At 36.9% G+C, this 72089-nt stretch overlaps 4 protein-coding genes, 1 long non-coding RNA gene and 1 pseudogene across 5 annotated transcripts in view; 2 read left to right on the plus strand and 4 right to left on the minus strand.

The window, feature by feature from the left end:
* Positions 1-1314: 1314 nt before the first annotated feature.
* Positions 1315-9454, minus strand: LOC105038464 (uncharacterized). The gene is made up of 2 exons (XR_830732.4): positions 9307-9454; positions 1315-4123 (listed from the first exon to the last, which is right to left on the minus strand). It is a non-coding gene; the product is annotated as an uncharacterized lncRNA (long non-coding RNA).
* Positions 9455-14678: 5224 nt separating this feature from the next.
* LOC105038481 (uncharacterized) lies at positions 14679-15503 on the minus strand. Its single transcript, XM_010914285.3, has one exon. It carries the CDS (start codon positions 15274-15276, stop codon positions 14749-14751), a length of 528 nt encoding a protein of 175 aa, XP_010912587.1. The 5' UTR covers positions 15277-15503; the 3' UTR covers positions 14679-14748.
* Positions 15504-17093: 1590 nt separating this feature from the next.
* Positions 17094-18114, minus strand: LOC105038467 (uncharacterized). Its single transcript, XM_010914273.4, has one exon. The coding sequence runs from the start codon at positions 18042-18044 to the stop codon at positions 17280-17282; it is 765 nt and encodes a 254-aa protein (XP_010912575.1). The 5' UTR covers positions 18045-18114; the 3' UTR covers positions 17094-17279.
* A 5920-nt stretch (positions 18115-24034) lies between these two features.
* On the plus strand, positions 24035-29749 carry LOC105038468 (dihydrolipoyllysine-residue acetyltransferase component 5 of pyruvate dehydrogenase complex, chloroplastic). Its single transcript, XM_010914274.4, has 6 exons — positions 24035-25079; positions 25172-25363; positions 25489-25576; positions 28942-29012; positions 29127-29210; positions 29326-29749. The coding sequence occupies exons 1-6, from the start codon at positions 24204-24206 to the stop codon at positions 29428-29430; spliced, it is 1416 nt and encodes a 471-aa protein (XP_010912576.1). The 5' UTR covers positions 24035-24203; the 3' UTR covers positions 29431-29749.
* Positions 29750-30998: 1249 nt separating this feature from the next.
* Positions 30999-34518, plus strand: LOC105038469 (amino acid permease 3-like; annotated as a pseudogene).
* Positions 34519-68307: 33789 nt separating this feature from the next.
* Positions 68308-72089, minus strand: part of LOC105038470 (uncharacterized) — a 3936-nt gene continuing 154 nt past the window's right edge. The window contains exons 1-2 of the mRNA XM_010914276.4: positions 69576-72089; positions 68308-68912 (exon numbers count right to left, since the gene is read on the minus strand). The exon at positions 69576-72089 is cut by the window's right edge and continues 154 nt beyond it. Of these exons, the coding sequence (XP_010912578.1) occupies positions 68605-68912; positions 69576-72089 (2822 nt within the window). The 3' untranslated portion in view covers positions 68308-68604. The remainder of the gene's footprint in view (positions 68913-69575) is intronic.

The raw sequence follows: 72089 nt of genomic DNA on the forward strand, positions 1-72089 counted from the left end.
ACAAGGATTATAAAACTGGAGTCTGCAAAAGATATCTGGGACTATCTCAAAAAAGAATACCAAGGCAATGAAAGACCCAAAAACATTCAAATGCTCAACTTAATCAGGGAGATTGAAATGCAGAAGATGAAAGAGTCGGAAAGCATCAAAGATTACTCTGACAAGTTGTTCAGTATAGTGAACAAGGTAAGACTGCTTGGTAAGAACTTCTCAGATGAAAGAATTGTGCAAAAAATTCTTGTAACTTTGCCTGAAAAATATGAATCTAAAATTTCTACATTAGAAGAATCAAAAGACTTGTCAAGTATATCCTTGGCAGAGTTGGTTAATGCACTGCAGGCACAAGAACAAAGAAGAATGATGAGACAAGAAGAATCTGTTGAGAGTGCTTTTCAAGCAAAGTCAAAAAATTCAAGAGAAGGCAAAGATGGGAAGAAGAACAAGAATAAGAGCAACAACAAGACTGGCAGCAATAACAAAAGCAAGGACGAAATATATCCACCCTGTCCATACTGCAAAAAGATCAATTATTTTTTTGTGCGAAAGATGCAAGCTGTACCCTTTATTTTGTCACAATTGGCTTCTATTCAAGAAAGAGTAAAGGTGCAAAGGAGTCAAATCGGATTAAATCATCAGTGACCTCAAATCAATCCCATTTTTTGATTAAGTCGAATGCCCTACCTAATAAAAGATTGGATCAAACTAGATTGGATCCACAGCCAAAATTTTTGATTAACAAGTCATTCGAATCTAGTCAGGTTCATGTATAATCAGCTTCAATCCAAATAATTTGAATCTGGATCGGAGTCGAATCAAACATAGCTAATTATATTTTAATTACTATATAGCCAACTACTATTAATCACATAAAATAGACAACAAATAATATTACTCTTAATATAAATTATAATAAAAATAATTTTAAAATTATCTTTATGTTAAAAATATTACTTATACAAATTTTAAATTACAACTTGTAGCCTCAAATAAATTCAAGTCGGCCTGGATCGGGTTATAAAATAGAAGATCTAAAATTGACCAAGAAATCAAATAGATCGGCTCGAATTGAGATAGAATTTCGTAAACTCATATCTACCCACAAAAATGGAACAGTTCTAGCTTTAGAATCTGACTTGACCATATGGATCTTTTAAAATAAATCGGATCAAATCTAAATAGATTGTGTTGGGTTGGGTCTCAAGTCAGTCAACTCATCCACATTCCTAATATTCTCTAACGAGAATCCTACATGGCTAATAAAAATTGTGATGCAGATTAGCTCCGACTCTAATATCATTTGGCACGGACTTATAATTTAAAAGCTATATGGCATCTTCTTTAGTGGGACGGTGACACTAAGAACCAATCTTTTCTCACATGACAACTTGGGCGCGATTTAAAAATATCACTGGCCCAGTGGGCCGCCAAGTGACAGTGAAACTTGTGGTGCTTGACCCGCCATGCTAGACTTGGCCCCGCAAACAATTGCCGTAGCGACTCCACTTATCCCAACATTTTTCCTTTTTTCGAAAACTTCTTTCACGAATTGCGGTTTGGGACCAATTGAAGTGCGTCTACGGTCCAGGTCTGACAGCGCCACCTTCTTGACCCTCCCGTTTGCAAAGAGGCATGATGCAGAAGCAATTTGAATAAAATTTGATTTAGTTTTTTTTTATAAGGTAGTAGGAGGCTAGCCACCTAAATTTTATTAGCAATAAAAAATAAATAGATAGATAAAAATAAAATAAAGCTGAAAAATCAACTAATTACCAAAAAAACATATGAAAAAAAAAGAGATAAACTTAGCAAGAGAAAATAAAAAAAAATAGGATTAAAATGATGTTATCGAATATAAGATGAGCAAGAAGTAGTCCCTACCAAGCTAGTTGAAGAAATACCGTTAATCAACTGGTATGATAAGAAGAATCGTATAAGTCCAAGCGTCGAGAGACTCTTCATTTAGCTTTGTAATTTACGTCAAGCATGGAAGATCTTTCAGAAAGCAGATAAGAGACCAATGGTTGAATGGTTCAAAACATTTTAGGGTGATGGAGGATGATGAGGATCTCCTAAAGTTTATGGCACTCCTATCTTTCCAATATATCCATGTGATTACACTGATTAGCATCAGAACGAGATGATACATTTCCTTTTTAAAAAAGTTAGCCATCCATGAGGAATAGATATGGATAAGCACACCCTCCCTCCAACTTCTTCTAGGGGAGACAAAAATATAAATGCATCTCATAAAATAATGCATGTTTTGCCAATGTATGCATACGGCTGCTCAGGCTATTCACCTAAAGCCTGACTTGGGCTTCAAAGAAGAGTTCTATAAAAATAAGAGAACTTGCTTTTACACATCTAATATGAGACTAAACAAAGAGAGAGTTGCAAAGCTTTTGAAACATTTAAAATGAAAGCAATAGGGTTCATTTAAAATTTAAATCTTTTATAAAATAAAATTTTAAAAATTTTTAACATTTTCAGGTGTATACTTTGGCATTGCGTATTTTGGTTGATCAGGTGCCTTGGATCTTCTTTTAAAACATGCTTCAAAACTGGGAGAACCAATTTCGTGGAACTTTGCGATGTAAGAAGAAAGAATCAAGTGGACAGACACTTAGGCGTTCATTACAATGGAAAAAGCATGTAATAACCTTCTGATCTGACAAAGGTGACAAAACTTGCATACATACACCACAAATCTTGTGCTCTCGTTTGCGGTGTTTGCTTACACGTTATCCTTGGAATAAGGGGTGCTAACATGGTCTATTGTGGTTATTTTGACTAATGATCTTTCACAACTAACCTTTCCCAGGTGCAGAAGGTATAAACCCGGATCAAGCTACTCTGCTGTCACAAGTTAGAATAATTTTATTCCAGACATTCACAGAGTATTGATGATCTTGTTTTTATTATTTCACGAGCAGAAAAAGCTCAAGAGTATGATTTTTTTTTTCTTTTGTTAATTCGACAATTAGAACAATGCGTTAAATGTTGCAAAGAGGCCACATGGCGAGTACCATGCCAGATCACAAATTTCATTACAAATCCATCACAAATTTCATTACAAATCCATCACTGATTTACCATTAAATTTATTTTTTAAATAATTTATATAATCTCTAAATATTCGATAAACAGCTCAAATATTTGCATACAACTAATTCATTTGTGATAAATATAAAACTAATTGATAATAAATATAATACTAATATTAATTCATAATAAATTCATTTATTCATAACATTATATTTTCTTAAAAACTACGGATATCAAGATACAAATTAAATTATCTTATAATAGTAAAATATTATATTAATTTTATTTAAAATATCTCATAATAAAATAATTTAGACTTCAAAATAAGTTATCACACACCTGAACAGTCTTGATTAAACTGAGATCAAACTGAGAGGCACGTGATTCTGACATCATAGCATGAATTATTTTTTTATTTCTTTCCATATTGTTTTCCTCATCTGAACCATCTCTTGCTGCAACTCCTGATGTACCCTCTGGCATATCTCCTAACGTATCTCCTCTCGCCATTGGTTGAGTTGTTGTGTAATCAAGTACTGAATTTGTTCCGCAATGAGATGCCACGATGAAGAACCAGAATATCATGATGTTACTAAATAGGAACTACTAGCAGATTCTAATAATGGCTTAGAATCTTCCCCGAGCTCAAATCTATATAATCCTTTCTCATTTGGGCCCCTAGTTGCTTGGATCCATGCATCTGGATCAAACTTGGATTGAGACGAGATATTTAAGCCATGCTCAACAGTTAAAGTAGTAGAAAATTCTTCCTAAAACCATTAGTAATATATTAACTTAATACTTCTTACAATATATTGATAAATAATAAATTTATTGTTAAGTAGAATAAGTAAACTTATCGAAATACTTTTAGATTTGTTGTTCACAAATTCACTCGAGCTTCTCTTTTGTTTGTAGGTCTGCTCAAATGCCTCAAGTTGCATTGGTGGCCTACCCAATTCTTTTGACGATGAGTTTGAGGACCTCTCTTGATGTTCCCCTTGTGATTCTGAATCATTATTCTATCTCTCGTTAAGTTTCACAGACTAGCACCATCTTTAACTATGATACCTACAATCTAAAATAAAATTTGTATAATATGTTAGTGACTTTTCATCTTGTCTTAAAGTACAAAATCTTAGTTATGTGCATGAAGACATAATATTTATAAAAATACAATAAACTTCTTCATAATGAAATAATGTGGCATTCAATAAAAAGCAAAGCATCAATTACAACGTATAATAGCCAAATGAGCAAATAAATAAAGCATATTCTAAACAAAAAAGCTATATACAAAAAATGTAAATTAAATACAATACTATCATAATCCAAATCCATCCTATGCATACAAAAAAAATTATAAGAAAAGAATAGACAAATTATTCACGCATATCATCATTAGTGCTAGAAAATTAAGCCTCGCCTTCTTCTTCTTCAAACTCATCTTTAAACTCTTCTTCTTCTTCTTCCATAGGTTGTGCCAAATTATGCCCTTTTTTTCATCAATAATATCTACATGACCCTAATCAATGAGAACATTTAAGTCATCAAGGTCAATTATTGATACAACTAACTTTCAACTAAACATCTCATCTTCTTGATAAACCTTTTCAACAATGAGAATCATATTTTCATTTTATATTGTATTTAAAAGAAGATCAACTCTACTCCAAGCTTTAATTTTGCATATTACCCATCAATCTTTTCTCTCTCTTTTTCTTGATAAGTAACTCATCTAATACACTTGTTAAGCCTATTGGGTCAACACAAATGTCTCATTTGTAGATAGTCTAAATTTGTATTTAATTTCAACTAGACCATGATGTGAATGCTCTTAACTCTTTTTCTGTATCATACAAATCACATTTGAATAAGATGACCTTGTTTCCACCACCAAAATACTCTAGCTCTAATATCTTAATCAACATGCCATCGTAATCACGTTAATAGTCATTATAGCAACTTCCTTTCACACAAACACTACTGCTCATTATATGTTTTTATTGTCTTAGTTGTATGTATAAGTTGAAGCTATTTGTAAAATATCCTTTGTAGCATTTTACCATACATGAAAGGCCTTACCCTATTTGCATAATGTAGCTATTTTGGTTTCTTTCTTCTATCACTTATTAATGAAAATAATGATAACATATACATCATCAGCATACAAGAAAAAAATTTGAAAGCATTTTGAACTTATAAACTGTCTCAATCAATCTACAAACTTATATCCATGTAATCTTTCTACCTCCTCATCACTTATACTTGGATCCAATTGTATTAGATATTCATCATATTTTCTGAATTTAATTATAATTAGCTTATTAGGATAAATATATAATCACTTACTCGTAATATAAATATCTAAAATTTACTCAATAAATGACATAATTTTTTGAGTATTTAACAAAATATAAATATGTGCAACCTTGTACTCGTCATTAGATATCATCCTTCAGGAATTATTAAGACCAAATGATCCACCAGGATGGCAAAAAATAGAAAGACATCCCATAAGTTCTACATCTCTTCTATCATCATTGCGTGAGACTTGAATTAATTTTGTTTGGATATTGGGTTCAAAATAAAATGAGCAGAATATAAAATTTTTTTGTATGATATATGTCTTATAAATTGAATCCTCAACACAGGCCTTATTCCGCACTTTCTTCAAATCGTGCATATACCTAATTTATATAGACTATTAAAAAAATTGATATTTAATAAATTAGCATGCTTAAAGTTAAACTAAAAGCTTATAAAAGTTTGGGTGTTTACATCTTAAAAAGATACATCCAATAATATTGCAGGGCCACCAACTTTGGCCTTATAGGCTAGGTGAATCGATAAGTGTTCCATGAAATCAAAGAATCCTGAAGAGAATATCTTCTCAAGTTTACATAGAGTTTCTATAATATTTTTCTTGAGTGCCTCCATATGATTTACTCGTAGAACTATTAAGCATATATCCCAAAAAAATGGCTAATCTCAGTTAATGAATCCCATATTGGGTTGGGCAATATATCATGAAATACAACTAGAAGTAATTTTCCTATCTATAAACATATAATAGTCATGACTCTTAAACCCATAATACTGAAGATTTTCTATATTCACACATCGAGATATGATTGAAGCGTAGCCATCAGTGAGTATCAGCTCTTTAAGCAAGAGGCATATATCCTTTTGTTGTTTCTTATTTAGTGCATAAGAAGTCTTGCGTTTTATAACCCTCCCATTTGAATGCACTAATTCCAACTTCGGATGCTTGCAATACTTCCTCTAGTCCTCTCTAGCATCTCGGTTTTCTTTAGTTTTGCCTTCAACATCCATCACCATATAGAAAATATTTTCAAACACATTTTTCTTGATGTACATTATATCAAGATTATGACGGATCAGGTTAGTGTGCCAATAAGACAACTTTCAAAAAATACTCTTCTTCACCCAGTTATATTTTTTACTAAGTCCAGCTATCTTTCGATTACTATATTTTCATTCCAAATATGACATCAGAGAGGACAAACACTCGAGGCAACATTTTGTCATCGAACAATCGAGCAGGCGGCAACTCTATAATGACTTCTTTTTTGAGTTTATCTCTTTATTTTTTATAGGATAGTTTTCAAGCAATAACTGATGAAGATAATCAAAAAATAACATCTTTTTTCCACTTTTAAGTACAAAAGACTTGGTGCACTGCATATAATAAGGACATGCCAACCTCCCATGAGTACTCCATCCATATAATATAGCATAAGCTAGAAAGTGACTGATTATCCACATAAGTACTGCTCTCATCTAGAAGTTTTGTTTTTCTAAGCGCATCATAAGTGTTAATCCCAACACTCCATAATATTTTGAACTCATCTATCAAGGGCCTTAAAAACATATCTAAGTGCTTGCCCGAGTTCTTTGGGCCTAGAATGACCATAATCAAGAATATATATGGATTCTTCGTACACATCCCAGGAGGCAAAGTATACATAATAATAATTATTGGCCAACAAAAGTAAGGAGTACCAAATTATCCCAAAGTATTGAATCCGTCCGTGCATAACCCAATGCGTACATTTCACGAATCTAATGCAAATGACACGTGAGTGCAACTAAAGTGCTTTCATGCCTCATCATTAGCAGGATGCATTATATATCCATTTCTACAATAATTAGAAGCATGTCATGATATGTGGTTGGAAGTTTTTTATGACATATAAAGCTGCTAAAGTTTCGATGTCGGTGGTAAGCAACAAAATACCTTACAATGTATTACCTTCTGCCTACGAGAACTTGATATTTTTGATTTATACCAAGGGTTACCATACATAAAACACAACATCTTCTCCACATTTTTTTATAGTACAACGTACAATTGTTAACACAAAATATCTATCTTCTCATAACTAAGCCCAAGCTTTGCCACCATCTTCTTCATCCTATAAAAGTTACTTGCCAATTTTTCGTCTTCTAGCAACATGTTCTTCACTATAGAAAGAATACGATCATAGCAACTATTGCTTATGTTAACTTTGATTTGCAACTTAATAGCTATAATATGGTTGATAATTTCTGATAATTTTGTTTGCTTCTTATAGTCCTCCCACAGTGACTCATCAACATTATTTAGCAAATTATAGAATTTTGCAATCTTTGTATTAGCTGTTCATATTCAAAGCTGCTTTCATCAAACCCATCAGTATACCAATCGAACTCAAGAGCTAGTGCATCCATCACCATGCTTCTATATAAATTTATATTTTTCATTGAAGGTATATTATTATTTCTACTTAATGATTGTCCTACATAAGGTTCTCCATAGGCATCTCATATGATGTATCCCCTCATGAACCCTTCTTTATATAAGTGGACAGGAACATCATCCTGGTTATGAAAGAATAAATTTGTGCACTTTGAGCATGGACACCTAATTTTATCTTTATAAGCAAATCCATATTAAGAAAATGCAAAATCAATGGACTGTTTCACCCCCACTTTAAATTCATCACTAAAAAATCCATCATTGTTAAATTGATGAGACATCCAACTATGATCGCTAGACATAAGTTTTGCATTAATATCAATCTACATTAACATATTACAATTAGTATTATTAGTTTTATTTAGATAAAATCTAAAAAATTAAAAATTAAAAAAAATGATGAATATCCAAAACCACATAACAAAAAATCAAAGCACAACCAAGAGCATACTCAGGCCCCATAAAAACCCCATAATCTTTAGAAATGCACAAGAATCAAAGCATAGTTGGTACAATTTCATGAGTACAATTAATAACAATTGCTAAATAGAAACTTGATAAAAATCAAATCAAAATAATAATACTGCATCTTAAAATTAGTTCACAATAATTGTTTCAGAGATAAAATAGATAAATATGAAATGATCTTTTGTGGTACAAGAGCCAAAATTACAATGAAATTGGTCAATATGGTAAGTGATAAAACGTTCAGGCACCAAGAAATAAGTCAAAAGAGAATTGTACTGAATATGCACCATAAACACAAGTTTATCATTGAGTTGGGAAAAGAGTTAGACAACCATGTAAATGGGGCTTTTGGGCCTATCCTTTGACAACACCCCTACTATGTTAGACTTGAATGCACAGGACTCAGCTTGTGGTGTTCATGACTTGGATGCTATGGTTTTTGCATCTTGAAGGAAAAAACTGAGGAATGCTGGAATAAAACTTAGGTGCAGGGATGAAGATCCAAGAAAGCAGTGCTTAAGGTTTAGAGGAAGGCTCTACAAAGAGGTGGATCTAGTGCTTCATATCACATGACAGATATTCTGTTATGGGGAAACAGCTAGGTTAAATGGGTTAGCCAGAATTTTTTTTTGGGAAAGAATGCAAGGGGTCAACTAGGTTAGAGATATTCCACCATTTTGGCAGAGCAACTTTAGCCCACTTAGTTTGGATTAAATGGGCTAAGTAAAGCAAAAGGTGGTTGTTGTCCTCGTTTTACCTCTCCTTTAAAGTGCTACAAACTGGGAGCAAAAGTGATTGTTGGGCAGGATAAGCAGGGTAAGAAGCGTTATTCTGCATCAACCCAAACCAAATGCAGAGCCTAAGAGATGCAACAGTAGGATGGATGGTAGAAAATGCTGTGATGGATATTGTGAAAAAAAAGAACTCAGGTAAAATGAGAAGAATGATGTTAAAATTGGAAGAATGAAATGAAAAGAAAACGAGGGGGGAAAGAAAGAAAATGATCAATCCATGTGGGAAAAAGATCCTACCTTTTGATTTCTTCCGTCTTTCCTTCGTTCTCGTTGATTTTTCCGATGTATTCTCCCAGTTTTTCTCCATTTTTTCCGTCCTCAGAGTCTCCATCGGGTGGGAGGCTTGGAGCGGCTGAATAGGGACAGGTTAGACAATGGCTAGGGTTTTGTGATGGGCATATATATATATATATATATATATATATATATATATATATATATATATATATATATTAGTATTTAATTTAAGAATAGATAATTATGTTTTATTGATTAAAGTTGTAATTGGGCTATCCAACAATTTAAGATTCAAATATTTGTACCATCTTATTATTTATTTTTATAAAAAATAATTATATTTATTTATTTATTATCATATTAAAAATTAAATGAAAATTTATTATATATATTTCTACATATATATTTTTAATAATTTATTATATATATAAATATATTTAATTAAGTTTCGATAGGAGATATCTGATAGATAAATTTCAAATCCAAATAAATTTTAATTTTAAATTTTAAACTCTTTTCAAATTTTATAGAATACTACTAAACAAGTTAGGACTAGCATTTACAATGAGTTAAGCTAGCCAAAATCTATATCTATTGTGTATTTAATTAAAAATTTTAAATTTATATCCATCTAGTATTCATCTCGGATCGAATTTGGTCAGATCGAATCAGGTCGACTTGCTAAGCGAGGTTGGGTTGGATCATGTCAGGTCGAATCAACTCAAATCCATGGTTAAAATTTTTATAAAAATTATATATATATATATATATAATCAGATTCGAGTAACAAGTATTTAAGTATTTAAGGGATAAATTTCAAATTCATAGGGACAAATTTCAAACCATCCCAAATAAGGATGAGTTTTAATTTTAAATTTCAAAAATACATAAAGATATATTAGCTTTTCTTGATACAAACTATTTTATTATTTTAATAATTAATATAATATTTTGATAATGATAAGTATATTATTTTGGTAAAACAAGGGATAGAGAGGAAAGTGAGAAGAGAAAGATCGGAAGGAGAGAAAATACTAATTTATTATCCAAATATAAGATGAAATTATTTGCATAAAGTTTTTATTTTTATAATAGAAATACTTGACATATGGTCCTATAAGATCAAATCATATATCCTATCATAATTTTTATCATAAGTTTAAAAATCTTAGACATCCAAATAGACCTTTAATTGTGAAGAGAATGATAGAATTGTGATTTGCTTCTCTGTCACAATCCATTACTTAAAACTTTCAAAAATCTATATTTTTTTCATCATAAATCCATTTCAAATTTGTGACAGATTTATGATGATTTTTTGTGATGGATATATTCATCACTGAAAATGATTAAAAATTTATATTTCTTTTTCGTCACAAATACATGATAGATTTTTTTGTGACAGATATTTTCAACATCAATCTATCACTAAAAGCAATTAAAAATCTATATCTTCTTTTTATCACGAATTTATAATGGATTTGTGATGGATTTTGTGTATCGGATATATTCATCACAAATTCGTCATTGAAAATAATAAAAAGTCTATATCTTTTTTTCATCACAGATCTATCACAAATTTATGATGAATTTTTTATATCAAATATATCTATCACAAATTCATTATTAAAAGGAATAAAAAAATTATATTTTTTTATCACAAAATCATCATAAATTTTATCTTTTTTCGACACAAATCCATCATAAATTTGTGATAATTTTGTGATGGATACTTCTGCCACAATCCACCATTGAAGGTCCAAAAAATTATTTTACTTTTCAGTCACATATCTCTTACAAATCTGTCATAATTTATAATAGAATTTTTTCATCACAAATTTTCCACCAATGATGCTCTATTTTTTTGTAGTGAAAAAAAACTTGATTCCATCAACATCTCTTGAACCCTAACCTCTATCCCATCCACAAGCTTTGATCTCCTCCTCTATAGCGTAGGTGGAGGAGTTGGTGGTTTGGCAAGTGGTGGTGGTCAGAGGGGAACTGGCCTTCAACGATCTTTGCGAAAAGAATATTTTTTCAAAAAAGAAATATTATAAATCTATAACAAGAGAATATTGTTATTTTATAAATAAAAAATATTTTTCTAAAAAAAAAAAGGGTGGATGACATTTTGGTGCAATAATATAGTTTTTGCATGAACTTCTATGGCAATAAGCTTAATCCAGCTTTGTTCTTTTCTTAGCATTATCTAGATCTTTCATATTTTATGAGAGGGAAAATTCTAGTTCAATTCATTTCCAAATCATATGCATTGGTTAAAGGAAAGGTTGCTCACATCTATGAGGATATTTAATTATCCTCGCCTCTAAATATTGAGGGTCCGTTTGGTTGGATTATGTTAGATTATCTCATAATCAAATAATTTTTGGTAATCATTTATCTAAAAAAATAATTACAAAGAAAAATAATTTTTAGTATATTTGGTTGGTAGAAAACTTACTTCAAAAAATGACACTGAAAAAAGATTACTATATTTGGTTGGAGGTAAATATACATAGGAATATGATCAAATTTATAAATATATCCTTCAACATAAAATAATTTTTTAACAGTAGAATAGCATTGTCATCTTCAATTAATTTTTGTGTAATGAATATAATCATATAGTTCTTTACATAATACCATCTCTATCTTATTTTTTTCACAAAAGCTTTTTATTGAGTGAGTTTAGAAAGACATCTAAATAAATTTAGTAATTATATATACAGCTTTATTAGGGGTGTTTTGTCAAGTATGGATTATCATCACTTGAGAATTTATCAAATACCAACCTCTCCATGGTATTTATTTTACCTTCTCTCTCTGAAAAATAAGCATGAAGCCCACCAATTTTTTTACCATCTCTTTCTTCTCTTTTTCATACCCAACATGATAATCTGACATGAAAATTATTTTTTCATGCTAGATTACCCCCAACCAAACGCCCCTGAAAGTAAAAGAGATAATAGGCTAGACTTGGATATGAAAAAAAATATCAAATTTAAAATAGGCTCAGCTTGAAGCCCGACTAAAAAAAAATAGAGTTTAAGCTCAAGACCTGACCCATGATCAGCTCTACTTCAGAGCTAGTCTCCATTAGACTAGTCATAGTTCTTTTTTTTTTTTTGAATGAAATGGATTTTTTGTAGTTTGCAGTGGGGTTGTTGAACATAATTGCATTAATATCAAAGAATTTTTTCTCCAAAGAATTTTGAAAATAATGATGAGAGTGCCTTGATCATTAAACAAAATGATGCAGGAATTGTTTGTGTTGAATACTTGGGGAAACAACTCCCAGAATTTGAACAAATAAATTCCACTTAGAGGTGGGGTCAACACATTTGATCCTATGAACCATCAGATCTTAGTCCTTGACTAGTATACGTTAAAAAAACAATAAAATAAAATAAAAAAGAAAAAAGAAAAAGAAGCTTATAAAGTCTTTTGTCAAATATCACGGCAACCTGATACCATAGAAGAATTAGAAAATTACACTTGAGGTGCAGAATGGCTTCCCACTAGAAAAGAGAACTTGAGTTTCAAGCAGGCATTAATCTTCTCATCTTCTCTTTCTGGTCTACTGTCAGTATCCTGCTTCTTTCTTTAGTAGGTGACATATCATATAGCTCACAACAGAAGACTATTTTATTTCTCTTGCACCATTTCTTGAAATTTTGGAAAGAAATCATCATTATTGCTTTAAAATCTGAATGTTGTCCATAAATATATAAACTGATGGCGAAGAATAGAATTGGATAAATATGTGCTAAGCAAGGATTTTAAAAGAAATTTTGGCTCTCCAACTTTAATAGTGATTCTAAAACATGAAAAGAATGAAAAGGGAAAAAAACAAGATAGAGCAGTTTGAGGCTATTGATTAACTAGGAGCCACAAACAAGATCAAGTAACAACACTTTGAGGATAACTGAATCTTGCTTCATAAGTTAAATTGAAGGTCGATTTAAATGTTGCTTATGACTACTATATGTCTTTCAATTATTAGAGTCTTTCAGAAACCACATGTGATATCTTTAGCTGCTTTTAGGATCTAATAGCATGGTGGCAGTGGGTATTCTGAAAGTCAAGACTAAGTTGGCAATTTTCAGTTTGATTTTTTGCTCAATTTTTTTTTAGTTGATTTATTTCATAACAACAATGATGGCAAACTGGTGATCAAGGAGGTGCCTGTGTGTGCTACCAAATGGAACTTTTGAAGAAACAAATTGACTGACAGTTGCTTTTCTTTCAATTCTAGAGGGAACCTTGCAATCTCTGACACAAGGAAAGCTATTAATTATTTAGCAGAATGAATTTGCCTAGTAGGGGTTAGCAGCGTATGTCTCGTATGTAAGCGATAAAGCACACAACTTCGTATCATTCAATTAGTATTAGTAAATTTATTACAAACTTTAACAAGGGATATAACATTTTTTTTTTTTTTTCTGTTTTGTGATTCAAAATATGAGCAACCATAATCCATCGAACTTCTTTAATCACTAAGCATAAAAGGGAGCATACTTGCACATACTAGTAAAGTTTTATGTCATTAGGACAGCATAGTCAATGATATAATGTATTCACTTGGGAATCCAATCTCTACCCTGTGTGCATCATTACATCCCAATCATGCATTCACAGGTACACATCTGTGCAAAGGAAAATGAGGGCTTCAGGGAAAGCATTGAGCAATCAAACTAAAGGTCTCAGATTAAAATGATTCACATCAAATCAAAGCAGGGCTTGTGATATCTCTCCATGTACTATTTCCTGTGCAAGGAATCGGAAAAAGCTTGTGAGTGAGGTATTTCTTGGGTCAATAGGCTTATAAGGACGAAGAATTCTTCTCAAGAAGAGTTAAAAATCTGCCTACCAGATTACAGAGGCAGAACTTCGCCAACATCATAAAACTATCTAAGAACTCTATATTTTTTAAGAATGCAACACCACACACATATAGAGCAAAACAAAATGACCAGCAGAATGACTGGCTCAAGAGGGAACACCGAAACAACACTAGAAGGAATGGCCTTTTTAGGCTAGATGATGCTCAACAGCTTTCAATTAATGTTCCTAACCTTGGATGTGAAGCTGATGGGTGTTAGTACCTTGAAAATGGAGAACTTTATGCTGAAGTCTAAAAATTCAATAAGACGGGAACTCATGCTGCCAAGAAGGTATTGGTAGAGATCATGCTGCAGTTCTTCAGAATAACTCTGGTTCCTAATTGACATGATCAGAAGAAATAGAGGAGGCACAGAGGGAAACTATGATCTTTTCTCACCTATTGCCTAATTGTCAGGAAAGATCGAATGGGATCATATGCATTATCGATACTACATCATCATCATCATCAACAACAACAGACTCCAATGTTGAGGAAAGGATCTTAACTGTTACTTGCCAAAAAAAAAAAAAGAAAAAAGACATGATCCAATACAAGATTCAAGACATTGAAAGAGCTAAAGGCGCTTCGCTCTCATGAGAGCGGAGCGATGAGCCATCATCTTCAGAGATGCTCGATCCAGTTCTACCATGAGTATGCTCTCCATCCGCTTCATTCCCTTGTGGCGTCTCACCACTACTCCCTACCTCACCTGCAACATCCGAGCCTATTACTGTTGCATTGCCAAACCGCACCCTCCTTGCACCACCAGGCGAATCAACAGGGGAATCCGTCGTGGTGGCGACATCGGTGCCTCCAGCTGGAGCAACTGCTGCAGCCCTGACAGGCGGCCGCTCTACATCATTCTTCCTTGCTGCGATCGATCGGTAGATACACATCACGATCCAGAACAACCAAGGAGTTCCCACCAGGATCATGCCGGCAATGGGGAACCAGAAGGGAATCTCGTTCGCCGGGTGGGTGATGTAGAGTACAAGGAACGCTCCACCAGTGAGGAGGGCAATGAACAAGAGGCAGGAGATGAACCAGAAGCGTTTTCTGCTAGGCCTTGCCCCGGGATGCTGCATCGAAGCTAATCTTTTCTTTGAATGAATTCGCCTTCTCTCATTAATCTCTATGGCTGGTGCTGCTTATTCTTCTGTACTCTTTCTTGATGTCGGTCTCTTCGAGCTCGTCGATTTCTTTGTTTTCGGGTGGTGGAAGAAAGGAATTCATGAGGGAGGGGGAGTAGTTGGGCTTCCTTGCGAGGAGGCATGCCAAGGTTGGGTGTGGGTTCAAAGGGATGACATATTCAAATGAGGCTTGCGTAAAATAACGGTCGCAAGGGTAGGAAGCCAGGTTTTAAGGGTTGGGAATAGAGGGAGAGAGAAAATGGCGGAGACGCTTGGGGTCTTAACAGCATGTCCTACGTAGAGGTAGCAACTGAAATTTAGTATATACTTCCCACCTCAGGAAAGCTTTTTAAATTTGAAGGGTGGTAACTAGTTAACCAAAAAAGGTTAAAACAGGTGTATGATTGAACCTTGAAGCCTATGCTAATCGAGTTGGTAGAGTCACTTGTGCCTTGTTTAGATCAAGAGAAATGGAGAGAAAGCAGGAGTGAGGATAGGAATTTAGTTTCTATCATTTTGTTGAAAAAATAAGGGAAGATGTTGACAGAAAAGAAGAGTAGCGTAGAGAACTCACTTCGCTCCGAATCTATAATTTGCATCCTATAAAATAAACATGGTTGGAAAAAAAGTTGCTCGAAAATTTATTTTGTTTGAAATTCGTATTTCCAGTTGTTTGTTCAATCCGAAAAAGTTTGTTCTTGGTTATCTAGAAAATTTTTGAGCTTTTCATGAAAAATTTTGTTTCCTTTTAATTTTCATGGACTTGTTCCAAAAAAAATATATTGGAATGTGGAAAGATTTAGAGAGAACAAACTAGATATACCAAATAATATTTTTATTCCTTGTTCAAAAAATGGACATCCTGATTTTTTCCTTTTTCTTTTATGCATCCAAAGGAAGGAGAGAAAAGCATTCTTTTCTCTCTCCTTTTCTTTTCTCTTCTCTTCGTCTATTCAAATAGAGATCTAATGTTGGTACAAGAAAAAAACCTAAGTTTGAGTCTCACTTTTACTTTAATTTATAATCTCAATGAATTATAATTACTGAGAAATATTCTTCTAAAAATGAAAAAAATATATAGAAAGATCTGAGTCCGGTACTTGGCACCCATCTCCCTAGTGTGTGAGTTGGGGAGGCTCCCATGATTGCAAATCTTTAAGGATTCTAATAATTGACACTTTCAATGCTATTATTGAAATAAATAAATAAATAAATAATCAAAAAAGATCAAATTTCCCAAATGACTTCCTAATGAAGTATTATGTCATATTAGAAATATTATTTGAGAACAATGGTGGAGAGTTGTAAAATGACCTTCTTATTTTGGCACCTTATTATTATTATTTTTGTTATCCTCTTTTGGGTTTTTTTTTTTTTTTTTGTGGTTGGTGGGGGAGGAGGGAGATGCTTTCAAAACAACTCATTAATGTGTGCAATATGTGGCCAGAGATAGCCTCTTTTTAAAAGTAGTCATGAACACATGTTGCATAAAATTGTGAAATAGGATGATGAAATGATCTCATATCGAGGTTCTACTAATTTGATCAGCCAGAGAACCTAAATTAACATGGTTTCATTGAAACCCGTCCGTACATCAATGTTCAACAATAATCCAATGTTCATATAAAATGATTTGCTGTGATTACTTAGGTTGGAGTTTATGAAAATCCTCTTTCTAATCTTTTAAATAAAACCATAAGGCATTTCCATCTTGGCAAAATGATCCACACTCTTACTCATCTTCCTTCAGACATGCCACCCAAATCTTTTGAACATCAACTCAAAATACAAGATTTCCATTTTCGTCAAAAACTACAAAATTTCTTTTCATTGATGAAAATTAAGGGTAAAATATACAGAACTTATTGCTTCCACAACTTGTCAAGCCCCTTTGCCAATTGTACATCACTCAAAAAAAAAAGAAGAAAAACACAAAACACTCAACTCCTTGTGATACTTCAACTAAGCACACTGTAGTAGGATTGGGAATAGAGGGAAGTGTTGAGATCAGAGGAACCCTTTTTCCTGGAAAACATATCACCAATGAGAGGAATGATAGGCTTCTTCTTTTGCACCTTTCTTTTCCCTCTCCCACCAAAGTCTGCTTCAATATCTCCCAGGCTAAGTGCTTGAGCCAGAGTGGGCAAGTACTCAAATCTCGCTTCAATGTCCCTGGTTCTCTCATTCACCCATCGATCACTTTGTACTTCGGTAGACTGTCGTTCTACAGCCAGACCACCCTCTGCTGCTTTTGTTGCCTCCATCTCTGTCAATTTAGACATGACCTTGTGTAACTTCTTTTTAAGATTAGCAACTGCTATCTCTGTCTCGGACTCCCTCTCCTTCAGCAGCATCAACTCTCTCCTTGTTTCCTCCAGTTCCACCTCCAGCTTCCTCAAAGAGCTGAGAATTATGAGCTCATCTTCCCCTTCTTGATTGAACTGTGATGCAGAAGAAGTGCAACAGGCTGGCGAAGAAGATGCCGAGTGAATAGGCTTTGGAGGAAGAGGAGGAGGAGGAGGAGGCAATGAATAAATTGGCTTTGGGGTGGCAGCATCCAGTTTGACACTTGAATTGGTCCTCTGATAATAAGCATGACCTGCAAGGAAACGTTCGCCAAAGACTGCGATGGCCTCCTTCACCGAGCGGAAGGGACGGGCCGTGTCCACCTCCGGCCTCTCTGTGACCATGGTAGATAGAGCAGAGGACTCATGGTCTTCCATTTTTCCTTGGTGCTGGCCAATGTGGAGTGCTAGAGGTGAAGGAGATAGTGCATATATGATGTGATGATGATCTGAGTCTGGTTTCTTTGCTTCTACTTCAAAAGCATACCAGTAAAATACTACCATTGTTTCAAGGAAACGTAAGTTGCCAATGGAAGGAAGGGGACTTTTCACCTAAGCCTCCCAAACCTACCTAATTTTTGTAGTCTAGAAAGCAGGACAACAGGAAACAGATATGTATACCAGCTTAAACCGCTGTAGAAACTATTGCAAACCAGAAATCTTAGGTAACAGACTCCTCGTAGTGGCTCCAATGTTCTATTTTTTGGATAAACATCATTAAACTGCGATTGTGCTACCTCTCATATTAATGTCTTAGAAATGAGGTTCTAAAAAGAATAAGATGGTGGAATTTCCTACAGCTACGAAAGCAATTAGTACATGAAAGAGAAATCCATTCGTATTCGACACATTGTTCCTCAAGGCTTCCATTTCCGACGTCGATCCAAACCTTCTCAGGGAGCTTCTTTGCTTTATTAACTTCAATACAGACCCTGGCAAACACGAGACGGGATTTGGTAGAAGTCTGCTTGTCCATATAGAGTGGCTTACCAATAGTACTAGCAATCCTTCCTATCATATTGGATGACCAGAGGTGGAGCCCGAGCTGAGGGAACCGTACCCAAATAGGGACGCTCTGCAAGAGGTCTTTGCGGACATCCAATCCTCTTTCCCATTTTCTCAGGATGAGAACCCGACCACCAATAAGCCAAGGTCCGCCTTCGAGCACTTTGGAGCCATTTTCCCCCAACGAAAGGTGCAGTGATCTGGGGGTTAGGTATCATCACTGTTTATTCCGTATGGCTCTGAAAGCTCTAGTGTGGTTGGTGGGGTTCCTATTCCAACGAGTAGGTACTTAAATCATTAACAAACCTTAGCGCGTGGTAAAATTTATTTACTGATATCGTTATCAAGCTGGTGATGGCTAGAAAGGTGGTGTTGCCTCAAACAAGGTCATGAATCTATGTGTCACCATCTTTAAAGTTGTATATTATTAATTTTGATCAACGAATGGGCAAATAGCGACATGACGGTAGCTCAAAATCACATTCAAAAAAATCACGCGGCTCTCGAGGAATACAACATTAGATCCTTGTTGAAGCAACTCAAAACAAACTGATGATCCACTGATGGTCTTTCAATATTCAGTTTATCAATAAAATGCATACTTTATAATACATGATTTATAGTTAGTGCTTGTCGATTTTTTGTCAGAAGTGAAGATCATAACATGGTCAAGAAAATAATCTAATGAATAGAATTTTATAGAAAAATAAAAGATATATATATAGAAATCCAAAAACCAACTAGATAAACCATTAAAAAAGAAGTCTTCAACAACGAACATGAAAAATAATGACTAAAATTGGGTTAAATTTTTCTACGTTACATTGCATGCTTCTAGTGGGTGAAGTGCTTCCCAAAACTGTCAGTGAGCCTTCACCCTAAACCTTTCAATTCCCTTAAAGGACACGAAAGACAATTCAAAGATAATGGAAATCCATAATACCATTGGATCAATTATTGCCAACATAATTAGCAGTATTTTGGGGGGACGTCTTTTAGAATTTAAGACACAAGTAAAGCACATATATTCCTTCTTTAGATAAACAGATATGGCGTAAGTTACTCTTGAAGATACATGCATATCCTTTTAGGGATAGGAGACCAATCTAAGATTCTTTGTTTTCATCTAGAGATGCAATATCTCGGACCCAAACCTAAATGTCCTCCAAAAAAAAGAAATTAAGTTGCGACTGTCTCAAATATTACCCAGTTGAAAAAAAATACGTATCAACATATATATAAGCATGCAACATATGTTCATGGAATCCTGTTAATAAAAATATATAGATGGATATATGAAATAGTCATATATATACCTCTTTTTTGGAAAAAATATCTATATATACATTAAGATTGATGTGTCGTAATGCAGCAATTACAAATAAATATGTAACAGATTTTGGCCAATAACCTTTTGTACCAAATCTTTTTTTTGATTGTAATGGGAGGCAGAGCCGCCCAGATATTCGATTAGTGGTAAGTTTAAATTACAAGGACATCACATGCACTTACAGGCTTGATAAGGGTCTGTGCTTTGAGTTAAAGCACACCATTGAGAAGGATACCTTGGTGTGCCAGTGATGTGAAGACAATCTCTTTACGTTAGACCAGAAAACTCTTTGGTCTTCCAACTATGTACAGGTGGACAAAAGGTTGCTAAGAGCTTTATGGTTGGATGTGTTCGTGTTAATCACCTGTTGCCATATTCAACTGCGGTGTCCTATGATGAGATTCTGTTTTTAATCCTCTGTAAGACTTGTTTCATTGCTTGTCTCTGCTTTCTTGGATTTGTAGCATTCCAAATTTCGGTCTCAATTATGCAGAATTTCAGCAGTCTAAACTGAGAATTTGCTTCAAAATGGAATCTTCGATTGTGGCGATCTTTCCATAGTTTCTAGCATAATGCGGACACTATACAACCCCAGGATTGCTTTGCTATTTGATTTGGTATATTCTTCCTCCATATTGTCCATAGATTTTCAAACCGATGTCGGCATTTGTGATATGCCAAGTGCTAGGATCATTGGTTGCCAGATTTGTTTTGAATATGGGTATGTGAGGAAGAGATGATCCCATGTTTCTTCCTTTGAATTGTAGACAGAGCATAGGATGGGGACTTGAATGTTTTTTTCCCTTAGATTGCTCGCAGTTAAGATCTTATTTTCGAAAACCAACCAATTGAAGATTTTTATTTTTTCTGGTATTGGAAGCCTCTGGTTGATCTTTGTAAAAGTTGATACTATGCCACCATTACAAAGGAATTTGTAGAAGCTTCTGACCAAGAATTCCCATTTGTTTGTCCATTTCCATACCAAAAAGTACTTTCTAGGTGTCAAGGTAATTTCACTGAGTAGATTAAGCATGAGCTATAGAGATTCTTTCCCTCTTATGTTGAGTGGCTTATGGAATAGTTGTCTTCTATTGTGTTGTGAAGAAGCCTTGCATTGAGATGAATGGGTTTAGTGTTGGAGAGAACAGATCTGGGAAAGGGTCTTTGAGTGATGTTTGTGCAACCCATATATCTTGCCAAAAGGCTACTTGGCTGCCATCGCCAACGTTAAACTATGAACACTGCGTAAAAGTTTTCTTGACCTTTAGTATGCTCCTCCAAGTGGTTGATGCTGTTCTTTGACTGTTGATGGATTGTTAGCTTCACAACCTATTTGAATAGTATGTAGCTAGTATTAGTTTTCTCTATGGTTTATCTTACTGTGTGTAGTATCTTCATCACCGTGCAGTATCTTCATCACCGTTTGGTTAGAAGGCACTGATTGAAGTTCTAAGATTAATAATCCCCATGCATGCCTCCCATTTCTTTAGGCCTACAAGCTTGTGCCAGCTGACTAGACAATGGATTCCATGATATGTTTTACTTCCTTTCCAAAGGAACTCTCATCATCTCCTTTCAATTTTTTTTGACCACTTCAACAGGTAGAAGTATTGATGACATCCAATAAACCGGTAATAAATCAAGAACCGTATTCACTAGCACTGATCTTCCTGCAATGGATAAAACTTTGTTTTTCCATATTGTAAGTCTTTTTTCTACTTTTTCAATGATGAATCCCCAGTCCAACAGCTTAGATGAGTGCAATGGAAAATCAAGGTACTTAGTAGGAAGTATATCAACACTGCAACCCATTAAGTAGGCAAAATATTTTGCTTTTGAATCCGGTATCATTATTCCAATCAGTGAGCTCTTCTCAAAATTGATCTTAAGCTCTGTTAGCAATTCAAAAGAATATAGAATGAGCTTAAGGTTGGAGGCATACCTTCTTTTGGCCTTGCAAATGAGCAGAGTGGCATCTGCATATTGGATGCAGTGGGTTTTTGTCATTTCTTCTGTTGCACCTACTCCTTTAATCAAGTTCCTCGTAGCGGCCAGTTTTAGAACATGGGCCAAGATATCAGTTACCAGAATGAAAAGGAATGGAGATAATGGATCACCTTGCTTTAATCCTTTTTTGCTTTTAATCCATTCTATTAGCTCCCCATGGATGAGAACTGCAGCCTTGTTTGATTGTAAGATGGACATAACCCTACCACTCCATTTTGGACAAATTGCCTGGCTGTGAGAATTGATTAGAGAAAGCTCCAATCTATGTTATCAAATGCCTTCTCATAATCCAATTTATATAGCAAGCCTTCTTGTCTTGTTTGTCTACAGTTTCATATGATCTCCATGCCACATGTGTAGCAATCATTGATTTGTCTACTTTTGATAAATGCCGACTGAGAATCTGAAATGAGAAAGTGTAAGCATGGTACTAATCTTGTTGCTAGGACCTTAGAGAAGATTTTAAGGATCCCATTAATTAAACTAATGTGTCTGTAGTCTTTGACCGTAGCACTATCTTGTTTCCTTGGGATCAAAGAATGAAGGTGCAATTCAACTTGGCTATGTCTGTAGAGTTTGAGTAGATACTATCAAATAGCATCACTATATCCTTTTTAATGAGCTCCCAATAAGGCTAGTAAAAGGCAGGGGATTTTTCTCTGGGAAGATTAAAGATAGCATTGCGAATCTCCTCCTCTGAGAAAGGCTTACTCAAATCCGATAGATCTATTACTTCTCCACTATAAAGAGCTTCCCAATCAATCTGTATTCTGTGGTCAATGAGATAGTTTGGTGTTCTTAATAAGTGTTTGTAGTAGTCCTTGAACCCGTTCTATATTTGTGCCTTTTCTAATATGATTTGATAATTGTGTTCAACTCACAGAATTGCATTCTTCTTTTTCCTTCAGCTGGCATACAAGTGAAAGATCATATAGCCAAAACATGCACGATCTCGAAGACTCAAATTGTATCTTCCACATGAATGTAATGATGACAAGCTACATCCTCAATTAGAAAAATACTATAAGTCACCTAGTAAATGATCTATCATGGTACTCTTTCATCAAGGACTCTTTTGGTTCAGAAAAAGTAGAGGCCGGAAGAGGCAATTCTTAAGAAGTGGAGATGGGCCTTCTTGTTTGGTTGGAGTTTTAAGAGGAAAAAATGAAAAAATCTCTTCGTATGAGAAAATTCTTCCTATGTTTTATGTAAAGTAAAAACCCATGAAAAAAGTGGATTTTGAAATTTTTTATGAGATAAAAATTGATGATATTTTTTTCTTTCAAAGATATCCTTTTAAGATCCAGAGCTAAGATTTTACAACATATCAATAGATGATCATGATAAAATACTAAATAATGATATATGGTAAGATCTCCATATTAATATTATCCTAATATTTATATAAATATAATATAATATTGATATTAATATTAATTTTATAATTTTTGTTATATTTTAATATTATTTTAATATTTACTCTAATATAATATTTTTATTAATATGAATATAGTATTTATATTAATATATTAATATTAATATTAATATAATATATATATTCGTATCTATATTAATAAATCTTATATATTAAAATATTAATATCATATTAATATATATTAGTATTATATTAATATAATAAATTAATATGATATAATATTATATTATAATATACTTATATTAATATAAATATAATATTATTATTTATATAAAGTTCTGGAGCAAAAAAAATACGGTCATATATACATTAAGAATATAATAGATATTTTATATAATTTTTTTAAATAAATATTTAATAAAATATATTAAAATTTTATTTTTAAAAAATAATTTTTAAAAAATAATTTTTAATTTTTTTTTTTTTTTAAAAATGTTCCTGCAAATCAGACGAGGAAAACAAAAAAAACTCGATAAGAAACTTGCCTGACACACCATTACGCAATTATTTTTTCGCTCATGAAATGGTCCTTGGCTTATTTCTAACCTAAACCCAAAGCCGAACCCCATCTAGCCCTCGTTCTCGATTGGCCCTTGGTGCCAAGGCCGTCGAGACCTCCGCCCTCTCTTCGATGGTACCGAGGCGAGACTCACATGAAAAACTCCATTAGAACCGTTTCAGAAATTAGAATCTTCTCCAAGAACCCTGCTTCCGTTCTCCCCGCTCCCTTCCTCCCACCAATCCTTGAGTCCAAGAATCCATGGCGGGCGTCGCCCAGCTCCATCTCGGCACCCCCTTCCTCCCCTCCTCCGCCTCGCTCCGCGGCCGCTCCTCTGGCAGCGGCGGCCCAAGGCGGACCCCCCCGATCCAGGCCAAGATCCGTGAGATCTTTATGCCGGCGCTGAGCTCGACGATGACCGAGGGAAAGATCGTATCTTGGGTGAAGGCCGAGGGCGACAAGCTCTCCAAGGGCGAGAGCGTCGTCGTCGTCGAGTCCGACAAGGCCGACATGGACGTCGAGACATTCTACGATGGATATCTCGCCGCCATCATGGTCGAGGAAGGCGCCGTCGCCGCCGTCGGCTCCGCCATTGCCCTTCTTGCCGAGACCGAGGACGAGATCTCCCTTGCCAAATCCCAGGCCTCTTCCTCCCCCGCCGCCGCTCTTGCGGCCGCCGAAACCCCAGCCCCATCATCTCCTTCGGAGTTCGCCCCAGAAACCGTATCTTCTCCTCCGCCTTCTCCCAAATTCTCCCAGGCCGCTGTTTCTTCTGCCCATCCGGCCTCTGAGAGCGGGCGGAGAATCGTGGCCACGCCCTATGCGAAGAAGCTCGCCAAGGAACTGAAGGTGGAGCTAGGATCCGTGGCCGGGAGTGGGCCGATGGGAAGAATTGTGGCCAAGGATGTGGAAGCTGCGGCTGCTGCTGCCCCTGTGTCGAGTGCTCCACCCAAATCCATCTCCGATTCTGCTGCGGTGAAGGCTCCAGCTTCTTCAGCCATCCAATTGGGCACTGTGGTTCCATTCACCACAATGCAGGGCGCTGTCAGCAAGAACATGGTGGAGAGCCTCTCGGTGCCTACGTTCCGGGTTGGATATACCATCACCACTGATGCACTTGATAGCCTCTACAAGAAAGTGAGGATTTTCCCCCTAGCTTTTGATCAAGGAGCAATTTTTATGTTAAAATTTGCAGTTTTTCAAGTATCTGTGCTGTGTGATGAGATCAGATAAAGTCCAAAGGAGTGACTATGACGGCACTGCTAGCAAAGGCGACTGCTATGGCATTGACAAAGCACCCAGTTGTTAATTCCAGCTGTAGGGATGGTAAGAGCTTCACATACAACAGCAGCATCAACATTGCTGTTGCTGTGGCTATGGATGGAGGATTGATTACTCCGGTTCTGCAGGATGCTGACAAGGTTATATTGTTTCTACAGCCACTAGTGTTTATTTATTCAGTGTTTATTTATTCTGTGGCTGTTGCTGGGAAATCTTTGAATTATGTTTTTCCATAACAAGCGTATGTCATGGTTGGTATTTGTAGGTTGACATTTATTCATTGTCAAGGAAATGGAAGGAGTTGGTTGATAAGGCTCGAGCTAAGCAGCTGCAACCTCATGAGTACAACACTGGTACTCTTTACATCTCAAGATAATGCATCAAGCATTCAGTCATTTTGTTATCGTAATTTCATAATTTTTCCATTGCACAAAGGATTTGTAGTTGCTTAGATTTTTAGAAGTGGTCCTTTAGATTGTTAGATGAGTGGAAGAACATCATTATATATGCAACTTTTCATCCTTGATATTTCTTTTCACTAGAGGTTTAAAAGGATCATTATCGTGCTTGTGTTAGTCAAGGCAGGTTCTGTGCAGTTCTGTCCTGACAATGGGCATATATTGTCATAGAATGTTTTGCAACTTTATTAATTTTTGATTAAAAGATGCAATAAGGAATCTCTGTTTCTAATTTATTTTTTACTACAAACTTTTAGTAATAGATGATATACCCATTGAATGATGAAAACAGCCTTATTCATACCAGACTGGAGTGAACAGCCCATCTTAGCCACAAAAAAAAAAAAAAAAAAAAAAAAAAAAAAAAAAAAAAAAAAATGATGAAACCAGACTAGAATTAAATGATGTAGAAAGCCTAGATGATAAGGTCCTAAAAATTAATCAGTAAAACAGAAATAGACTATATGGAATATTATTTTGGTGAAAATAGAATGGATGATGTCCCAATCAAGATTGATGGACAAGAGATAGTACAAAATATTTGGTGTGTAGAATTTATAATAGAAAGTAATGGATAGGTAAATGAAAACATATGTAATAGAAATAAAGCTGGCTAGATGAAATAAAGAGGTGCTTTTGAGGTATTATATGATCCATGCATAACGTGGCAATGTGAAAGAAAACTTTATAGAATAATAGCAAGGCTTGCTATATTGTATGACTTAGAATATTGGGCAATAAAGATGGTTCATGAAATAAGTTGGATGTAACGAGAATGTTGAGGTGAATCTTTGGTAAAACTAGAAACAATGGACTAAGGAACTTCTTTTCTATTGTGGGTTATAGGGGCTATAGGAGTTGTACCTACAGAAGAAAAAAAAAGGATAATCGATTGAGGTATGAAGGGAGTCCGGTAAGGAGGAGTATTTTTCATCTTTGTTGATGAATTTTGAAGTAGAAATGGATGATTTAAGATAACATAAATGAAAATTGTCAAAAAGGGTATAGATAGCGTTGAGATAACATTAGAAGTAGCCCTAAATACGAATGCTTGGAGAAATGTGAATTCTTAAAGCTAGCCCCAAATAGTTGAGGCAAGGCTTGATGATTGTGGTTATATGCATGTTTTGAATTCTTAGAATACATGTTGGATTCTTATTAATATATCAAACACTATGTATCCTCTTAGATGATCTGATGTTTCTAGTAAGTATGACAAAATAAAATGTACTATGTTGTATTTGAAAACTTCAAGTCCCTGTTTGAATTGCATAAACACATACACATACATAAACTCACGAGAGACAACATATTATATATGTGTGAAACACACAAATATGTATGATGTAAGCATGCATGCGAGTACACATATGTATGTGTACACATATGAGGAATGCAGACACATACACAGTTTTCTGTCTGTATGTAATATTTCAAACAATGCAACATTATGTAGAGTAATAGAAAACCGCATCTGGTTAGTGCTTATTCATGTCTTTGTTAGTAAGACAGTGAGGTGTAAATTGTTTTCATGGATCAATATCTTACTACTAATATTAAGTAATAGGGTTTTTGCCAAATAAAATACTAGTCAATGTTCAGAGCTACGAACTCATGCACATAACCATGAGGCATAAATCTGTTAAGAGAGAGAATATTTACTTAAATTTGTGCACCCCTGATAGTAATCTATGAGACCTTTAGATTTAAAGTATTAGGATGAGAAAGGAAACCAAGACAGCTGCTACTTCAAAGAGAGAGCAAGATATTTCCATGCAAGGTTTGAGGAAGATTAGAAGCGTGGTTATGGTTCCAGGTTCAGACTAGTTCAAAGAGACAGCAACATATTTTAACTCCTGATCCTGTTTTATATTGTTGTGGATCACCTTTTGCATTCTTGTAAGATGGTGAAGGAGAGGGGAGGGGGCACTTCAATTAAGGAGACTAACATACTTTTTGTTTTTGCCATTGGGGATGTGCAGGGTGGGGGGTGGGGACATGCTGGGGTAGAGGATTGGTGGGGTATATCTATAACTAGTGTAGGAATAGAAAGAAGATGAATTTGACAGTAGCTGTACATTGGAGAGAAAAAAACAAAAAGGAAAACAAAAAACGGAGGGAAAGAGATTATGAAGAAGAAATTAGAATGAGGGATGGAAGAAGGTAATGGAGGAGCTAGGTGGTCGTGTGATTGACATGATGTGGAATATGAAGGCTTGCTGAGTATGTTTTGCAGTATGACGCCTTGTTTAAAGGACTTTTTATACCTCAAATTGCATTGTGGTCTACTAATAGGGCGAGAATCAATTACCTCTCCTGTCACAATACTTTAAATCCACGATAGAAAAGAGTCATATCGAGTGATTATTCAGTCTTGTTGATTGAAATGGGTCCCCACCGCTGGGCTGAGGTCAATGCTTGAAGTGCATTGGGATTTTTTATTTCTTTGTGGAAGCACTTGACGCGTACAACCTATGTAACTCCTTCAAGTAGGGCTGAGCATAGATCGGGTTGGATCGGATTGAGAGAAAAATTTGATCCGACCGAATCCAATCGGATTGAAGAAAATCTAATCCGCTGCCGTCCGTCTATCATATATAAACCGTTCGAAATCGAAGTTAACGGTTTCTAGCGGGTTCGGGTGGGTTGTGTCGGTTTGGGCTTCAATGTTGATCCAATTAAACATCACAAACTAATATACCATTCAATTCATATAGAAACTAGGATATAATAATTTCATAATATCTATAAGTTAGTACATAACATGTCATAATTGTCAATTTCAATTCTCCAAATAGTCTAAGTATTAAAAATACTATATCGATCGATCGGGTTCGGTTTCATATGGGTTAAAAATGCAGAAACCGAATCCGACCATAATTAACCGAATTTTTTACGAATCACAATTCGATTCAACCCGATTCATGTTCGGTTTCATACGGGTTCGGTTTCATATGGGTCGGATTGGGTGGGTTTCTTCAAGTTTCGGTTATTTACTCAGCCCTACCTTCAAGTCTAGCATACCTTTAAAAGCCATTTCTTAATTAGTTTCTACTTCCTTTAACCTTTAATCTTAATTTTCACAGTTCAGAAGTCTGTAGCTTGAATATATGCTGGCCCATCTTCAGTCATTTGGCATTCAACCTATTATAGTTAAATTGGCAAAGTTGCTTTGTTGAACTGGTAGATTTACTATTGTCATCAATTACTAGAAACTCATTTTTCTGTCAGTCTATCCACTTCTTTTGTTCAATCTGCAGGTACATTCACTCTTTCAAACCTTGGAATGTTTGGTGTTGACCGTTTTGATGCAATTTTGCCTCCAGGAACTGTGAGTGCTACTACTGAATCAATTCCAACTCCAATATTCTGAAACAAGTGCAGTTAACAATCGATACTAATTTCATATTTCTCACTGTCAATTTTACTCTGAACTGTGATGCAGGGCGCAATCATGGCTGTTGGTGCCTCCCAGCCAACTGTTGTTGCTACAAAGGATGGTAGGATTGGTGTGAAGAGTCAGATGCAGGTAATTTCTTACTACTGCACTAACCTTTGCTCCGTGGATCCAGGATCCTGCAATTTAGCTTTCAAGTGCCCCAGTTTGCCTTAATTGTCAACCATGGAACTTTAAATTCTTGCAGGTAAATGTAACTGCAGATCACCGGGTCATTTATGGAGCTGATCTTGCTGCCTTCTTGCAAACTCTGGCCAAAATTATTGAGGATCCCAAAGATCTGACACTGTAGTTGCTGCTGCGGACTAGGTATTCCTTCACAGTGTTTCTTCTGTTAGCTGAATTTAGTAAACTTCATCAGGGAAATAGTTTTACAAGTAGAGCTTCAGGATAGATGCTTGTTGTAATATGAGCTAGCTATCATATGTTCAACACGGCTCATAGCACCTTGTAGGTTGTGGGGGAACTGGATCTTCTTTTGGTTTGTCGACTGCATAATTCACTCTTGAATCCATCACCTTGCTATTTTCAAGTAAAGTTTTGGCTTTGTGGGAGACAAATTTGGGAAGCCGTGACTGCTATTCTAATAGAAACTGAGAATGTTGATCAAATATTACTCTCTGTGATGTGAAAATGCTGTCTGTAGCAATATTAAGCCTGTTCAAAAAAGCAGATAAGAATCTGGATAAAGTGGCGGATGCGTGCCAGTTTAGTTCTCACCTAACTGCTATTATCCCCAACCAAGACAACTAAGTGGTAGAAGAAAGGTATAATTGCCATATCTTTGTTCCATTTAGAACGTCATGCAATTAGAAAAGGTTTGATCATACGCATTCAAAATTCCCTCTTGGTGTGAAAGGTCCGGTAGGCTTCTAAGTAAATGCATAGCCTAGAAATCAAGTCGCATGTGACTTCTTATACTAATCAGTGATGCAAAGGATCCTTTTCTAAATTAACAAAAATAAGCCTGGCCTTGACCTCGAAACTAACCGTGCATAAACTGTTATGGTTAAGAGAGATACTTTGAGGAACCAATGCCCCAGGAGCATGTTAGATGGTCAAGTGTCACATATACCGGTAGTTTTGTCGGCTCTGGGAAGAACATCTTTCAATACAGGTCAGGGAAAATTCAGAAAGCAATGTTGCTCCATTTTTGTGTAAATAATACTGAAAATATTTGGCACTTGTGCTGTGGATAATTCTCGAGCCTGAATAATAGCATTGATCCCTTAGCTACTGCAGTGTCTTTGTACGTCGCGTTTCAAACACTCATTAGTAGTCTTTTTGTTTTCAGCGACGGAACAAATGTAGCCAATTGCCCAAAAATAACATACGTATGTAGACTGTCACATGGGGAATGGCCCCATTTTATGTCTGATCAAACCGTGGATGGTGATAGCTCCCAAGAGAACATCCTTTTATCAGTGCAAAATCTAAGGATGTGTTTGGCTTGCGATCCGAATCGAAATTAGAATAGCTTGATATGAAAATCGGAATGGGTTTATCTTGATTATCCAATAAAAATCAAAATAGAATTTGAATATTAGAATAAAATAGGAATTAAATTTGAGGAGATTGGGCACTCTCATTCCCTTTATAAAAAACGGGAATGGAACTCCCTCCAATTAAATAATTAAAATTGGATTTGCTCATTTTTATTTCCATTTCAAAGTCCAGCTTCTCTTAAACAAATATGCCTCTAAATTCTACCACCAAATCCAATCCCTTTGAAATTAATTATCTTGATTCTTGCCGCCCACGTATGTCTTATGATACGCAACTTAACCTGCTTTGCACCACTACATGATTATGGCTGTAGCTTGTGTAATGAAAAGTTTTAACAATCTGGAAGGAAGCAAGAGCAGGTGGAGGTGGAATTTATCCTTGGAATTTTTTCCTACCCTTTATAATTTTATTTGTGGATGGAGAAGCAATGCTCGACATTGAGCGTTCGCTATTCTCCCACGTGTCAATGATGCCATCGATTAACCATTATCCTCTGAAGTAGACAAACGATGAAGAACAAGCTGGTGGTGTCGACAGTAAAGAATGAAAAAGGTACGCAGGAAGGCAAATATTTCAGAACTTCCCCACTTCTTTCCGCTTGCTCCTTTTTAGTTTGCTTCTTTTTTTTTTTTTTTTTTTTGTGAAGGGACCTGCTCCATTTTAGTTTCAACCGTCCACTTTGATGGTTTTATCCTTCTCTGATTGACCCCAAAACAAAAGTTTTATTCGAGCGCGCGTTATTCCAAGAGACCGTGAGTTAAAAGAAGGAAGATTAGAATCATGCACTCCTATGAGGCTATCCAAATGGTAGTGGAAAGTTTCAGGGGGCCGCTCTCACTCGTTGACCAAAATCATGTTGGCACCTTATAATTTTTAATAAATTTTTGTCATTTTTAACATGCCGTCCCTCCTAGGCTAGTTTTTAAATTTCCAATACCTCCATCCATTATTAAGGATGTTTGTTAGAGTCGGATCTATGCAGGGACCACTCATTAATATCCCCCTTTTTTGGTTTTTTCAAACTTCCCCTCGCACCCATTCCATTTCCCTCATCTTCTTTGCTTTCTGTTTCCTTTCAAAATTTTGTTGGTAGTTTTGTTGCATTGATCGGTGGCCTTTTTCTTTTTTTAGTTTCTTTGGTCAAAAAGGAATAAACTTTATTTATTCTAAGATATACAAAGAGACCTCAAAAACAGGATTCATGTAAACACGATGGCAGCCCAGCACAGGTCTGAAAGCTGAGCGTTTACAAAACAGCATGAGAAAAGTCTAGAAGGAATGAGTGACAAACAAAGCGATCGGTGTTCAGGCTGTGCGGTGCACAGCACGCACGTCCATCGCACGATGGACGGCCGTGCACGGTCATGCACAATGAGCATGCATCTACGTATGGCCGTCCATCATGCGATGGACAGTGCATTGTGTACCGCATGATGCACCTCCAAATTAACTGGGTGAAACTTGGGTACCTTGTTAGGTGGCCAGGGGTGCAATTTAGTATGGGTCATGAGATGGTGATACATGTCATATTTGCAACAAACCTATAGGGAATCAGTGAAATGCAAGGGACAGTATAAAATATACTGAAACCTATAGGGATTCTAGAGGCTACTTCGTGGCCCGGAGTTGTACTCTCTCTCTCTCACTGTCTTTAACTTGCTCTGCCCCTATTTTTAATTCCAGACGTAGAGGGGTCTCCCTTGTTCTCCCAACCTGTGTGTCTTTCTGTGCAGCCAAGTACTTATAACAGCAAGCAATGGAGATCTCCATAGAGATGGGACACCAGCAGCAGCAACAGGGAGGGAGGCTCCAGGTGCCACGACGACGACGGCCGACTCAAGAGAACTGGTTAAAATCCAAACTCTGTTCCACTTGCGCTCTGAATCGAGAATTCTTCGTGTTTCTGAACGGAAGGTGGGATTTTTCAGGGACTTTTTGGACGGCGAGCGCGCATATTATCACGACGGTGATTGGGTTAGGCGTTCTGTATCTGGCCTGGGCTATCGCACAGCTCGGATGGGTCGTTGGCCCTGCTGTCATGGTCCTCTTCTCCTTTATTATGTACTACACTTCCACTCTTCTCGCTGACTGCTATCGCTCCGGCGATCCCATCACCGGCCAGCGTAACTGCACTTACATGGACGCCGTTCGTGCCTACCTGGGTTTGTTCTCGTCCTCTCTTACCAAATTACATCACCAAGATTCAATTTCTATGCTCATTTTTGACTCAAAAAATCACCTTTTTTTTAACTCGTAAATTTCAAATGAGCAGGAGGTCTCAAAGTCAAGATGTGTAGATGTATCGTGTACGCTATGTCCTTTGGAGCCGCCATTGGATACACCATCGCTGCTTCCATGAGCATGGAGTAAGTGGACTGAAAGAAAGAGTGTGTTTTATTCTTCCTTTCTTCTAGGAAACATGAAACCCGAGATATTCTTGTTTTGGTTTCGAGGAACAGGGCAATCCGGAGGTCCGACTGCTTCCATAAGAAAGGCCACAAGAACCCCTGCCATGTAAACAGCAACAGTTATATGATTGCATTCGGCTTGTTGGAGATCTTATTCTCCCAGATTCCCAACTTCGATCAGATTTGGTGGCCTTCCATCGTCGCCGCCGTCATGTCCTTCACCTTCTCTTCCATTGGCCTCGTTCTTGGCATCGTCCAAATCATTGGTAAACCATGCCAGCGAATAAAGTACTTCTATCACTTCAAACTTGTTCCTCCACTGCCCACATCCTAATCTCTCTGTTCTCCTCCGATCTATTCTCAAACAGAGAACAAAGCTTTCAAAGGCAGTCTCACCGGGATCAGCATCGGTGCTGTCACCAAAGCCCAAAAGATCTGGCGTAGCCTCCAAGCCATAGGAGCCATAGCCTTTGCCAACTCCTTCTCCATCAACCTCATTCAAATCCAGGTAAACAATTCAAAAGCCAATCAAACAGTGACCACTTTTACCATATTCTATACGATCTGTTTCACTTATCGTATTGCTGAAACATCGGTTCTGTTGTGGCTTTCCTTCAGGACACTATAAAGGCACCGCCACCATCGGAGGCGAAGGTGATGAAGAAGGCCACGCTACTGAGCATAGCGGTGACTATGTTATTCTACATGCTCTGTGGCTGCATCGGCTATGCGGCGTTCGGGGACGAGGCCCCCGGTGACCTCCTCACAGAATTTGGCTTCTACAACCCCTTCTGACTTATCGACATCGCCAACGCCGCCATCTTCATCCACCTCGTCTGTGCGACTATCAGCTTGTCTGCCAGCCCCTGCTCGCCTTCATCGAAAAATGGGCGCTTCGAACCTGGCCCAACTCCACCTTCATCACCAAGGAGATCAGGATCTCTCTCCCCTTCACCAAGTTCTACAACCTCAGCCTCTTCCGCCTCGTCTGGCGCTCCGCCTTCGTCGTCCTCGCCACCTTCATCTCCATACTCCTCCCCTTCTTCAACGACATCGTCGGCCTCCTCGGCGCGGTCGGCTTCTGGCCGATCGCCGTCTACTTTCCAATAGAGATGTACGTAATACAAAAGAAGGTCCCCAGGTGGAGCACCAGGTGGATGTGGCTCCAAGTTCTAAGCATCACATGCCTCATCGTCTCCATCGCCGCCGCCGCCGGGTCCATCGCCGGAGTTGTCACCGACCTCAAATTCTACCGGCCGTTCGAGACCAGCTACTAAGCCTACGGCTGCCACCCTCTTACACTTGTTATGGTTATTGGTATTTACTGCTGCTTTTGTTGCGTGTAAAAGGGAAAGTGATCCGAATAGTGATAGAAGTTGGTTCCCGACCAAAATCATCAAATCTGACTTGGAATGGAATCTAATCTAATATAGATATATTAAAATGAAAATTTCTACCTTGACAAAGCTTCCGTTTGACACATATATCTATTAGGAGTCGTGAATTTGACACATGCATGTGTTGCGAGCCACGGAATTTTTCTGAAACCCCATTTCGATCGAGAATCCTCGAGCCTCGCAGCTCAGAGTGTGTGATTGGAGCAGGGCTAGGAGTGGATGATTTGTTTCGTGCACCGAAAGACAGGAATTGTGTGGGGACCATGCCCGGTCCAAAAAATTTTGGCCTCCGTCGTGCCAAAATTTGCTGCAGCAATTGGTAGAGCCTTTAATTTACAAAAGGACAAAACGATATCATATAACTTAATTTCAGGGGGTGATTTAGCAAACAACTAGGTATTTTTTTTAAAAGCAACAATGGATCATTTATTGAGCAGCTTCAATCTTATCTGGAACATTCGGTGCTCTAAGATTTAAAAATTTCTCTCTTTTTTTTTATCAAAAAAAAATTTCTTTTTTCTCAAAAAAATCATGAGATATCTGCCATTAATACATGGAATGCTCGCTCAATATTTTTAGAAATATCAATTTGTTTCCTCCATTCCAACCTGAAGTCTCTTGGAGAGTTGAACGACGGTATTTTGAATATTTGTGCATATGATTCTGGTGGACTCAACACCTAATAAATAAGTAATCAATGGATCCATTCATTTCTCCACACAGTGCATCCTCCTAAATCTTTTCTGATCTTCGTTTTCAAATTTGCCCTTGATTTAAATGATTTTTAAGGCATAACCAATTTTGATCTTCTGAGGGATTGGCAGCTTATATATATTGGAAGTTGGACGTCTAAGGCCACCTTTGCAGCATTAGCAGCATTCCAAATGACTTGGTGATCTCTATCCTCATGCCAAAAAAATCCATCGAGCAATTTTCTCATGTCATTATATGTCACAGCATGCAATTTTTTTAAAAAAAATATATTTTATACATCTAATGTTAAAAAATCTATAGATTAACAGATCAATATAATATAAAAGACATCATAAATGATACCAAATATTCTAAATAGAGTCATAAAGTTAAATTATTTAAATAGCATGGTAGTAAAAAATAATATAGTCATTTTTACCTTTTGCTGATATAAATTATTTTTTAAAATAATATTTTCAGCATCAACTATTTCGGAGTGCTCAACATTAAGCAGAGCACGGCCACTTATTTGCTTCCCATACACATCTCTTTTCTTTACAGTCTTATCAATAACAAGACTTTCATCTTCATTTACTTCAATCTGTAAAAAAAGATTTAGTTATCAATTATTAAAAAATAGATAAATATAATCATTTATATATAAAAGAATAGAAATATATTACTCATAATAATTTTTTTTAAATTTTTTTTATCTTTCAATTCATTGTATTCAAGGCACGATATTAGAGATGTCCAGTGGGTGAAAGGGATCCCAAAAAGTTCATGTGATGCTAAAAACAGAAATGAGAAAAGATAACTTTTTTCAATATGAACATGATAAACAAAATTATTCTACTTTAATTTTTCTATGAAAAAAATATACCTCTCTTGATTTGTGATGGTGCAACTAACCGGCTTCTAGCCACATGACAATATTAAGAAGGATCATCTGAAGTATTATGTTAACCCAATCAACTTTTGGATGAGGTTGATGGTGTATCGATTTGATTTAACCCTCAATCCGATTATATACCAATTTGAACTCATTTGGATTGGCCCTCAATAGAGTATTGTGATCAGCTCAGTCTTTTATTGATCTGCCAGTAGAGACATCGATTCTAGACCAATATCGTCCAAAATCACAACTACGAATTAGTTACTCTCCAACTTTACTATAGCTACCTTCTAGCTATGCTATAGCTACTATTCATATGGATGAACAACTCATGATCCTCATGCAACTAACCATTCTATTACAATAAACTAATGGCCTAACAAATTTCTAATGGCCTAAACAAGCCTCCACTATATAAAGAGGAGCAGGGTACTCTCCGGAAGGTAAGTCATTACAAAAAGAGAGAGCTTAGACTATACTAAATTCATTTCAGCACCCCCAGGGATCGAGTTCTCACTCTTTCCACTCAAATCACTCTTCTTGCCTTCCATTTCTCTATTTTCCACTATCTTATCTCAAGACCCTGGCTGACTTAAGGATTAGAGGATCCTAAACCGAAAGGTATCCTACTGATTTTAGAACTTTTTTTGCAGGTCTATTCATGGTCTTCACCAACTTGACTTCTAGTAGTTCTCCAATTTGAATTGCACTGACTTCATCACCTTTCCTCTAAAGTCTTATAGCAATAGATTGGTGCTAAAGAAAGGATCTTTGTCCAAAAGATTTTTGTGGACATAGTGAATAGGAAGGCACTGAACCATTTCCTACCTGCACCATCTTCTTCAGGAGACGTACCAAAGACTGCTCAACCTCTAGTTGTGGTTGATCTATAATAATTCAGTCTTGTAGTTTAGGAAGTCTGGGCTCTTACTGCTGCAGCACAACAGCTCCAATGTATCACAGAATAGAAACAAGAGGCAGTTCCTCAAAAAGCTCAGTCTCGGCATACTCAACAACCAATCCATCAATATTTTCGTCGTGATCATTATTCTACACATACTTATCAATCTTTTGAAGAAGAATCTACTCCACACAGTAAAAAACCACATTGAAAGATTTTGAAAAAAAATTGATAGAAGTACAGCTTGGGGGCCACTTGCAAAGTAGGAAAGATTTCAATCTACGATCCCATTTCTCCTAGAAAATCCTGAATTGGTTCTTGCCCGATTCAAAATGCTGGCAATGGAATCATTTGATGGTTTCACTAATCCTTTGGATCATCTTGAAGGTTATAGGGCCATTATGAGATTGCAAGGGGCATTTGATAATCTACTTTGTGTCACCTCCCCATCACTTTCAAAAAATCTGTAAGGATCTGATTTTCTAGACTCCAAGGATCTTTTCTTCTTTTGAACAATTGGCAAGACTATTTGTCACTTATTTTGATAATAATCGACTCCACTTAAAGAATGCAAATAGCCTTTTTACTATCAAGTAATAGGAAGGTAAACCTCTCCGAAAATATGCCGCATGCTTCAACGCCGCCATACTGGAAGTAAAAAACTTCAATGATTTCATTGCAATAGCTGCCTTATAGCAGGGACTTCGAAGCAATCGTCTGATTTTTTTCTCCAAATAAAAATTATCTGGACACTTATGATCAAATGTTAGCTAGAGTCCGAAAGTATGTTCAAGCCGAGGAAGAAGAAAGTTTAACTCAAAAAGTAAAAAAAAGAGAAGAATGGAAAAAAATGATCCTGAGAAGAGGATCATGGAGATCGACAGGAGAACAATTCTAGCCGACCTCAGAAGAATCCGAGGTCAAGAAGTCCAGCTCAATGTTTTGATAACTATACTCATTTATCTACTCCTCATGTCTAGATTCTGATGGAAATCGAGGATCAAGTATATCTTCATCGATCCAACCTTATGAAGGCTCCACCGATGAAGAGAGATAAAAGAAAGTATTGCCGCTTTCACTGAGATCATGACCATGATATTGAAGAATGTCGGTAGTTTAAGGATGAAATTGAAATTCTGATTAGTCGAGGCCACCTCGACAAGTATGTCTAGGATTGGACAAGCTAAGTCACTGAACAACATTAGAAGTCTGATGACGATGCTGAACATAATCAGCTTACTGCTGTGGTCATCAACATAATTTCAAATCTTGATGGACTTTCGAGGGCAGCTGAAAATCCTTCCTCAAAGAGGCAGCATACTAGCAATATTATTTCATTTTCTGATAAAGATGTTCAAGGAGTTCAAACTTCTCATAATAATGCTATTATCATCTCTATGACAATAGCGAAATATGATGTAAAAAGAATATTAGTGGATAATGGAAGCTCTGCCAACGTATTGTTCTATGATGCATTTCAAAAAATAAATATGTTAGATGGGCTAAGACAGATCAGCACTTCACTGGTCAGATTTTTTGAAGATCCTGTAGCAATGGAGGAAAAAATCACTCTGCCTATCATTGCAGAAAGAGAACCATAATAGTTAACCGTGTAGGTCACCTTTCTAGTGGTTAAGATACAATCAACCTATAATACTATTCTCGATCGACCTAGAGTCAATACTCTCAAAGCAGCGATTTTCACTTATCATCTATTAGTTTGATTTTCGATAAGCAATGAAATTAGAGAAATACAGAGAGACCAAATGCTTGTCAGATAATGCTTCTTGATAGCTACAAAGATGAAAAAATCAGTAGAAGCTCTACTAATTGAAGTGCTTAACCGAAAAGATAATTTAGAGATTGACAAAAACCAAGATGAACCAGCTGAATAACTTATTACTGTTCCATTACATGAAGACCCAGAGAAGATTGTTCAAGTCAGATCTCAATTAAAGTTTGATTTGAAAGAGAAGCTGATATCCTTTTTCAGAGTAAATATCGATGTCTTTGCTTAGTCAGCTTTAGACATGTCAGAAATTTTTATCGATGTCATTATGCATATGCTGAATATTGACTCAAAGCATTATCCTGTACAATAAAAGAAAAGAAGTTTCATCAAAGAGGCTCAATATCTGAGGTGGATTGCTAATGTTATTGTGGTAAAAAAGGTGAATGACAAATGGAGGATCTATATTGATTATACTGACCTCAATAAGACTTGCCCCAAAGATAGTTTTTCTCTTTCAAGAATTAATCAATTTGTTGATGCCACTTTAAGACATAAGCAACTGAGCTTCATGGATATTTTTTCTAGCTATTATCAAAACATAATGACATCCGAGGATGAACAAAATATGACCTTCATAATTGAAAGAGACTTGTATTATCATATAATGATATTTTTTGATTTTAAAAATACATGTGTAGTATACCAACATTTAGTGAATAAAATCTTCAAGCAATAAATTAGCCATAATATGGAGGTCTATGTTGATGATATGCTGATGAAGAGCACTGAAGTAGATGAGCATATAATCAATCTGGAAGAAGCCTTTGGAGAACTTCACAAATATCAAATGAAGCTCAATTCCAATAAATATGCTTTTGGAGTAACATCAGAAAAATTTTTAGATTTTCTTGTAACTCAAAGAGGAATATAAGTTAATCTCAAAAAAATTCGAGCACTACTCAAGATGAAACATTTAAGTATAATGAAGAAGGTATAATGACTCACAGGATGGATTGCATTGCTCAGTCGACTCATCTTCAGATCGACTAAAAAGTATCTCATTTTCTTTAAAATCATGAGATAAATTAAAGATTTTAATTGATCAAAGGAGTGCCAAACTGCCTTCGACGATCTCAAAAAATATCTCGGGTCACCTACACTATTATTGAAACCAGTTAAAGGTGAGGCATTATTCATATATTTATCTATCTTGCCTAATGTTGTTAGCTCGATTTTAGTTTGAGATGATGTAGGAACATAGAGGTCAATTTATTATGCCAATAAATTGCTATGGGATGCCAAAATCCAATATACTCGAATAAAAAAAATGATATGTGCACTTATCACATCGGTCTGACGACTTCGCCCCTATTTCTAAGCTTACATTATTATCGTCTTAATTGACCAACCTTTGAAGTCAGTCCTACAATGACTTGGTACTTCAAGTCGGATGAGCTTAATGAGTTCAATATTTATTATCGACCTCGATCTTCATTGAGGGCTCAAGTATTAGCTAACTTTACTATGGAGTGTTCTATTCCTGATGAAGAGCTGACCTCAAAAAGGCCAAAGGAGATTATGGAAGATTCTTATTGCACATTGCATATTAATGGAGCCATCAAATTTAAAAGAAAGTGAAGCTGATTTGATCCTAGTCAATCAAGAAGGTGTTTTTATCGAGAATGCTCTAAGATTCGACTTCAACACCTCAAATAATGGGGTAGAATATAAAACACTTACTACTGGACTCAAGATGATAAAAGAACTTAGAGTCAAAAGGCTTAAAGTCTTCATTGACTCTCAACTTATTGTCGGATAGATACGAGATTAATTCGAAGCTAAAGATCTGATAATATCTCAATATTTATAAAATGTAGAAGAATTATCTAAAAATTTTGAAGATTTGAAAGTCATATAAATTTTGAGATCGAAAATTGCATGAGCTGATGCTCTCTCCCATCTTGCCACATTAAATTTTTTCGAATTAAATTAAATAGTTCTCATTAATGTTCTCAAAAAGCTTAGGATAGAGGTCTTACCAATTATCCAAATTGATCATGAATCAAGTTGGATTGATCCATTAATGGATTATACTGCTAAAGGAGTTTTATCAACCAATCCTATTGAAGCAAAGAGAATTAAAACACAAGCTCTATAGTATATTATTCAAGATGATCGGTTATGTAAGAGGTCGTATTCATTTTCATTATTTTGATACTTGCGACCATCATAAACTAATTATACTCTTCGAGAAGTCTACGAAAGAATCTATGATAATCACTTGAAAGATAGATTACTAGTATATAAAGTTATTCGACAGGATTATTACTGACTAACTATTCAAAAAGATACAGCTGATCTTATCAACAAATGTGATCAGTGCCAAAGATACGCTAATATTCAACATCAGCTTGCAGTTGAACTTATTTCTATCACAGCACCTTGGCTTTTCGCTATATCTGAGATAGATATCCTTGGATCTTTCCCAATGATGATAGGATAAAAAATTTTTTTGATTGTGGCTATAGATTAATTCACCAAATAGATAGAAGTTGAACCTCTAGCATAAATCATCGAGAAAAAGATGTAAGACTTTATCTAAAATTGAATTATCTGCTGTTTTGACTTATCTCAGATCATTATTATCGATAATGGATGATAATTTGATAATCCGAAGTTCAAAAAATTCTATTTTAAACTTTATATTAATCATAGGCTTACGTCGATGAAACATCCATTGTCAAATGAGGAAGTTGAGGTCACCAATCAAACTATTCTTCAAAGATTGAAAATAAGACTCACAAAAGCAAAAAGACTCTAGATGAATGAACTCTGTAGTATTCTCTGGGTCTATAGAACTACATATCAGAGATCAACCGAAGAGACACCTTTTAAGCTTACTTTTGGAGCAGAAGTAGTAATATCGATGGAGATCGGTCTTCCAATAATCAGAATAGAAAATTTATATAAGGAGAGTAACTCAAATCGATCGAGGATCGATGTAGATCTACTTAATGAAATCAGAAAAAGAGCTCAGACTCGCATAGCAACTTATAAACAAAAAGTATCTAGATATTATAATGCTCGAATGAAGCCAAAATTTTTTTATATGGGAGATCTTGTTCTCCATCGAGCTAAAATCTCGAAGCCTTCAGAGCAAGGAAAGCTCACTCCTAATTAGAAAGGACCTTACTGAATTACCAAGTGATTCACCCAGGAGCATATAGAATTGAGAACCTAGATGGTTCAACTATTGCATGAACTTGATATACTAAGAATCTTAGAATGTATTATCAATAAGCTTTCAATAAAGCTTTTAATATTTGTTTCAATGAAGATGGATTTTCATCGAAGTATCATGAAGAGTTCTCTCATCCAAAACTAGATCCATGAAAATCAATCAAATAAGGATAACACAATAGAGATCATGTCCAAAATAGATCGGTAAAAATTGATCAAAGAAAGACAATCCATCCAAACAAAGCCATGGAATCCGATCAAAAGAGGATGGTGTAGAAGAAATCTATCCAAACGAGGCTATATGTCCAGCCAAACGAGGGATAGAATAAAGAATTTCATCCAAATAAGGAAGGATGAATTACGTCCAAAAAAGGTCATGAAATCTAGCCAAATGAGGACGAGAAAAGATCATGTTTGTCCAAATGAGGTCGGAAAAAAATCAAACTCTGATTATGAAAATTTTGACCAAATCAGGATAGCCTAATATGTGACACCCGATCTTTAGATTAGACTTCATAAGTGATTAACCTGAGACATCCGATCTCCTGATTGGACCTCATAAGTGACTAATGTGAGACATCCGATCTCCAAATTAGACATCATAAGTGATTAACATGAGACATCCGATCTCTGGATTGGATCTTATTAGTGATTAACATGGATCTCACAAGTGATTAACATGAGACATCCAATCTTTGGATTGGACCTCACAAGTGCTTAACATGGAATATCCAATCTCTAGATTGGACCTCACTAATATTTACTAAGAAACATTTGATTTTTAGGTTCAACTCCATAAGCATCTGATGTAAGATACTTAAATCTATAGATTGGATTTTACAACATCAATTTTGGGAGATTTATGTTCCAAGTCATATCCTTAAACAACATCTCCTTGAAAGAGAACAGGCAAGGCATCAAGGGTTGAATTCCTACCAGATATGCTGAACTCAGGTGGAGGTATTTCTTAAATCTCTATTACTGATGCTGAGTTTTGGCATCTCAAATTTGATCTACAACAATGAAGACCAGATCAGCAAAGTCCAAGATGAAGTAGCCCACAACGCACAGACCAGCAGGTGCACGGCCCGCAGCACGCAGGCCTCAACGTGCGGGCGTGCGGCCCAAGATGCATGCAGGCGTGCAGTCCAGGTGTGCACCCACGTGGACCACACTCATGGTCCATAGAGGTTAGACATGGTCCATAGGGAGTTTTTTGGTCCATTCACATGGCTTACACACAGAAGTGTGTGATCGGGTGGCCACAGAGGCTTGTGGGTGTGATTGGATGGTTCAGATTAGTTTTGAAGTCCTAATAGGAGTCTAAATATGATTTTGACTCAAATTTAGGGCTTTATTAAGGGCTTGACAGCCCGTGACAGTAGAGCGAGTGAGGCAGAGGTAGTGGCCATAAAGTTTGTGGAGCGGTGGAGGGTCTCTTTTGGGGTTTTTATGAGAGCTTTTGTAAGAATTGAACTTCTTCTTGAAAAAAAAAGATTGATGTATGAGAGTTGAGAGGATGTGATCTTCTCTTATATTTATTCTTTCTTTCATAGTGAAGCTTGCATACCCCGTGGAGGTAAGCTTTAGGCCGATCCAAGTATTTAATTGTATCTTTTTTTATATTTCTTCTTTCTTCCTATTACAGAGTCGACATCATTATCTGGATTAGTGATCTTGGATGGAGGATCTGTATTTCATACATGATTGTTCTTCTCAACAAGTGGTAGCAGAGCACATGGTTGTCCAGGTTATAGTGGTGTTGATTGAGGTTTGGGAAGATGGAGAAGATAGATTTAATCAAGGTGGAGATCAACTGATATGATGAAAAAAGTAATTTCTTCCTATAAAAAATGAGGGTGAATAATGTACTCATTGAACAAGAGTTGATTGATACTCTCTTGTGCAAGGAGAAGCTGACTACCATAAAGAAGAAGAATTAGAGGGGGCTCCAGATGCAGACGGTGAGTATGATCTGTTTGTATTTGACAGATGATGTAGTGATCCATATGCTTAGTGAGACTTCACTGACGGTGATGTGGATGAAGCTCGAGAAGATGTATATGGCAAAATCACTCATCAATGCTCTTTTTCTCTAAAAGCAGTTCTACCAGCTTTGGATGAGTGAGAGACATTGTGTGTAGGAACATCTCAGTAATTTTCAGAAGATCCTCACTGATCTCTTCAGTGTTGATGAGAAAGTTGAGGAGAAGATCTGGGTATTGGTCTTACTTTCATCACTTCTCCTTTCCTTTGAATCTTTGGTGACTATTTTTTTATAGAAAAGAGCACCATCAAGATGGAGGAGGTCACTTCTGTACTTCTCTAGAACGAGATTCTCAGATGGAAGAATCGAACTTTGAGTTTAGATGGCGACTTGGATATGGTGGTGACTAAAGATGATGGTGGTAGAAGATGAAGGGGCAAAGAATCACAAGATGGGTGATTCAGATCCAAGTCAAGGAACTACAGTAAGATCAAATATTACAGGTATGATGAGTTGAAACATTGAGTCAGAGATTCTCCATAGCTCAAAGATCGAAAGAAGGCTACTGCGACGGCAGCGGTCTAAGGTAGCGATACAGAAAAACGTAAGGATGTTCTTCTAGTGATTGATGAGGTATCTACTTTTTTTTCATAGTAGATTTTAGATTATGCATGTTCATATCATATTTATTGCTAAGAGGAGCTGTTTGACTTCTTAAAAAATAGTAAGGCATTGTTCATCTGTCGGATGGATCGAGCTGTGCGATCAAGGATGTTGGGACTGTCAGCTTATAGACTCATGATGGAGCAGTAAAGAAATTAAGTAAGGTCTGATACATATCCAATTTCAGAAGAAATCTAATTTCACTAAGCAGACTGAATTCAAGCAGCTACAGGTGAAGAGCTGATGATGGAATCCTGAAAGTTTTGTGCGGCAGTAGGATTATGATGAAGGAGAAAAGGTATGGAGGATATTACCTATTGGCAGAAAGCTTAACGTGAGGTGGAGATTCAGAAGCCAATGGGAGCTCAGAGTGAGATGGAGCTCTAGATACAAGTAGATTGGGTATGAGATGGGAGACTCGAGAGGATGACAGGTGACATCGCAGGATGAAGTTCCTATTGCTGTATGAGGCTACCTCAAGCAGATCTCAGATCAGATAGGTCACAGCATATGATAGAGATGGGATCGAGCGGTCTGACTCGACTCTCATATTTGTCCTTCTATGAGCAGTCAAGCATATGTCCTAAGACATGGAGGAGAGATCATTCAAAAGCTCTCAAAGTTATGTAGATGCCAAATATCGAGTCGAGATGGAGATTATTGAATTTTGACACTTTGAATTCGATCCACAGCAGTGAAGATTGGATTAGCAAAGCCCAAGATGAAACAGCCCATGGCGCATGAGCCCACAGGCACGGCCTATAGGCATGCAGGCCCATAGGCGTGTGGCCCACAACGTGCAAGCCACAGCATGCGTGCGTGTGGATGCACGCAGCCCAGGACATGCATGGGTGCGTGCAGCCTAATCGAGCACACAACCCCGGATGCATGCGGGTGTGCGGTCCAGGCACGCACCCTTGTGGACTACACACATGGTCCACAGAGGTTATACATAGTCTACAGGGAGTTTTTCAGTCCATTCACATGGCTTACACTCATAAGTGCACAATGGGGTGGCCATGGAGGCTTGTGGGCATGATCAGATAGTTCAGACTGGTTCTGGAGTCCTAATAGGAGTCTAAATGTGGTTTTGACTCAGATTTAAGGCTTTATTAAGGGCCTGATAGCTTGTAGCAACAGAGCAAGGCAGAGGTAGTGGCCATAGAGTCTCTAGAGTGGCAAAGGGTCTCCTTTAGAATTTTTGTGAGAGCTTTTGTAAGGATTGTACTTCTTCTTGAGAAAGAGAGATTGATGTATAAGAGTTGAGAGGGTGTGATCTTCTTTTATATTTGTTCTTTCTTTTATAGTGAAGCTTGTATGTCCTGTGAAAATAAGCCTTGAGCGGATCCACGTATTTGATTGTATTCTTTTTTATATCTCTTCTTCCTTCCTATTGCGGGATCGACATCATCACCTAGGTTAGGAATCTTGGGCAAGAGATCCATATTCTACACTTGTGAGAAATCCTTCCTAACAATCGATCCATCTGAAGTCGGATGTTATTTATTAGAAATAACTTAGAAAAATATTTTGAAACATTAAAATCTAGATCGGGTTAAATCGAAAAAATCTAATGTGGAAAAGAAAAGAAAAAAGAAAGAATCATACACTTAAGAAAGTTTTTTCTTTTCATTAATGTAAAGTGTACTTACAAAGCCCACATCAGGCTGATATAAAAGTTCAAAAAGAAAAAAAAATTATAGAGATAAATTCAGGCATTGGCCTAAGGACCATCCGATGAAGGAGCTGGAGACGAACATCTATCAACCATTGGAGATTCTATCGAAATGACCTTAATGGTTAGGACCACGATGTTTGTCTAAGGAGGAGCTTCCACTAAAGGTCGAGGAAATACCTCGGCAACCAATTAGGACACTGCAACAATAGGAGTAGCATCTGACATTGGTTGGCTGACAACCTCAGTCGTTGGACTAGGAGCCACCTCAGTTGCTATGTCAATAGCTACTTTGAGAGTGAGTTTGCTTATATCAAGGTCAAGAAAAAAATTCCTGACCAAGTTCCTATGAATTTGAAACTCGAATTCGAGCTTCCCTTTGGAAGCTTCAATGACTTCATCCTAAAATACCTCTAAAGTCTTATAATCTTCAACGACCCTTGTAACATTTTCTGTTCCCTCTCAGCCTGCCGTTGAAAGAGGATGCTTTTATCTCGAGCTGCCATAATCTTCTTAGCATCCTACAGTTTGGCCTCCAGCTCGGGATCCTTTCAACCTCCTTGCACTGCTCACAAGTTTCTCCTCATATTCATTTATTTTCCTCTGTTAGTCCAGCAGGTTTTGATTCTTCTCTTATATTGAGTTCCTTTTTTCCTGAAGCTGCTTCTTCAAGCCTTCAGCAGTTTTAACTTCTTTGGCTGCCTTTTCTTTGGCCACCTTATTTTTGTCCTACTTGACTTTGAGCCCTTCAAAAGACTTCTTATTTTCGTAGAGTCAGATTAAGTTCTCATGCATTAACTTGAGGTCCAGCACTACCTGCAAAATAAAAGTGAGATCAGAAACAATCAACGTGAAAAGGCATGAAAAAGGAAATACTCAAAGCTAAGGAAACTTACATCGAGTAGATCGGTAAAACCGTAATTCATCACTTGCTCAATTGTACAGTCTCGCCTTCATCCATCCAGATCTCTTTGGAGCAAAATCATCATATCTCGACCAAGCCTTGTGTCTCTAATAAGGATACTTGGATGAGGCCAATTCTCTCAACCAAGGTGAAAGAGACAAAAGTCTCTGTAGGCTACTATTGTTGCCCTGATGATCGAGCTAGCCTTGCCAATGTCGAAGGCAGTGTTGGAGAGGAATTTGGTCATGAGCGTGTAGTCACTTCCTTAGTAGGTGGATGAGCCACCTCGATACCTTGCTGATGTTGAGCTTTTGTGATCATCGGTGACACTACAGAGATCGAGGCTGGATTCATTATCAGATTGCTTGGAGCTGGAGAACATCGGAGAGCAGTCGATCTGGAGCTTGTTGTATCCTTGCTCCTCTTAGAAACTGATTGGTCACCAGAATTTTGCTTCCTCTTCTTCATATCCAATAGCCATTTCAGGTCAAACTGTTGGAAATAGTGTCCCAAAGTCAATCGTCAGCCTGTTGACGGTTGTGCTCTTTTTGTATTAGTACATAAATTATAAATAAATAAAAGTTATTTTGATATTTTTTTTATCACAAATATTTCATCTTCTAATGAACTCCTGTGTTGTGGTGAAGTCCTTAGGACATTTAGACTCGACAAAGGAGGATTTGTCGTTTAGTCCTTAAATCTGTTCGCGACCAAATGATACGTTGTTACTAAGGACGACAACGTTTATCGAGCATAGATCGTTGTGTGCCATATGGGTTGGTTGTCCTCATAACCAAAGAGTATGGAGACACTGGTATGGCATACAGGTGAGATATAATGGTACATCTGCACTGAACGTGACCGACTCTGGAGCTATTTCTGCTGTCAAGATTTGCTCCGATGGGATATGGGTATAAATATCCCTCTGACCTGAGACCGCCACGGTGACTTGCAAGCAACTCACTGCACTTAGGCACTGGACTACCTGAATTTTTAATTCAGTGACGGAAGGCTGCTGGGTGTAGTCAAGTACTTGACTTGTCGGTGCGTGTGTCAAGATGGGATTGACCATTTCAGTTTAGGAGCTGTGTATAGTCATGTTTCAATTTAGCAAAATCTTGGCCAGGATAGTCCTAGTGAGGAGTCACAGGACTAATTGAGTTGAGCATGATTCGGATGATCTCATCAGGGTTGACAGTTTAACCCTGAGTCGTCCTAAACACAGGGGTCAAAAAGGATGAATTATACGGTAACCATATTCACGTAGGTTCCGAATGTTACGATTGCGACTATTCAATCTATCCGGTCATCGGGTATCATTGCTAGATGGTCACTTCGATTAGTACAGAAATTGGTTCTTGTGCTACCGGCTTAGGTTCGAACCTGCAGGATCACACACATTAGAGGTTCCTTTCTGATCTGATGGCTGATTATGAGTCTTATGTGTCTGGAACTCTATGATTGAGAATTAGGATTCTCTGATCATGAGTTTCACACATTTTGGGTACCGGGGCCAAAATTTTGAATTTCAAATTTTGAATTTGAAATTTGAACTCTTTGATCAGGATTTCATATCGATGGTCTCTGATGCCTAATTGCCCATCGAATTTGGACTCAATATTTATGAGAGATTTAATTAGTGATTTGATCGCTAATTAACTCAATTTGATTGAGTAATTATTTTTAGATCAAGTCCAATTGAATTGGATTCAGTTTGGATTGACCCGATTAGGTTAAGTGTTGATCTAATCGCTAAGGTGGTTTAGTCCCTAATTTGATCAGGGGTTAGGCTTAGTTAATTTTTGATTTGATTAGGATTTTATTGAGCCTAATTAAACCTAATTATGTTGGGTTTAATCTGGTCTAATTGTGCTTAACCTATTTTAATTAGGTTAGCTCAATTTGAATCAAACCACCTTGTTTTAAATTCCCTGCGCCACCCAACTTCCTTGCGCCCATTTGAATTCACCAGAAGAAATTTTCTCGTGAATTTTCTCCCATGCAGAGCTCTCTCACGCCCATGTTTCTGTGCGCCAATTATTTGGATTAACTTGGTTTATTACCCATCCAAATTCAAAGGGATTTTGAATTTGAATGGATAACCAAATAACCATGCGCCAGCTTATCCTCTTTTGTGCGCCCCATATTCCACACGAGAAATAGTTTCTCGTGAAAGTCTCCATGCACAAAAAAAAGAAAAAAAAAGATCATGCCATCTCTTCTATCTCGCACAAATGGATGAGGATAAGATTGGTTGACACTTGAATTCAAATTTGATTTGAATTTAAGTGAGCAACCACCTCTTCTTATCCACTCACACGCTTTCAACATCTCTTGCGATGTTTTATAAAATGAGAAAGGGAGGGGGCATGGGCAATGAAAGAAAGAAGAGATAAGAAGCATGGGGAGGTTCTAGAAAAATTTTGAAGTATTCAAAATTTATCGAGAGGAGAGAAAAAGGAGAGAGAAGTGGGCGCAAGATTTTTGGTGTGTACCCTAGGATTTCTACCTAGGGTTCGGGAAGTGAGATTGGTGTGCCACGAGTGTCGTGAGTCTACCAAATTTTAGGGAGAGATCCATCAGCCTCTCAACCAATCGTGTAGACGATCCGAAGCATCCGAGGAGTCGGCATACATCGATCGAAGGAGTTTGATCAATATCAACCATCAAAAGGGTAAAATCACGAACTAGCATTCGTGAGGAACCGATCAGACAGGAGCTTCGTGTGGACGATCCGCAGAGGCCAGACACTTGTGTGGCTGTGACGTGATGATCAGAGTCCTCCGACGATGATCAGATTACGATGATCGACTACCCACAAAAGGTGATGTGTTCTGAACACAGTACAGTAAAAAGTTTACTGTTTCAAATTTAAATTTTAAATTTAAATGCATGCTGTTGTATCATATTTAGATTTTAGTGTAGGGTTAACTAGTATTAATTAAACAGATTAATTAATAATTCCACTGTAAAATAGTAATTTTAAAAAAAATTTAAAATTACCATTTTACCCCTACACTGAATTTTCACTTCAAATGGTATCAGAGCATGGTTCTAGAATACGATATACATATGCATGCATAGATTAAGGTGTAATCTATAAGTTTAAATTTGAAATTCAAAATTTTAAATTTGAAATTCAAAATTTAAAATTTGAAATTTGTTAGAAGTTTCAAATTTGAAATTCAAAATTTGAAATTTAAAATTTAAAATTCAAAATTCAAAATTTTAAAATTCAAAATTTTAAAATTCAAAGATTGAAAATTCGAGATTTGAAATTTGGCTGAAATCTCAAATTTAAAATTTAAAATTTGAAATTTAAAATTTGAAATTTAAAATTTAAATTTTAAAATTAGTATATTTAGATATACTTGATCCAAGTAGCAAGTAATCTAATTGGGTTGGTTGCCATGGCCGTCCGGTCATAGGAGAAAAGTAGGATTTAAAGGCCCTCTCTTCCCATTCGATGGGGTCTCTTATGGCGGTAGGGATGCCAATGCAATTATATCCCATGCCGATGAAGCAGCGAAAGAACTTAATTATAAAATTTATCATGAATGTGTTAGATTAGATCTAAAAAAAATTTATGATTTATTTTAAGTTATTTTCTGTTATGAAATGAGCAATAGGATTGCTGTTTATGAATTATGCTGACCCGTTTGTGAAATGAGTCAACACATTTGGTGAACAGAAAATAAAATCCTTCAAAATTTAAAAATTATTTTTGAAATGCCAAACCCTGACCCATCAGCCCAAGTACTTAATTAAAAGAATTAAGGGTTGTCTAGTAGGTCTAGAATTGTGAATTAAGACCTAAGACAATTGCATAAACTTGTGGGTCAATGGGTTCGATGAATTAGGTCCATAATTGGGTTAGACCTAAGGTTAGCTTAAAAATGGACTAAATGGAGTAATTGGTCAAATCTAATCAAAAGTTGAATTAGATTAGGTCAAGGATACTCTAGACTCAACTTCAATAGTTGTAGTTGAATGGGTCCATGTCTTTAACTAGACCAAGATGGACTTAATTCATGGCTACGCGGTGGAGTCCTATTTACTAAGTTGATCAAAATTTAAACTAATGAACCGATTGGTGTCTAAGGTAAGTTCGGCAGTTTTGACCAGTGGTTCTTAAGCGGGAGCTACTCGCATTGATTTGATCATTGACGAGTTAATGATAAATCCCCACCACTGATCTCACTTACCTGGCCAATCTGGTAAGTTAGATTTTGATTAGATCACTTGGTGATTAGAGCTCACCCATGTCATTAGGTAAATCAGTGTGACTGATTTAGGTGCTCCTAATGCCAGCTTTAATTAAATCTTTTTTAATCTGACTTGATGAAGTCAGTGGGAGGATTGAAATTGGCTGGATGATTTCTTCTCTACTATCCTTTAATAAAATTCTCAAAAATTATTAGGTCCCTAAAATGATTAAGTTATAATGATAACTAAGTCATAGCCTCCCATTAAGTGAGTGATAATGAGTCCATTAGTTCAATGATCATTGGAGGCCCAAGGGTCTGGTGCTCATTGGCTAATGGAATTATCATTCATAATATGATAATTTGGTTAAGTCTTTCTGATAGTGGTTAGGTTGGCCGGCCAAAGTCGGGCCTGATCATTTATTGGTCTGATTCACCAAATTAAGTCATGTTAATGGTTGGACCTAACCAGATCTTTTTAGTGGAGGCCAAAGCCTACTGATTAGGTTTTGGGGCAAAATCAATTACTAGAAGTTATTTAGAGAAACAACTGGTTAAGAACCTACCCATAGATGCACATGGATTGACCAACCAAAGTTGGGCTCGTGTGTAGTCTGTGTGGATTCTAGTACCCATTAAGGAATTAAAGTAATTTCTCGAATTAGAGGTTAAGGCTACCAGTTCGTAAAAATATTGAGAAAAATTTTAGACTAAAGTCCAAGTCTTTAGTATTAATTTATGTACTAATAGAGGTCTGGTTTTTCTTTATACAGCTATGGCCACTACCCTGTCGCTCCGGTCATTATTAGATAATGACAAGCTCATGGGACCTAATTTCGATAGCTGGTATCGAAAATTAAAAATCATCCTTGGGCATGAGCGGATCCTTTATGTAGTAACGGATCCAGCACCTGAGGAGCCAGCTCCGAATGCTAGTAAGACGATCCGAGATACTTACCAGAAGTGGCTCTATGACCGCACCACCGTCCGATGTATTATGCTGGCAGCAATGAATGACGAGTTCAGCTGCAGGTTTGAGAACGCCCAGCCACAGGAGATGCTTCAAATGTTGAACGACTCCTTTGGCATGCCTGACGACGTTGAAAGGCACAAAACTAGTTGTACCATTTTCAATGCTCGGATGAGGGATGGGGCCTCAGTCACTGATCATGTACTGTACATGATCGAGATGATTGAGTGCCTAAGCAAATTGGGTTTTCCTCTGCACGAGCAGCTCGGTAAGGATGCGATCCTTAATTCTTTGCCCAAGTCCTTCCTCCCATTTCTTACTCATTTTCGAATGAAAAAGCCTGCAGTAAACTACCACGGGTTGTTGGAGTTGCTGCAGAACTTTGAGAAGGATCACTAGCTCCATAAGGAGTCAGTGAATGTAGTGGGAGGGTCTTCTTCTCATCGTCGACCCTTTGGGAAAGAGAAGAAGAACAAGAAGGTGCAGCCTCATGCTGGGACGGTTGTACAGGATCAGACCAAGAAGCGCAAGCCCGACCAGAGCCAGGCGGAGTGCTTCTTTTGCTAGAAGCAGGGGCATTGGAGGAGGAACTATCCTCAATACATTGCCTCCCTAGACCCGAACAGACCGAAGAAAAGCAAGGTAATTATATGATAACTCCTTGCAACTTTTTTATTTGTGATACTACTGCCTGGGTATTGGATACCGGAAGCCCTTATCATATTTGTAATTCGATGCAGGGTCTGTAGGTCAGTAGGAGATTTGATGAAGGCGAGAGGTTCCTGAACGTTGGAGATGGAAGCAAAGTTTCAGTTCTAGCTTTAGGAATCATGAGTCTTGTAATCAATTCTCGTAATGTAATTCTGAGTGAATGTCACTATTGTCCAAGCTTTTTATTAAATATTATTTCTGTAGGCCTTTTGTCCTTGTACGGTTATGATTTTTTAATAAAAAGAAATATTTGCAATATCATTTTGAATGATGTTATAATGTTTGTTGGACAATTAAATAATAAAATTTATTTACTATCACAGTCTGTTAATGTGGTTCAAAACTTTGGTAAATGCTTTAGAATAGATAATGTGTCAGAAGTCTACCTTTGACACTGTAGGCTAGGTCATATCAATAAGAACAGGATAAATAGGTTGGCTCAAGAAGAAATTCTGAACTTGGTAATTGTGAATCACTTCCAACCTGTGAGTCTTGTCTTCTTGGAAAGATGACCAAGTCACCTTTTACTGAAAAAGGTGAGCGAGCCAGTGAACTCTTGGGTCTGGTACATTCTGATGTATGTGGACCTATGAGCTCAAGTGCAAGAGGTGGACATTTCTACTTCATAACCTTCACAGACGACCTATCGAGGTATGGGTATGTCTACTTAATGAAGCATAAGTTGGAGTCTTTTGAAATGTTCAAACTATTCCGAAATGAGGTAGAAAAATAAACTGGGAAGTGTATTAAAATTTTTTGATCTGATCGAGGAGGTGAATACCTTTCCAATGAGTTTCTGACGTATCTAGGGGAGAATGAGATTCTCTCTCAGTGGACTCCTCCTGGAATACCACAGCATAATGGTTTGTCTGAAAGGAGGATCGGACCTTATTGGACATAGTTCGAACCATGATGGGATTTGCTGGTCTGCCGATCTTCCTCTGGGGATATGCACTCGAATCAGCTTGTTACCTTCTAAATAGAGTTCCGAGTAAGTCTGTAGCCAAAACGCCATATGAGATATGGATAGGACGTAAGCCAGTATTCTCGCACCTTAGGGTTTGGGGGTGTCCGGCTTATGTTAAACGTTTAATTACAGACAAGCTTGGACCTAGGTTTGACAAGTGTAATTTTATAGGGTACCCAAAAGAGACCAAAGGGTATTATTTCTACCTTGCTGATGAGCAAAAGATGTTTGTCAGCCTTAAGGCAATCTTTTTAGAAAAAGAGTTCCTTAGTGAAGGAACTGTTGCCTCTAAGGTCGAACTTGACGAAGTTCGACAGGTGAAAAAATTGACACATGTTACTGAACCTGAACCAGATTTGATTAGATCAGATCCGGAGCCCATTGATTATGCACCCTTAAGGCAGTTTGGTAGAGTACCACATCAACCGGACAGATACTATGGTTTCTTGGTCCGGGATGGCGATCCTGTCGAACTTGATGAAAATGATGAGGATCCGATCACCTACATGGATGCAATGCAGAGATCTGACTCTGAGAAATGGCTAGAGGCCATGAAATTCGAAATGGAGTCCATGAAGGTCAACGATGTATGGACATTAGTTGACTCACCCGAAGGAGTGAAACCCATAGGGTGTAAATGGGTCTTCAAGAGGAAAAGGGGCGCAGACGGAAATGTGGAGACCTATAAAGCCCATCTGGTTGCCAAGGGATATCGTCAATGTTATGGTATAGACTATGACGAGATATTTTTTTCTGTGGCAATGCTCAAATCCATTCGGATTATGCTTGCGATAGCTGCCCATCTAGACTATGAAATCTGGCAGATGGATGTGAAGACAGCTTTCCTAAACGGAGAGCTGGATGAAAAGGTGTATATGATACAACCTGAAGGGTTCACATCTACAGATGAGTCTAAAGTATGCAAGCTACAAAGGTCCATTTATGGACTTAAGCAGGCATCTCGGAGTTGGAACATACGTTTTGATAGGATGATCAAAACGTATGGCTTCGTTAAGAATGGAGAAGAGCCCTGCATTTATAAGTGGGCTAATGGTCCAGTAGTAGTATTTCTTGTATTGTATGTGGATGACATTCTCTTAATCGGAAATGATGTCCCTACATTACAGGGAATAAAGATTTGGCTATCATCACAGTTCTCCATGAAGGATCTGGGAGAAGCTTCCTACATCCTAGGGATGAGGATCTATAGGGATAGATCCAAAAAGTTGCTTGGCTTATCCCAGTCCACGTACATTGATACTATGCTAAAAGGGTTCAGCATGGAGAATTCCCAGAAAGGCTATCTACCGATAGGCCATGGAATTTCTCTCTCGAAAAGAGATTGTCCGACAACATCTCAAGAGAGAGAGCGTATGGGTAGGATTTCATATGCTTCGGCAGTGGGATCTATCATGTACGCCATGATATGTACACGACCAGATGTAGCATACTCACTAGGGGTAGTGAGTAGATACCAATCTGATCCAGAGGAGAATCACTGGAAGGTTGTTAAAACCATCCTGAAGTATTTAAGAAATACTAAGGATCAGTGGCTTGTATATGGTGAATCGGACTTGAGACTTATAGGGTTTACAGACTCTAGTTTCCAGTCTGATCGCGATGACAGCAAGAGTGTGTTAGGATTTATTTTTACCCTTAATGGTGGGGCTGTCTGCTGGAAGAGTTCCAAGCAGCACACTGTGGCTGATTCAGTATACGAGGCAGAGTATATTGCTGCATCAGATGCTGCCAAAGAAGCGGTGTGTCTGAGAAAATTCATCATCGAGCTCGGAGTAGCACCTTCCCTTGTTGGTCAAGTTTTGCTCTACTGTGACAGCTCTGGAGCCATTGCTCAGGCGAAGGAACCGAAGGCACACTAGCGGACGAAGCATATTCTGCGCCGCTACCATCTCATCCGGGAGATCGTGGATCGAGGTGACGTCCACTTTCAGAAGATCGATGGGAAGGAGAACCTGACCGATCCATTCACTAAAGCCATTGCAGTGAAGGAGTTCAACGACTACAAGTCGAAGATGGGTATTAGATACTGCACCGATTGGCTTTAGGCCAAGTGGAAGATTGTTGGGAATAGTGTCCTAAAGCCAATCGTCAGCCTGTTGATGGTTGTGCTCCTTTTGTATTAGTACATGAATTATAAATAAATAAAAATTATTTTGATATTTTTTTTCATCACAAATGTTTCATCTTCTAATGAACTCCTGTATTGTGGTGAAGTCCTTAGGACTATTTAGACTCGACAAAGGAGGATTTATCGCTTAGTCCTTAAACCTATTCGCGATCAAATGATACGTTGTTACCAAGGACGACAACGTTTATCGAGCATAGGTCGTTGTGTGCCATATGGGTTGGTTGTCCTCATAACCAAGGAGTGTGGAGACACTGGTATGGCATACAGATGAGATGTAATGGTACATCTGCACTAAACGTGACCGACTCCGGAGCTATTTCTGCTGTCAAGATTTGCTCCGATAGGATATGGGTATAAATGTCCCTCCGACCTGAGACCGCCACGGTGACTTGCAAGCAACTCACTGCACTTAAGCACTGGACTACCTAAATTTTTAATTCAGTGACGGAAGGCTGCTGGGTGTAGTCAAGTACTTGACTTGTCGATGCGTGTGTCAAGATGGGATTGACCACTCCAGTTTAGGAGCTGTGTACAGTCGTGTTTCAATTTAGCAAAACCTTGGCCAGGGTAGTCCTAGTGAGGAGTCACAGGACTAATTGAGTTGAGCACGATTCGGATGATCTCATCAGGGTTGACAGTTTAACCCTGAGTCGTCCTAAACATAGGGGTCAAAAGGGATGAATTATACGGTAACCATATTCACGTAGGTTCTGAATGTTGCAATTGCGACTATTCAACCTATCCGATCATCGGGTACCATTGCTAGATGGTCACTTCGATTAGTACAGGAATTGGTTCCTGTGCTACCAGCTTAGGTTCGAACCTGCAGGGTCACACACATTAGAGGTTCCTTTCTGATCTGATGGCTGATTATGAGTCTTATGTGTCTAAGACTCTATGATTGAGAATTAAGATTCTCTGATTATGAGTTCCACACATTTTGGATACCGGGGTCAAAATTTTGAATTTCAAATTTTGAATTTGAAATTTGAACTCTTTGATCAGGGTTTCATATCGATGGTCTCTGATGCCTAATTGCCCATCGGATTTGGACTCAATATTTATGAGATATTTAATTAGTAATTTAATCGTTAATTAACTTAATTTGATTGAGTAATTATTTTTAGATCAAGTCCAATTGAATTGGATTCAGTTTGGATTTACCCGATTAGGTTAAGTGTTGATCTAATCGCTAAGGTGGTTTAGTCCCTGATTTGATCAGGGGTTAGGCTTAGTTAATTCCTGATCTGATTAGAATTTTATTGAGCCTAATTAAGCCTAATTATGTTGGGTTTAATCTGGTCTAATTGTGCTTAACCTATTTTAATTAGGTTGGCTCAATTTGAATCAAACCACCTTGTTTTAAATTCCCTGCGCCACCCAACTTCCTTGCGCCCATTTGAATTCACGAGAAGAAATTTTCTCATGAATTTTCTCCCACGCTAAGCTCTCTCATGCCCATATTTTTGTGCGCCAATTATTTGGATTAACTTAGTTTGTTACCCATCCAAATTCAAAAGAATTTTGAATTTGAATGGATAACCAAATAACCATGCGCCAGCTTATCCTCTTTTGTGCGCCCCATATTCCACACGAGAAATAGTTTCTCGTGAAAGTCTCCACGCACAAAAAAAAGAAAAAAAAAAGACCACGCCATCTCTTCTTTCTCGCACAAATGGATGAGGATAAAATTGGTTGACACTTGAATTCAAATTTGATTTGAATTTAAGTGAGCAACCACCTCTTCTTATCCACTCACACGCTTTCAACATCTCTTGCGATGTTTTATAAAATGAGAAAGGGAGGGGGTGTGGGCAATGAAAGAAAGAAGAGATAAGGGGCGTGGGGAGGTTCTGAAAAAATTTTAAAGTGTTCAAAATTTACTGAGAGGAGAGAAAAAGGAGAGAGAAGTGGGCGCAGGATTTTTGGTGTGTACCCTAGGATTTCTACCTAGGGTTTGGGAAGTGAGATTGGTGTGCCACGAGTGTCGTGAGTCCACCAAATTTCAGAGAGAGATCCATCAGCCTCTCAACCAACCATGCAGATGATCCAGATCATCTGAGGAGTCGGCACACATCGATCGAAGGAGTTCAATCAACATCAGCCATCAAAAGGGTGAAATCACGAACTAGCATTCGTGAGAAGCCGATCAGACGGAAGCTTCGTGTGGACGATCCGCAGAGGTCAGATACTTGTGTAGCTGTGATGTGACGATCAGAACCCCTCGATGGTGATCAGATTACGATGATCGACTACCTGCAAAAGGTGATGTGTTCTGAACATAGTACAGTAAAAAGTTTACTGTTTCAAATTTGAATTTCAAATTTAAATGCATGCTGTTGTATCATATTTAGATCCTAGTGTAGGGTTAATTAGTATTAATTAATGAAATTAATTAATAATTCTGCTGTAAAATAGTAACTTTGAAAAAATTTTAAAATTACCATTTTACCCCTGCACTGAATTTTCGCTTCAAATGGTATCAGAGCATGGTTCTAGAATATGATATATATATGCATGTGTAGATTAAGGTGTAATCTATAAGTTTAAATTTGAAATTTAAAATTTAAAATTTAAAATTTAAAATTTGTTAGAAGTTTCAAATTTGAAATTTAAAATTTGAAATTTGAATTTTGAAATTTGAATTTTAAAATTTGAAATTCAAAATTCAAAATTTGAAATTTAAAATTTAAAATTCAAAAATTTAAAATTCAAAGATTGGAAATTCAAAATTTAAAATTTGGTTGAAATCTCAAATTTGAAATTTGAAATTTAAAATTTGAAATTTAAAATTTAAAATTTAAAATTCAAAATTTAAATTTTGAAAATGATATATTTAGATATACTTGATCCAAGTAGCAAGTAATCTAATTGGGTTGGTTGCCATGGCCGTCCGGTCATAGGAGAAAAGTAGGGTTTAAAGACCCTCTCTTCCCATTCGATGGGGTCTCTTATGGCGGTAGGGGTGCCGATGCAATTATATCCCATATCGATGAAGCAGCAAAAAGACTTAATTATAAAATTTATCATGAATGTGTTAGATTAGATCTAAAAAAAAATTGATGATTTATTTTGAGTTATTTTCTATTATGAAATGAGCAATAGGATTGCTGTTTATGAATTGTGCTGACCCGTTTGTGAAATGAGTCAACACATTTGGTGAACAGAAAATAAAATCTTTCAAAATTTAAAAATTATTTTTGAAATGTCAAATCCTGACCCATCAGTCCAAGTACTTAATTTAAAGAATTAAGTGTTGTCTAGTAGGTCTAGAATTATGAATTAAGACCTAAGACAATTGCATAAACTTGTGGGTCAATGGGTTAGATGAATTAGGTCCATAATTGTGTTAGACCTAAGGTTAGCTTAAAAATAGACTAAATGGAGTAATTGATCAAATCTAATCAAAAGTTGAATTAGATTAGGTCAAGGATACTCTAGACTCAACTTCAATAGTTGTAGTTGAATGGGTCCATGTCTTTAACTAGACCAAGATGGACTTAATTCATGGCTACGCGGTGGAGTCCTATTTACTAAGTTGATCAAAATTTAAACTAATGAACTGGTTGGTGTCTAAGGTAAGTTCGGCAGTTTTGACCAGTGGTTCTTAAGCGGGAGCTACTCGCATTGATTTGATCATTGACGAGTTAATGATAAATCCCCACCACTGATCTCACTTACCTGGCCAATCTGGTAAGTTAGATTTTGATTAGATCACTTGGTGATTAGAGCTCACCCATGTCATTAGGTAAATCAGTGTGACTGATTTAGGTGCTCCTAATGCCAGCTTTAATTAAATCTTTTTTAATCTGACTTGGTGAAGTCAATGGGAGGATTGAAATTGGCTGGATGATTTCTTCTCTACTATCCTTTAACAAAATCCTTAAAAATTATTAGGTTCCTAAAATGATTAAGTTATAATGATAACTAAGTCATAGCCTCCCATTAAGTGAGTGATAATGAGTCCATTAGTTCAATGATCATTGGAGGCCCAAAGGTCTGGTGCTCATTGGCTAATGAAATTATCATTCATAATATGATAATTTGGTTGAGTCTTTCTGATAGTGGTTAGGTTGGCCAGCCAAAGTCGGGCCTGATCATTTATTGATCTGATTCACTAAATTAAGTCATGTTAATGGTTGGACCTAACCAGATCTTTTCAGTGGAGGCCAAAGCCTACTGATTAGGTTCTGGGGCAAAATCAATTACTAGAAGTTGTTTAGAGAAATAACTGGTTAAGAACCTATCCATAGATGCACATGGGTTGACCAACCAAAGTTGGGCTCGTGTGTAGTCTGTGTGGATTCTAGTATCCATTAAGGAATTAAAGTAATTTCTCGAATTGGAGGTTGAGGCTACCAGTTCGTAAAAATATTGAAAAAAACTTTAGACTAAAGTCCAAGTCTTTAATATTAATTTATGTACTAATAGAGGTCTGATTTTTCTTTATACAACTATGGCCACTATCCTGTCGCTCCGGTCATTATCAGATAATGACAAGCTCATGGGACCTAATTTCGATAGCTGGTATCGAAAATTGAAAATCATCCTTGAGCATGAGCGGATCCTTTATGTAGTAACGGATCCAGCACCTGAGGAGCCAGCTCCGAACGCTAGTAAGGCGATCCGAGATACTTACCAGAAGTGGCTCAATGACCGCACCACCGTCCGATGTATTATGCTGGCAGCAATGAATGACGAGTTCAGCCGTAGGTTTGAGAACGCCCAGCCACAGGAGATGCTTCAAATGTTGAACGACTCCTTTGGCACGCCTGACGATGTTGAAAGGCACAAAACTAGTTGTGTCATTTTCAATGCTCGGATGAGGGATGAGGCCTCAGTCACTGATCATGTACTGTACATGATCGAGATGATTGAGCACCTAAGCAAATTGGGTTTTTCTCTGCACGAGCAGCTCGGTAAGGATGCGATCCTTAATTCCTTACCCAAGTCCTTCCTCCCATTCCTTACTCATTTTCAAATGACAAAGCCTGCAGTAAACTACCACGGGTTGTTGGGGTTGCTGCAGAACTTTGAGAAGGATCACCAACTCCATAAGGAGTCGGTGAATGTAGTGGGAGGGTCTTCTTCTCATCATCGACCCTTTGGGAAGGAAAAGAAGAACAAGAAGAAGAAGAACAAGAAGGTGCAGTCTCATGCTGGGACGGTTGCACAGGGTCAGAGCAAGAAGCGCAAGCCCGATCAGAGCCAGACGGAGTGCTTCTTTTGCAAGAAGCAGGGGCATTGGAAGAGGAACTGTCCTCAATACATTGCCTCCCTGGACCCGAACAGGCCGAAGAAGAAGCAAGGTAATTATATGATAACTCCTTGCAACTTTTTCATTTGTGATACTACTGCCCGGGTATTGGATATCGGAAGCCCTTATCATATTTGTAATTCGATGCAGGGTCTGCAGGTCAGTAGGAGATTTGATGAAGGCGAGAGGTTCCTGAACGTTGGAGATGGAAGCAAAGTTTCAGTTCTAGCTTTAGAAATCATGAGTCTTGTAATCAATTCTCGTAATATAATTCTGAGTGAATGTCACTATTGTCCAAGCTTTTTATTAAATATTATTTCTGTAGACCTTTTGGCCATGTACGATTATAATTTTTTAATAAAAAGAAATATTTGCAATATCATTTTGAATGGTATTACAATATTTGTTGGATAATTAAATAATAGAATTTACTTACTATCACAGCCTGTTAATGTGGTTCAAAACTTTGGTAAACGCCTTAGAATAGATAATGTGTCAGAAGTCTACCTTTGACACTGTAGGCTAGGTCATATCAATAAGAACAGGATAAATAGGTTGGCTCAAGAAAGAATTCTTGAACTTGGTGATTGTGAATCACTTCCAATCTGTGAGTCTTGTCTTCTTGGAAAGATGACCAAATCACCTTTTACTGGAAAAGGTGAGCGAGCCAGTGAACTCTTGGGTCTGGTACATTCTGATGTATGTGGACCTATGAGCTCAAGTGCAAGAGGTGGATATTTCTACTTCATAACCTTCACAGACGACCTATCGAGGTATGGGTATGTCTACTTAATGAAGCATAAGTCGGAGTCCTTTGAAATGTTCAAACTAAAGAGGAAAATCCTAAGTTCTATAGTAAAAAATTGATGACTAATGATAAAGACAATGATTATCTTAATGGCATTGGGAGTTATTTGGGTCGGATAGAGTCTATAAAAATCTAAAATATTACAAATGAAGGGATGTCAAAAAAAAATGAAAGTCTAGATCGGAGTATCTCATCATAAAATATATCATAATTTTTTGAAAGTTCAGTGATCCGATCATCTCGACTTGGGACTATAAGTTTGAAATCTTCAAGAATATAGTATTTTTTCTTAAGTTCCTGAAGATTAAAACCAGTAAGAATGGATTGCTTGGTATTAGGACCGAATTAATCCAAGAATCTTTTTATAGGAGACTCTGGATCATTCCGACCTGAAGTACTAAACTCGACTATCATCCGAGGTGGAGTTTCCACTTTGCACTTGAGCTGAGGCAAGGTCGACTGAGGTACTCGATCATCCCAACTCTTTTTTCCTCTCATCTCACCATTGTCAGAAGATATTTTTTGAAAATAGAGAAAAAGATGAAGTGGGAAAGGGAAAATAAACAAAAAGAAGGAGAAAACTATTCAAAAAGGGAGAATAGAGACAACAAAACCTAAAAACCTGAAACTATACAAGAAAAAGAGCAAAAAACTAGGAAAGCTACCTAATGGATGGAAAAGGGATTATGAGAGACTTTTTTGGAGCTTCTTCTGTAGCTCTGGTGATTTCTTCTTTGATTCTGATGGTGCCAAAGAACTCTTTCTCCAGCTTCGATGGTGCTAGAAGAGCTCAAAAAAGAATCTAGCAGCATTTTTGCATTGTAAAAATGGTAAAATAATTTTTGAATTGAGTATAGGCCTATTTATAGAAGTCATTAGCGGCTCAGATTAATTCTATTCACCATTAGATTGGTGGCAGTTGATAATGATTTAGTGATTCTGAGAAGAGACTATTCGACACATCTTTTCTTGATTAAGCCACACAAGCTTGATCCATGTTATAGCCAAAGTAACCAATGACAAGGTAACACTTGGTAGACGAGTGCTTGGGTGGAACCACTCAAACAATAATGAGCTCCCGATTCTCCAAATCCTTATAATTGCTGGAGGCTTCGATAGGTTGTTTTCAAAAAGCAGTGTGTCGCTTCAAATCATTAAAATAATAAATATAGCTGAAATTATCGTACGGCATATTTATTGCTAGTACTAGAAGTTGAAAAATATCTCTTATTCTACTTCCTGCAACACTTCAGATCTGAAAAGTGAGAGGCAATGTATTGATGCAACTAATAGACTTTTGGTCATGTGGCAATATTAAGAAGGATCATCTGAAGAGTTATATTGACCCAGTCAACTTTTGGGTCAAATCAGTGGTATGTCGATCTGATTTAATCCTCAACCCAATTACATACCGATCTAAACTTATTTGGATTGGCCCTTAAAGGACATTGTGATCAGCTCAGTCTTTTACCAATCTGCCATCAAAGATGTCGGTTCTGGACCAGTGTCATCTAAAATCACATACTACGAATCAATTACTCTTCAGCTTTACTACAGCTATCTTCCAGCTATGCTACAGCTGCTATTCACATAGATGAATAACCGATGATCCTTATACAGCTGGATATTCTGTTATAACAAATTTATGGCCTAACAGACTCTTCTAACGGCCTAATAGTCTAAGCAAGTCTTTTTATATAAAGAGGGGTAGGATATTCTCCAGGAGATAAGTCATTACAAAAAGAGAGAGCTGAGACTCTGCTAAATTCATTTCAGCAACTCCCGGGATTGAGTTCTCACTCTTTCCTCTCAAATCACTCTTTTTGCTTTCTATTTCTCTATTTTTCACTATTTATTCTCAAGGTCCCAACTGACTTAAACATCAGAGGTTCTTAAATCGAAGGATACTTTACTAATTTTATGACTTCTTTTATAGGTCTATTCATGATCTTCACCAACTTAATTTCTAGTAGTTCTCCGATTCGAATCAATATCGACTTCATCATCTTTCCTCCAGAGCCTTACAGTAACAGCCTATAAAATTTAGAAGATATTTTTAAAATATATATAAAATAGATATAATAAAATAAATAAATAAAATTAAATATTATTTTTAAAAAATTATATCTCATATAAAATTATAGATTAATATATAGATATTAAAATAGAGACTTCTCACCTTAGCAGTATGGTTACGTGGACCACAAGAGTGGCCGATGGCTTGGGTCCAATGCCTTGAGACTCGTACTTTCAATGCACCAGATGCTACACCCACTGACACACCTAGGCCTACATCCTGTGGTTAATACACCAATAGATGTGTTGGGTGCCGTGAAAAGCGAGTATGTTGTCACGATGCAACAGAAAAACTTTCTCGCAAGAACGAGAGCTCTTTTCCGGAATAATAAAAAAAAAATTAATTATCAAAATAATTCAAAACCTAAATTTTTTTTTTTTTTTTTTTACCAAAGCAATGCAAAAGGAAAAAACACCATTTTGAATAGCGTTTCTTCCCCTTCCATGTCACTTCTTTTTTTCCAGGATGGCAAGGTGGGGAAAAAAAGAAAACACCGTTTAAAATGACGTTTTTAGAAACGCTATTTTGAATGACGTTTCTAAAAATACCATTTTAATTGACGTTTTTAAAAACGCCATTCAATATGGCGTTTTTATTTTTTTCACAAAAAAAAAAAAATCGGGAAAGAATGGGAAAAAAATAAATTTTAAAATTTTAAATTAATAAATAAATTAAAATTTTAATTTTGATTGAAATTTAAAATATAAAATTTTGAATTTGTAATTCAAATAAAAAAATAATTTTAGATGATTTTTTTATCGAATTATTTTTTTAAAAAAAATATCTAAAAAAATTTTTAAAAAATAAAAAGTGCCATTAAAAAATAAAAATTTTAAAAAAATCGAGAAAAATAAGAATTATAATTTAAAATTTAAAAAAATAAATTTTTTAAAATTAATTAAAATAAAAATATCATTTCAAATTACTTTCTCAAATTAAAATTAATTTATTTAAAAAATATTTGAAATAAAAAAATAGCCTAAAAAAATTTCATAAAAACAGAAAGAAATGAAAAAAAATAATATAATTGTAAATTTGAATAAAATGTGAAAAAAAATTTGTAAATTAAATTTTTTAAAAAATAAGAATTTTAACTTTAATTCAAATAAAAAATATAATTTCAAATTACGTTGTCCATTTCAAAATATTTTTTAAAAAATTATCTCAAGAAAAGAAAAAAAATATTATAAAAAAATAAAAATATCCTAAAAAAGGAAAAAAATAAAAAAATAAAATTAAAAAAATAGAAATTATAATTCTAATTGAAAAACAAAATTTATAATTTTCAATTTGAAGAAATAAAAATTATAATTGTAATTGAAATAAAAAATAACAATTTAAATAACTAAATTAATTTAAATATAATTGTTTAAAAAATATTTTAAATAAAGAAAAAAAATATGTAATAGAATGTCAAAAAGATAAAAATGAAAGAAAACTAAAATTATAATTTTAAATTATAAAAATTATAAATTAAATTAAAAAAATGATATAAAAGAGAAAAAATGGTAATAAAATAGAAATTTATAATTTTTATAATTTGACACTCTTTCTATTTTATAATTTGACACTCTTTCTATTTTATAAAATAGAAATTTCTATTTTTATAATTTTATAATAAAATAGAAATTTCTATTATCCTCTTATCTTAATTTTCACAGTCCAGAAGTCTGCAGCTTGAATATATGCAGGCCCATCTTCTGTCATTTGGCATTCAACCTATTATAGTTAAATTGGCAAAGTTGCTTTGTTGAACTGGGATTTGCTATTATCATCAATTACTGGAAACTCATTTTTCTGTTAGTCTATCCACTTCTTTTGTTCAATCTGCAGGTATATTTACTCTTTCAAACCTTGGAATGTTTGGTGTTGACCGTTTTGATGCAATTTTGCCTCCTGGAACTGTGAGTGCTAGCACTGAATCAATTCCAACTCCAATAATCTGAAACAAGTGCAGTTAACAATCGATACTAATTCCATATTTCTCACTGTCAATTTTACTCTGAACTGTGATGCAGGGTGCAATCATGGCTGTTGGTGCTTCCCAGCCAACTGTTGTTGCTACAAATGATGGTAGGATTGGTGTGAAGAGTCAGATGCAGGTAATATCTTACTCCTGCACTAACCTTTGCGCCGTGGATCCAGGATCCAGCAATTTAGCTTTCAAGTGCCCCAGTTTGGCTTAATTGTCAACCATGGAACTGCAAATTCTTGCTGGTAAATGTAACTGCAGATCACCGGGTCATGATTTGTGGAGCTGATCTTGCTGCCTTCTTGCAAAGTCTGGCCAAAATTATTGAGGATCCCCAAAGATCTGACACTGTAGTTGCTGCTGCAGACTGGGCATTCCTCTACAGTGTTTCTTCTGTTAACTGAATTTAGTAAACTTCATCAGGGAAATACTTTTACAAGTAGAGCTTCAGGATAGATGCTTCTTGTAATATGAGCTAGCTATTATATGTTCAACCCGGCTCATAGCACCTTGTAGGTTGTGAGGGAACTGGATCTTCTCTTGGTTTGTTGACTGCATAATTCACTCTTGAATCCATCACCTTGCTATTTTCAAGTGAAGTTTTTGGCTTTTGGGAGACAAATTTTAGAAGCTGTGACCGCTATTCTAATAGAAGCTGAGAATGTTGATCAAATATTACTCTCTGATGTGATAATGCTGTCTGTAGCAATGTTAAGCCTGTTCAAAAACCAGATAAGAATCTGGATATAAAGCGGCGGATGCGTGCCAGTAAGTTCTCACTTGACTGCAATTATCCCCAACCAGGATAACTAAGTGATAGAAGAAAACAGAATAGTACATTGGAAGGTATTAGGCATAATTGCCACATCTTTTTCCATTTAGAACGTCATGAAATTAGAAAAGGTTTGATCATACGCATTCAAAATTCCCTCTTGGTGTGGAAGGTCCAGCAGGCTTCTAAGTAAATGCATAGCCTAGAAATCAGGTCGCATGTCACTTGTTATACTAATCGATGATTTAAAGGATCCTATTCTAGATTAACAAAAATAAGCTTGGCATCGACCTAGAACTAACCGTGCATAAACTGTTATGGCTAAGAGAAATATTTTTAAGGAATCTGTTGCTGCAAGGCTTCGAAGAAAAAATAGTGAGATCGGTCAAGAACCAAGCTAAAGTGCTTAAAAGGATAAAATTGATGAAGCATGTAGGTGATCCTGCAAAAGAACTCCTAAAATTAATAGGGTACACTTCGGTTTAGGATCCTTCGATGTTTAAATCATCCGGAGCCTTGAGAACAGATAATGAAAAAATGAAAAAGTAGAGAGATAATAGAATGGAGTAGGAAGAACCAAATTTTCTTCAGTGGAGGAGAGAGCTCAGCAGACCCTTGGCTCTAAGAGTTCTGACTTATCCTTTGGAGAGACCCCTATTACCCTTTATATAAAGGAGGTTACTTAGCTGTTAAGCTATGTAGAGAATTTATTAAGCCGTTATGATTTGGAGGATCTGTTTGTTAGACTATTAATTTGTTATAACAGAATGGCCAGCTGTACGAAGATCGTGGATTGTCATTCATCCCTACGAAGTATAACTGTAATATAGTTGTAGCACAGCTGAAGAGTAGCTCACTTAAAATATATCTGATCTTGAAAGATATCAGTCAAGGTTGATGTCTCTGATAGCAAATCGGTAGCTGACTCAGTCAACCACAATACAAGATTGATAGACATCTCAGGCTGATTCAAATTGGCATAAAACCGATCTGCCAACTTCATCATCAAATCGGCAACATGCCAATTTTTACCGGTGCTGCCACATGGTCCGAGGTCGATTAGGTGTACTAATAGAACCAATGCGCCAGGAAAATGTTAGATGGTCAAGTGTCACATATACCAGTAGTTTTGGTTGCTCAGGGAAGAACATCTTTCAACACAGGTCAAAGAAAATTCAGAAAGCAATGTTGCTACATTTTTGTGTAAATAATGCTGAAAAGATTTGGCACTCGTGCTGTGGATAATTCTCGAGCCTGAATGAAAATACTAGCTTGAAGCAGAAGCAACCGTTCCTTATGCTTTTACTACATATAAAGCAAAAATTTCAACAAAACTATGGTCTCCTCTCTTTACCATTACTTTGTACTATTGACTGCTTCCAATTATATCTAGGGAGTCGGTCAGAAAAAAGGAAAGGACTGTGGTCTCACATTATGATACAAAGAAGGGTGTGGATTGACTAAATGAAGAGAAAACAACTGCTAAGCTCCTATATAACATTTAAGTTTGGGTGTATCTACTAACCACCCACCTTTCTCATATGGCAAAACGCATTTTTCTTCAGTTGCCTGTGCCATTAGCTTGCGTTGAATAGCATTCTCAACACATTCCGCATCTTGGGCCTTGCATCTGGTGAGATACTAACACAAGCCAGGGCAACCTTCAGAACTGACAGCATCTGACTATGAACTGCAAGTGATGCTTGAGAAACCCTAGAATCAAGTATCTTTTCCCTTTCTTCAGGCCTAGCGGAGCAGCGCAGTGCCCACTTAGCTAACTCAATTCCCCCAATCACTGGTGGTTTTCCAGTCAGCAATTCCAGCAAGATGACCCCAAAACTGTAAACATTGCCGGGCATTGTCACCCTCATCGTGTATGCATACTCTGCAACCATAGAGATAAATTAGAACACGTATGCTCACCAATAGCTTATGTACCAACAATTTCATTCTATGACCTCTTTTATTTGGACTAAAGAAAATGATGACTATGCTAGGAAGCTGGGGCTCACATGGTCGAACAAGGCTTTGTTTTTGATATTTTGCTTCTGATTTTATCATGATAAAAGTTTGTTTTTTAGCATAATCAACTCACTAAGAAAGATGTTTTGAAATTTGAAAAGTCTGAATGAGCAGATTAACTATTAAAAGAGTCAGAGCAACACATAATTGTATAGTTTCGAAGGAATATCACTCAGGATTAGCACCCAGAGAAGCATATATAAAAAGAATTATCTCCAGCACGATAAGTTCGAAACTCGAAAATGGTGGTAATATGGCTGTGTTATTAAGTTAAATTAACTTTCTATCCAAGAAAGAATAACCAAGATATAACTTGTGAAATAGCAGTTGAATTGAATCAAGAAAACATAGCTGTTCCTTTGGACAAATTAACATGTTTCACTAACGTGCTACGCTATACCTTAGCCACTTGACTCCTGGGAAGAGAGAACTTCACAGAATTTATAACAGTAGCTAGCATGACCACAACTTTAATAATAATAATGATAAAAGGAACAGGAAGTAAAAAAGTAGCATTCTGCCTCACCTGGAGGAATGTATCCAACAGAGCCAGCAACAGTAGAAAGGCTTCCAGTGCTTTTAGAAGGATCGATAGCTTTGCAGAGCTCAACATCTCCTATTTGAGGCTCCTTAACCGACTTCAAGTGGATACTCTTAGTTGAAAGATCAAGAAGGAGAACTGGCTGATTGCACCCATGGAGAAAAGTCAATCCTTGAGCTACCCCCAATGCTATGCTGTAACGAGATGGCCAATCCAAAGCATTTTCCAAGCCCTTGTGAAGAAAATCAAACACAGTCCCCTTGTGTACATGTTCATAGAACAGGTAAGCACTATCTACCGTCAAGACATATGCCAGTGGAACCATGACATTTGAACTGCTCAGCCTCCCTAAGACCTCGAGTTCTTTCCCAAACCTTTCATGGCTCCCCATTTGGAAAATCTTGTCAGTCCAGTTGAGCTTCTTTACAGTATAGCTTACCTCATTGGGCATGGTGGCCTTGTAGTAGGTAGAGAACCTAGTCTTCATTATTATGTTGCTTGGATTACTAACAATTTCCATTGTTTTGGTGAAGTCGATGCTAGACCTGTGAATACCATTTGCTGTTATGAAAGAACCATTAATTACTTGAGGAAGGTTCTCTGCTGGCTGTATACCTTCATCTTCAACCCAATAGAACTGCTTAGAAACCATTAGTCGAAGAACAGCTGCCACCAAGCCCAAACCAATAGCGGCACTAGCAACAGCTGCAATGATGATTAAAGCATTTGTGTTTCTTTTTATCCTAATCTCAGAACTTGTATTTGAGTTTATGAGTTGGTTTCCACTGGCAATGACAGTGACATATGAAGGAAAGTTAGGAAGCACCCCAGAGAGCTGATTATTAGAGAGCACCAGTTCTGTCAGGGTATGAATTTGAGTAAGAAAATTTGGAACCTCACCACTAAATTTATTGTTTGAGAGATCAAGAATCTCCAAGTTAGATAACTCCCTAAGACTTGAAGGTATGGGTCCCCTAAAGAGGTTGCTGGTGAGATTCAAAACTGTCAAGCTAGTTGGCATATCTGGAATGGTTCCACTCAATTTGTTGTTTCCTAACTGGAGCTCATGCAGGGATGCCAAGGCACTAATATTATTTGGTATTGAACCATTGAATTCATTACTTTGTAAATTGAGGACTTGAAGATTCTTCAACCTGGAAATTAAGGAAGGTATCTGCCCAGAGAGTAAATTCTGGCTAAGATTGAGAGTGCTCAAGTTCCCTAACTGGAGGAACTCATTAGGTATTTCTCCACTAAGATGATTCCCTTGAAGCTTCAAAACTACTAGTAGTTGCAGATTACCCAAATCCTTCAGCAACCTCCCTTGCAACTGATTGGAAGCCAGATTCAACAGAGTCAGATTCCTACAGTGCCCCAGCTGTGATGGAATGCTTCCATTCAAATGATTGCCATCCAACTCAAGATATGTCAGAGCTGCGACCTGTCCGATTGCCGACGGGATGCTCCCATTGAGCGAATTTCCTCCCAGTCGCAGTCGGTAGAGACTGTGGGACAAATTCTCAGGGATAGGGCCTTCAAGTCGGTTGCCGGTCAGATCCACAGAAGCTAAAGTAGGTGGAGAGAGGAGGCCAGATGGGATCTTTCCGGTGAGGTTATTGTAGCTGAGGTCCAAAATTTTCAGATGCTTAGTAATTCCAGGTGGAATAGAACCATTGAACTTGTTTTGATTCGCGGCGAATCGGGACAAGTTCTTGATCATTGCCAAACCATCAGGGATTTTCCCAGTGAGATTATTGGAAGAAAGGATGAGATTTTCCAACTTGGAAAGCCTCTGGATACCATCCGGAATAGGACCGCTAAGGTCATTTTGACTGAGATCCAACATGGAAAGGTTCTTATAATCTAAAATCCATCGGATATCACCTTGGAAGTGATTGATGGAGAGCACCAGGGCTTCCAAGCTCGGAAATTTCCCACCACGACCACCAACTGGGATGGTGCCGTTGAAGGAATTAGCAGAAAGATTGAATCTTTTCAATCGTCTGAGCCCATCCAGTTGGGTACCCACATCTTCCAAGTGGTTAAAAGACAGATCCAAAGATTCCAAGGATTCAAAACTCGAGAAACTAGGCAGAGGAGCTTTCCAGTGATTGTAGCTGAGGTTGAGAGACTTCACCTTGGAAAGACCGGAGCAGGAGGGGATGATAGTGAGGGAGTTTTGGGAGAGGTCGAGAAACTCCAAGGAATTTAGGCGGCAGAGGAGGTCAAAGATAGAAGATATGGAGGCATTGGCAGACCCAAGGCGGAGGCCGGAAAGGGTGAGACCCGTCACATTGGACGCGGGCGCAGGGGAGCAGACAACCCGACTCCAATGGCAGGGATCTGGGTTCGTGGTGTTCCACAGCAGATTTGATGGAGACGTGGGGAGGCTCTGCGAGAGGTTTTTCATGATTTCTCTCTGGTTTCGGACCAGCTCGAACGAAGTGCCCGCCAACCCATAATCGAAGAGTAAGGAGAAGGAAAAGAAGAACACGAATG

The sequence above is a fragment of the Elaeis guineensis genome, chromosome 1 (genome assembly GCF_000442705.2).
Source record: "Elaeis guineensis isolate ETL-2024a chromosome 1, EG11, whole genome shotgun sequence".
Classification (NCBI taxonomy): domain Eukaryota; kingdom Viridiplantae; phylum Streptophyta; class Magnoliopsida; order Arecales; family Arecaceae; genus Elaeis; species Elaeis guineensis.

Coding starts and splice junctions, on each gene's coding strand:
- LOC105038468 (XM_010914274.4), top strand. CDS start 24,204: ATGGCGGGCGTCGCCCAGCTCCATCTCGGCACCCCCTTCCTCCCCTCC. Junction 25,364..25,488: donor TTCTGCAGGATGCTGACAAG/GTTATATTGTTT, acceptor TGGTATTTGTAG/GTTGACATTTATTCATTGTC. Junction 29,013..29,126: donor CAATTTTGCCTCCAGGAACT/GTGAGTGCTACT, acceptor ACTGTGATGCAG/GGCGCAATCATGGCTGTTGG.
- LOC105038467 (XM_010914273.4), bottom strand. CDS start 18,044: ATGGAAGACCATGAGTCCTCTGCTCTATCTACCATGGTCACAGAGAGG.
- LOC105038481 (XM_010914285.3), bottom strand. CDS start 15,276: ATGCAGCATCCCGGGGCAAGGCCTAGCAGAAAACGCTTCTGGTTCATC.